General features: G+C 30.4%; 1 protein-coding gene across 2 annotated transcripts; it reads right to left on the bottom strand.

The window, feature by feature from the left end:
• Positions 1-31,994: 31,994 nt before the first annotated feature.
• LOC145306563 (uncharacterized) lies at positions 31,995-65,673 on the bottom strand. 2 transcript variants are annotated; one of them, XM_080148751.1, is made up of 10 exons: positions 65,552-65,673; positions 46,807-46,849; positions 45,128-46,183; positions 44,698-44,774; positions 41,824-41,911; positions 37,652-37,915; positions 37,230-37,316; positions 36,720-36,869; positions 36,359-36,424; positions 31,995-33,989 (listed from the first exon to the last, which is right to left on the bottom strand). In XM_080148751.1, exons 3-10 carry the CDS (start codon positions 45,935-45,937, stop codon positions 33,897-33,899), a joined length of 1,635 nt encoding a protein of 544 aa, XP_080004877.1. In that variant the 5' UTR covers positions 45,938-46,183; positions 46,807-46,849; positions 65,552-65,673; the 3' UTR covers positions 31,995-33,896. The 2 variants fall into 2 exon arrangements, with proteins under 2 accessions (XP_080004877.1, XP_080004878.1); XM_080148752.1 differs by lacking the exon at positions 36,359-36,424.
• Positions 65,674-72,089: the final 6,416 nt, after the last annotated feature.

Below are 72,089 nucleotides of genomic sequence, written 5' to 3'. Positions count from 1 at the left end.
CTAGTCAGGATGGCAGGGGACAATTGGCTGTATATTACACTAGTCACCAGAGTTTTATAATTTTCGTTGGCTTAACAACTTTGGAAACTTTAAAAAAAATTATTGGTTGGTGTCCAAATTGTTTTAACCAGAGAGCTAATTACGTGTCTTATCATTCGGGATGTATGTACATCAATTTATCGGCCATTGTCGTATCCCTTTAACTCCCTGATGTTTAGGGCCCAGTGCCAAATTCCCCACTATTTGTATTATTTTCCGCACGATTCATTCAAAACCAGGGCCCAGTTTATATTTAATGTACTTTATAGGGGCCCAATATAGGCCTTTGTCGATGGTTTCACCAGTTTGACAATTTTAGCCCAGGTAGAATTAAAGTACCCATTTAGTAATTCCGTTTCCAGTAAAGCTTGGAAACTGAAAAAAAGTTTTTACGTATTGCAGGCAATTATCTGCGAATAATAACATTAAAAATATTAATATTATCAGTTTTGTTAATACTTGTATTAATCTTATAACCTTTTATTTTACTATACATGGAAAGATGTCTATCTATAATACGATTTGATAAATACCCGAAAGATTGTATAAGTATCCTATCGATTTAAACTTTTCATGGGGATTCCTGTAACAATAAAACATAATTTTCCAAGCATAACAAGTCATAACCGTAATTCTTTTTAAAAATTTTAAAAATTTTTAATTTCAAAAAATAATATTATTTTTGAATAGTGTTCCACACCTAGGAAAATAACCTAAAATCATCCCAGGACTGGGATGTACATACCCTGAATAGCACAACCTTGTCGGTCAAGCGGTTAACGAGAACTTAAGGAACAAACAAACATAGATTTTCAATGTATTATAGATAAAGTGTTTACTAATTTTGACCAAAGATAAAAACTGGGTATCACTTAAAAATGATCTAGTGGGTTGTGAATCAGGGAGGGAGGGGGGGACAGTGGGCTGTTTATTACACTAGTCCCCAAAGTTTTTAATAACGTTTTCGTATTCGTTGACTTTACAGTTTACAACTTTGAGGACTTTTATTAAATTGTCTGAATCATTAAGTGTCCAAACGTTTCAATCACTAATTGTAATAAACATATGAGATTTGTGTATATCATCATTGGGAATGCAGGTAGATTTATTGGTCATTGTCTTATCCCTTTAGATCCCTGATTGTGAATGAACTCATAGTAAAAAATTTAGTGGAGAAAAGGGGGGGGGGATGAAACAAGATATGGTTTAATAGAGGTGGGGGGCAGGGATTCCCCAGGGGGGAAGTAACCCAAAATGGGTTGGGGGTTGAGATTTATGGGGGAGGAATATATATTCATATTAGACAAATTATTTCCTTAGCAAAGACATATTTAAATTTTCAAACAAAAATAAGAGGATATAAAGAAAATACAATTTTACAAGAAGGGATTACTGTCCATGACACTCAACTTTAGGTTAAACAACTAGACACCCGGGCCATTAGGTTGAGTAACAGCCAACCAACCTTTTGATTGCACGACCTTTATGTGGGAAGTCCAAACTGTGCATGACAATGAGTTGCGCCCGTTTTTGGGTCAAGACATACCCTCTACTCTAAATATTAATATCGTGCACCTGACATAGTAGCAGTAGGAACCGCGGTGATAAACCTAAATGCTAACCTATCACCTCTCCGACGACTAACGGATGCGCTAAGTGTCAGGAATAGTCAAGGATCTAGAGGAATAAGCAATGGCCAGTAAATTGATGTACATCCCCAACAATGATACACAAAATTTACCCCTTCTGTAGCTAAGAATTAGTGGTTGAAACGTTTAAACACTCAACTTACGAAACCAACCAATAAAAAATTCAATAAAAACCCCCAAAGTTGCTAAGCCAACGAATAAGAAAACGATATCATAAAATTTTGAGGACTAGTGTAATAAACAGCCCATTGTCTGCACTCTCTCTGGTACATTCTCTAAAGGTTAACTCCACTAACTATTCAATAGATGCAATTACCTTTTATGGTAAACTTATGAATCAAATAATCGTCGTGGGAGAAAAATGAATGAAACATGACGTCATGATTATCTATCTATCTATCTATCTATCTATCTATCTATCTATCTATCTATCTATCTATCTATCTATCTATCTATCTATCTATCTATCTATCTATCTATCTATCTATCTATCTATCTATCTATCTATCTATCTATCTATCTATCTATCTATCTATCTATCTATCTATCTATCTATCTATCTATCTATCTATCTATCTATCTATCTATCTATCTATCTATCTATCTATCTATCTATCTATCTATCTATCTATCTATCTATCTATCTATCTATCTATCTATCTATCTATCTATCTATCTATCTATCTATCTATCTATCTATCTATCTATCTATCTATCTATCTATCTATCTATCTATCTATCTATCTATCTATCTATCTATCTATCTATCTATCTATCTATCTATCTATCTATCTATCTATCTATCTATCTATCTATCTATCTATCTATCTATCTATCTATCTATCTATCTATCTATCTATCTATCTATCTATCTATCTATCTATATATCTATCTATCTATCTATCTATCTATCTATCTATCTATTTATCTATCTATCTATCTATCTATCTATCTATCTATCTATCTATCTATCTATCTATCTATCTATCTATCTATCTATTTATCTATCTATCTATCTATCTATCTATCTATCTATCTATCTATCTATCTATCTATCTATCTATCTATCTATCTATCTATCATCTATCTATCTATCTATCTATCTATCTATCTATCTATCTATCTATCTATCTATCTATCTATCTATCTATCTATCTATCTATCTATCTATCTATCTATCTATCTATCTATCTATCTATCTATCTATCTATCTATCTATCTATCTATCTATCTATCTATCTATCTATCTATCTATCTATCTATCTATCTATCTATCTATCTATCTATCTATCTATCTATCTATCTATCTATCTATCTATCTATCTATCTATCTATCTATCTATCTATCTATCTATCTATCTATCTATCTATCTATCTATCTATCTATCTATCTATCTATCTATCTATTTATCTATCTATCTATCTATCTATCTATCTATCTATCTATCTATCTATCTATCTATCTATCTATCTATCTATAAGGTCAAAAAGACTGACGAATGGACAGACTTAAGGTCTGACTTAAAATTAAAAATACTACTTGTATATTACTGTATCAGGGATAGAAAAATGGCGGGTAGATTGATATACGTCTGAAATGATGATACACAAAATTACCCCTTCTGTAAATTACAAATAATGGTTAGAACGTTTAAACATTCAACTTAATGAAACAACCGTTAAAAATTGAACAAAAGTCCCCAAAGTTTTTAGGCCAACGAATAAGAAAACGTTATTATAAAACTTTGGGGAGTAGTGTAGTAAACAGCTCAATGTTCTCTCCCTCCTTGGTTCTATGTGGCTCAATCATTAATTAATAATGATTAAATTAACATTTAGAGCTAAAGATCAGACGGACTGACGAACGGACGGACGGACGGACATACAAAGTGAATTTTAGAGTAGCTTTCTGTACTTAAAATTTAAATTACTAAGTTGTGTTCAGGGTGGGATGGGACATTTGGCTTTTTATTTAACTAGTCCCCAAAGTTTATAACAACATTTTTGGGAACTTTTAGCAAATTTTGATTGGTTTGTTCATTAAGTTGAGTGTCCAGGCATTTGAACCACTAATTGTAATATAAAGCAGATGCAATTTTGTGTATCCTCATTGGGGGTGTACATCAATTTATCGGTCATTGTCTTATCCCTTTAGATCCCTGAGTTTATATTAGTTCTGTATAGCTCAATCATTCATATAATTGTTGTTTTACTGGTCACAGGTGGCACAAATTATTGCACAAACTTTTACAAATTCTTTGCAGACAGTTTTTTTGCTTAGGCTCGGCAGCCGCGTTAAACAAAGTTTTTCAGCTAGCTGTTCATCAAAATTCTCAGCCGTGGCTGACCCATTGATCGTTTGGCTATTTTATCCTTTAGTAATGCGGCATTCATTGAGTTTATGTCTTTTTATTAAAACAAGGATGACAACATCCATAACAGCGAAGCTCTGAAATCCAACGAGATATAAAACATACGCACTTGAACACTTGTAGAGTGTAAAAACTTAAGCAGAATATTATTCTAAATAAAATTGTATATAAACTTCTTGCATAATACTTTAAGGACATACTTACATTATTATGACTTAATTATAGAGATGCTTCGCTAAAAATATTATACCTAGCTGTCCTAGGAATGATAGTTCCAAAATCATATGAATAAGATTATTTTATGAATTGTTGCTAAAAAAGTTAAAAATCAACACTAATATGTTTTAAAAATTACGATAGAGTTGCAACACTTTCTAAATCTTACCTAACTGTCAAATGAATTATCCTCCAAAGTTTAAAACAGATAGGACAATTTTATCGTGCCTAAATTAATGAAATAAGCTTACATTTACTTGTGTTCGGACGGACGTAAAGGCCCTAATTATAGAACAACTTCGTTTGAAAAGTATAAAGATGACAGAAGTAATGAAAAGAAATAGGAAATTTGGTAAAAGGTTTTTCTTCCCCTAATTTCCCGTTATTGTCAATCAATTTTTTGGTAGCAAAGCTTCTCTATAATTAGGGTCGGTCCGTACGTCCGTCCGAGATAGATAGCTTTTATTCGTTAATTTAGGCATGTTAGAATTGTCCTATCGATTTGCATGATTGATATGTTTTCTCCCAATTCTAATAAAACGTGCCAAGTTTCAGATCAAGAAGAGAATACCAACCAAGTTGAAGCCAATCTCCAACTCATATGACAAAGCATAAACTTAGCTACCAAACCGAATAAGTTAAACGCAATATTGTCAAAGTTTACAACATTTAGCTGGTTAGACTAAATTGATTCAAGTGATAGATGTGATAAACAATTCAACTTTGCCAAAGATAAAGCAGTTCAATTCAATACTTTAAACTTAGATTAAAATTATGTTATGAAGTACTTATAAGCTATAATTTGCAAAAATATTAAATAAAGCTAGATTTTCCAAGAATAAATAAATAAAGATTTATCCAATGCTTAATTAAACTCTAGCAAGCTACCAGGTGTATTTTGCTTTTCTTATAACAATAGAAACTCAGAGTAAACTGCATAGCCGGCTTATACAAGTACAACTTGATGCGCTACCGTACCCTTACTCCTAGAATCCAAGCTATTAAGCTACAGAGCTGTACTAATCAGTGTCCCAAAATCTAATTCAGCATGTATTATACAACTTAATATTTCTTATCAAGCATCCTTAAAGAGAGGTACAACTATAGAGGTTCCCATGTTCCGGTGTGCTCTAGGGCCTCTAGAGTGTCAACCGGTGCGAGTGTCCCCCTAGGGCCGCGACCAATGGCCACAAATATACTAGCATTCTCTAGGGCCTCTAGAGTGTCATCTAGTTGCAATTGCTTGTACACAAGGCTCTCAATTGCATTTGTGTCGTGCGTTTCAGTCCCTAAAGCTCCAAACGCCTACAGATAGCTGTCCTTTAATCTCTAGTAATTCTGCAAAACTTAAAATATTTGTATCTACTATATATGTAATTGCTAACCACGTTGATTCCTAACCCTCAACTAAGAATGATTCTATTTTTGCACTTGAATAATTCCTAATCAAGTTGGAGGAAAGAACTCCACTCTTTACTAACGTTTTCCAAAGGTACTAGGGCTTTCTAACAAGCTTTGATATTAGCAACTACTTTGAATTTCTAAATAAAAGGAATCATCAAAGTATTTTTGAAGTTACTTTATACTTAGACAATATAGTAGCAAAGGTCCTTTAATAAGTTGTACATGTAGACTATCATAACTTAATGAATATCAACTATATACATAACCACTAATCACGCTATTCCCTCCGCAGGAATAACTCCGCTCTTTACTAATCGCTTCCAAAGGTACTAGGACTTTCTAACAAGCTTTAAATTAGTAATTATTTTGCTTTCTAAGAAAAAGTCTATTAGATAAAGAATATTTAAATAATAAACATTTACCAAGATAATATAGAGGCAAAGGTCCTTTAGTAAGTTATGATATGCTTATAAGTTAAGTTTTGAAATTAGTTTTACTTTTACTCTTAAACTGCTCAAGTAATGGCAAAATTAATACAAAGACCTAAGTGTTGTAAACACTTCCACGCGAGGATCTCCTATTATTTATTAACTTTTGTGCAATAAAGAACTGTTGTCTCACAACTTCAAGTTCAAATTATTCAATATATACCAAAGTGAAAAATGTACTAAGTGTTTATTGTTTATACTTTATTGTTGATTAAATGTGAGTATCATAGTTTAGTATTGTATTCTAACATAAGTATAATAATGTTTTTTAAGTTATTTTCAATTATTTTATATAAGGTTAAATATGTTTTATGACAGTTAAAACATATCTTTGGATTTGCAAAGTGTAAACCATAAGTTCTTAATAAGAAAGTAAACTTTAAACTTATAATATTTGATTCTTTAAGATTTTCTTTACACTTGACATGTAATTGTTTGTTATCCAAATACTTTGAAAAATAATCATCAAACTTCATTATGTTTTGTAAATTTACAAGTCCAAAGATATAATAGTTAAACTTAGATAAATTTGCTAAAGATAGATTTTTTTTAAGCAGCATAAGTATATGATTTTTCAGAACTTAGACTATTTCTCTAGTTTTGAGCTTCATTTGATTTTTACAAGTCCCAACAGGGAACTTGTAAAATTTCTATCAATCTCAATAAGAGTAAAACAGAAATTAAGATAAATGAAAAATTGATACACATAAAAATAAACACCATTCTTATAAAAACTAACAGAATGGTTAAGAAAAGAGAGAGTATACAGATAAACACATTAGATAGGTTAAACATTTAAGAGATACAGAGGTTAAATAAAAGGTTACGAGTGAGTGGGTGTGCAAAGTCCACTGAAAACCAGACACTTTGCTGCTCTATTTATACTAAGATCTTAGAATGTTCTAGAATTTGGTTAATGGCATAATATGATGCAATCCTAGCTTTTTTGTGCATTAAAAAGTATAACAAAAACTTCTACATTAGTTTTTGCCATATAATAAAGAAGTTTCTAGAAATTTACATATGATGCAATACTAGCTTTTTATGTATTAAAACGTATAATAAAAACTTCTACATCAGTTTTTTGTCATATAATAAAGAAGTTTCTGGAAATTTACACATGATGCAATATTAGCTTTTTATGTATTAAAAGTATGACAAAAACTTATTCATTGGTTTTTGCTTGTATGATTAAAGTGTTTCTAAGAACATTCTAGTATCTATATACAATTATATAATACAAAATAATGATGAAATTATTGAATCACAATAAATAACTATACTTTTTGTTTCCCACAAAAAGTCTAGAATATTCTAGATATAAAACACAATTATATAACTTTGAATTGTTGTGCAATCCTAGTTTTTGCTCTTGTAAAATTGTAGCAAAAACTGCACTTTCTGTGGGAAACTCAAAATATACTAATACTTGGTTTTTTTTTATTTATTTTAAAACTACACTTCTTTTTATTATTTTTTTAATTTTTTTTTAGAGAACTTTTTTTTCTATTTAAATTTACTGGACGTTAGTCAAATTGATTTTTGTGTATTTTTAATAAAAGTAAATCATCTTTCCCTCTCTCCATTAAAACAAAAAAAATTTTCAATTGACGAGGGTGAAATCATTTTGTCTATGTTTCAAAACAAGGGTAAAAATTAGAGCAGGAGTCAGTCTCAGGATACTTCCACTTGGAAGAGAGACAAAAAGTAAGTTGAATCCTGAGTCACTGAATAAATTTCTGATATTGACCAGAGACAAATCCAGAAACCTGTCAACATTCATTTTTCACTCCCCTGAGAATTTAGCTCTAATCTTTGAGCGAATCTCGTCCCTTGTATGGGGCATCCAAAAAATGTCCTCAGGGAAATACCCATACAATTTGAGACACTGGGCACTCATGTACCCAGAGTCCACGAGATATAACTCTTCCCCTTGACTCAGAAGCACATTCAAGTCTCTATGATTGTCCCCTGGTACAATCCCATAGACCTTATCCACAAAGGTGCATGAGTCAAGAATTTCCTGATCCTGTGCTCCAAGGCAAATATATTGGGAGCTAGGTATGGTTGTAGGACAACCATACACTTGGATCAGGTTTGTCTTAGTCTCATACAACTTCTGGAAATAACTGCTTCTGTAGTGTTGTCTAATTATTAATTGATTACTATCACTATCTTTAGCATTAAAGAAACAATAATGGGGTGGGGGTGGTTGAGTAAAGAGATGGATATACTTCTTAGTCATGCTTTGTAATGCTGGCCTAAACCCCCCACTACTTATGCTTGCCTGTTGAACTCTATGAATTCCCCAAGTTTCCCTAAACCTACTGAGAAGATTGAGTTCAACATTATTTTCGTCAATTCTGAGCATGCAAGGAAGTATAGCTGCTCTTTTTTTCAACTGCCCCTGTGAGTACAGCAATTTTATTGAAAAAAAAGATTGTGTTTAAATAATGTTTCACTATCTATATCTGTCAACTTATAATTGAACTTTTGTGTACAAGCTAAATAAGGAGTTAGCGAATAGCTTGCTTTAAAAATCAATGATGTATTTGTAATTTTTGAGAGTGTTGATTTCTCAGAAAAGGGGAGTGAGAAGAAAAAAGGTGAATAAAGAGCCCGCCTATTCTGAATCTTTCTTTCTAGAAGATTTTTCTCAGCTGGGGTGGAAAAAGACGTATTACAATTATCGCTGATGAGAACAGGGAATGTTTTTCTATTCAATCTTGGACTATCAAACTCCTCTAAAATTTCGAAGTCGTCAAAATCATCAGCTACCTCATACGAATTTTCACTAACCTCCTTGTTCTCTGACTATCCCTGACCATTCTCCTTGTTGACAACATGATGGCCGTTTGTTGCTGCAGGTGTACAGACCTCCATGTCTAAATAAAATATTTTTTTTTTGGTCACCCTGTTGTTAGATAATATGTTCCTTTAGTCTTAAAACAACTTCATTATAGTAAAGTGTTTTTAGGGTGTTTTCTCCATAATGCCACTTTTAAGAAATTGGCTTATTGACTTCAGTTATGAAAATGATATGCATGATGAGAAAGTGATGCTTTACACTACACAACCCAATCTATCTGTTAAAGATGCGTTGAATATTAGTGATTCCTCCTATGTTGATTTTTCCTCTGACTACTTTACTACTTTTCCATCTGCCCCTGACATTCCTTTCTTGGAATCTACTTTAGAAAAACCGGTTTTATTGCAAGAAACTCTAAACCAGCTTGCTACACATCTATCTACTGATAACTCAAAGTTACCTTCAGTCACATCTGAGGCTTTAACAACTGCTCCATCCTCTGCATTCTCACCAACCTCATCAGCTTCTTTGTTTACAGTAGGGTCACCCTTATCCTCAGCAACCACTTTAGAATCTGATGTAGCAACGCTGTCTTCTCCATTGCCAACGTCCACAACTTCGCCTCCATCATCAAGAATGGTCTCATCTCCGTCCACCACGGTGATTACTTCAGGTTCCGGTATCTCAATTATCTCTATGTCTCCTAACTCCACCTCCTCCTCTCTCCGGGTCTTGGAGGCAGATTCTGAGGAACTTTCTGAGCCTGAAATTCGAAAAAATTTTAGGACCCAAGAAATGGTTTCAACTCCTTTTAAAGAAGTGAAATTGGATCCTCTAACCACTTATCTACCAAAAGTTCCTACCACTAAACTACCTTCTCCTAAACTCAGTGGTAAAGTTACAAATAAGCGAAAACTTAAATCTGGTCCTCAAACCCAGGTTGGAAACTTTACTACAAAAACTTATAGTTTACCAAATATTCCTAGTTTTACCCCAAAACCGAGTCCTGCCTATAACAAATCTATCCACCGTGATAATGGTTTGGCTGCCAAGAATTCCTATCAGTCAATTTATGAAATAATCAGCAGGTAAATTTTGAAAAAAGAAAAAAAATTGTTTTACCTATCATTTTCAATAAAATATATTTTTTTTAGCCCAGGTTATTTCTCCATTTTGGTTATTGGTGGTACAATTCTAGTGGCCCTATTTCTTATCCTAATATTACTTGCTTTGCTTGCATTGGGTAAGATTTTATTTTATGCTATTTTATGAAATTAATTTGCAGACTTTTTTATTGGGTGCGAACGATTTTATAGTCTGTTAGTCTATATAGATTATATATATTTATGATACTATTATCAAAAAGATCAAATTTCAATTTTTAAAATGGCCAATATTGATAGCGTGTGTCCAAAAAATTGTAAGAATAAGATGGAAAAAATAAAATTAAACCAATAGATATTATTTTTAGACTTTAATTTGGTTTATTTTGCTTTTGTTATATTTTCTTTTACTTTAATTAAATTCCTTATTCATAATGTCGTCTTCGTGTATAGGTTTCGTGATTTTTATTTTTCAAACTTCATAATTATCAGCGGCATTCTTAATTTCTATTGCGTATTTACTAGAACGGTTAAATTTAAAAGAAAACTTATTATTTTTGTTGTTAACTGATTTTTTTTTATTCGTAGGTCAAAAGTGTACTAAAAAGATTAAACGGCGTTCCCAGCAGAGTCAAACGGCTAACTCAAGAGTTCATCGTGCTACCCAGAAAAACCTTGATCCTACCAAATATTTTAATACTACTAATTTTGGCCCCAATTTGTCTACTATCCCTCCTGACTCTGTTGTGAATAATCTGCAGAAATCTTTTTCAGTTTAAAGTTTACTTAGTGTTTCCTATTGGATCAGTAATATTTGACATAAATATCATTTAACATAAATTCATTTCACATAAAACATTTGACATAAAATCACTTCACATAAAGGTACATTTGACATAAAAACATTTGCCATAAAGGTACATTTGCCATAAAGGTACACTTCACATAAAAACGTTTCACATAAAGGTACATTTGACATAATGGTACATATGATATAAAGGTACATTTGACATAAAGGTACGTTTGACATAAAGGTACACTTGGCATAAAGGTACATTTGACATAAAGGTACACTTGGCATAAAACGTTTCATATAAAGATACATTTCAAAGTCTACCCAAGGTTGTCATTTTTTTCCCCGAGCATGGCAACCGGTGAACAGAATCTCAGTTCTGCACCACAAGCCTCGCACGACTGAAGTTTCCATGCCTATACAGTCATATTTATATGAAAATATTGTTAGAAGATTTTTGAATTTTTTTTTGAAGATTTTCCATTTTTTTAAAAGATTTTAGAAATTTTTATTTATTATTAAAAGAAAATCTTCAAAAAAAATTCAAAAATCTTCTAAAAATATTTTCATATAAATATGACTGTATAGACATGGGAACTTCAGTTGTGCAAGGCTTGTGGTGCAGAACTGAGATTCTGTTCACCGGTTGCCATGCTCAGGGTACCTTTATGTGAAATGTACCTTTATGTCAAGTGTACCTTTATGTGAAATGTACCTTTATGTCAAATGTACCTTTATGTCAAGTATACCTTTATATGAAATGTATCTTTATGCCAAATGTACCTTTATGCCAAATGAGTTTATGTGAAACGTTTTTATGTCAAATGTACCTTTATGTCAAATGAGTTTATGTCAAATGATACTTTATGTCAAATGTTTTATGTGAAATGAATTTATGTGAAGTGATTTTATGTCAAATATTACTGATCCTTCCTATTGTTCTTGAGATAAACTAAATTCATACTTTCTATTACAGTTTAGAATTTTCATCTCTTGTGTAACTGAAAAGTACCAACTGCTAATAAGTTTTTTTTTTACAGTAGTGTCAACAAAACAATTAAGCCCTGTAAGAACTATAAAAAAATTGCCAACCTATGTTTTAACAAGGCGAATCCCCCTACTATACAGTTGTATATTATCCCAAAAAAAATGTTCTTTAAACACTATTATCTCTCTACTAATATTATCAATGCTTAAACTAATAAACATAAACATTAGTATAGATTATGCTTACCTATATATCTTTACTAATAATATCAATAGATAAATAAATACCTATAATTATTGAGTTTAGATTTACTTACCTATTACTGTAAAAATTTATAATTTCAGATTTTTTTTCAACAATGAGTATTCTGGATGGAAGTTCCCAGATGATTTTAAATAAGATTAAAACAATTCTTAATACTCTTCTGCAAGAAGAACGCAATGAGGCTACGACCGATAAATTATTCCTTGCTGCTGTTGCCCTTGGACTTTTGGCTCTCGGGTAAGTTTATTATTTTATTCTCCCCCTCTATTTCATTACTAGAACCAAATCCCTTAGATCCCCTTTCCTCTCTTAAATATTTTAATTCTGACATTTGTTTATTTGCATTCTCTGCCCCAAAACTGCGTATGGTTAATATTTTTGGATAACAGCTTTTTAGAAATATCATTTGACCTATTTTTTCACCCTTTTGGATGACATATGTTTTCCCTGATAAATTATGAAGTATGAAATAAACATTACCCAAATAATCAGGATCTATGATCCCACCAGTGCATATTATATTTTTTAACTTAAACTTGATCGCTCCCTAAGCATAGTAAAATGACTTTCGGGTGGTTTAATTTGGAAACGCAGATCTATTTTGACGCAATTTCTTGGTAAAATCTTTATTAATCCAGGACTATAAAAGTCCAGACCTACAGATAGCTTTGTAGCCCTGGTAGGTTTTTTAATATTAGCATCTGAAGTAATTACAGCTGTCATTTTTTTTTAGAACGGCGGCGGTATTGAGACTATGTTTTAAGAAGAGAAGGCAAAATATTTCCCAACCAGGTAAAGTTTTTTCTTATCTCCTTTCTAATATGTTAAGGACAATTATAAAAAATATGAGGATAGAAGTATAGATTATAATTAGATTTTTATTTAGTTTATGGTATTCACATCTGTTTAAAACCCAATATTCGCTATAGGTGATGTTACAGGGATGTAAATATTCTTTAATAATCATTTAATATAATTTAGTTAATAGTCTTTTTATATTTTAGATCCCGAACGAGACGAGAACCTTCAAGCTAACCCAGCACTAGAGTTGCGTCACCATCACCAACCCCTTCGGACAAATCAGGCGATAGAGTTGCTGCCCCAACCCCCTGAGATAAATCTAGAGGTATATCAAATAAAGCTTTTATATCTTCTGAAAGAAATTATTATTTTTACTTTAGTAAAAGTCATTCTAAACTTAAATAAACTTTGATAGACAGTAGGCTATTTTTATTTAATTGCATAGAATCCCTGCTAATTATTTATAGGTGTATTAAACTAATTGTTAACTACCTAATTTATTAAGTTTTGCTTCGCTTCTGTAACTTTAATATACTAAAATTTTATACTATGTTTTTGGTAATTAAATTTCTTTAATTCAAATGATTTAATTTACTTTCTTCTAATTTACCTTAAACTCATCAAATCTTAAGTACCCTTTCTATAATATACACTGACTTTTTTCTGATCATGTATACTTTCAGATACTAAAAACATAAATTCCTACCTAATAAAATTTTTATTTATAGACTCGTCTAGCTGCTGAACTAGAACAGTCAAGAAACCCTTTCTTGTTGCCCGTGAATAGAGTAAGAAAAGTTTTTCTTATAAAACAAATCTTAACTACAGTACATAGCTTACTATATGTGCAATTACAATTTTTATAAAAGTTTTACAGTATTTAAAATTAAACTTTTCACCTATTATTCTTCTAACAAATTATTTGGTAAAGCTAGTATTGTTTTTAGGTTTTTAAAGTTTTTCATTAAAGTTTTAACTACGTTAAGAAGCATTGCCCTCTGTACTTGCTTGGCTAAACGCATATTAACTTCAATGTATTCAAAAAAAGTTGTTGACTTATTTAAATCATTAGTTTGCTTATTTTTTCTAATGCAATGTTTACTTTTTTCCTTATTCTTAAAGCTACTAATTTTCTGCATTAATATTAATCGGGTTTGTTGAATAAGCCATAAGAAAAATTCTTCCATGAGTCGTAAATCTCTATTGGAAGCTCTAACTATAATTTCATCCCTGCCCCTTAAATTAGAGGAGTTATGTCTAACTATAAGTTTATAGTTCTTTAGTTTGCACATCTTAAAAGTTTTTTTTTTCTAAAAACTTATTAACTTATTACAATAAATAAATGCTAATCAATTTTAATTATGTTTCAGATGGTTCCAAACCCCGATATACATAACTGGTAAAAGAAACTCTGCTTTCGGACTTTTTTTTTCGGACTTTCAACTTTTGGACTTAATCTGTGATAAAACTTGTGATAAAATATACAAATTCAAAATTCTCTAAATTTCACCACCAAAAATCTCATAAAATTAGTGAAAAAAAAGTTTTTTTTTTTAAATCAAACGAAATTCTTCATAACTTGTAACTAAACATTTCGGTTTAAAGTTTCTGGCTTAAGTGATAAATATTATTTTTTTTAACTACCTCAATAATTCAAACATAATAAACTACCTCGTGTCTTTTCGTGATAGTAAGCAAACTAAGATCTCAAAATTTAAATACTTATTATTCTATTTTCTTATATAATTTGGCATGTATAATAAAGATTTCAAAATTTCAAAATTCCTCCACAAAAGTCTTATAAAAACAGTGATAAAATTATAAACTAATTCAAATACTATGTAATTTATGAATAATATTTTGTATTAAAGTTTTTGGCCTAAATAATAACTATATTTTTTCTAATTAACTACCTCAGAAAATTCAATTGTGATAAGCTACCTTATATATTTTTACTCAAATTTATACTTTAAAAATTGTAAATAATCTTTTGTTTTAAACTTAACTTAAATCTTTCAAAAATTGTAAATAATATTCAAACTTAACTTAAATACAGTGTTGTTTTAAAACATGATTCTTCTTAACAAATATTTGACCTCCTCAGTGGTAAAAACTTATTTTTTTTATTAACGCAAAACTTATAACTAAATATTTCGGTTCAAGCTTTCGATATAAATTTTAAGTTCTTTTTTTTTAATTCAAAATTCCAACCATACAAAAAATGTTAATTATGTAATAATCTTTTAATATACATCTTGTTTATAGGAAAAGTCTTAGTCTAGATAATTAAAGAATTAAGTTAAACTTGCTAATTGGACAAACATGTTTATAAAATTTTGCTTCTTGTTTAAATTTTCCCGCTATAATTATTCAAAATCTTTTTTCTGTACTTCAATCCTATTTTAATTACCTTTTTATATCCTAATATATCTTAACCTAATCTTAATCTAACAAACTCAATATATAAAGTCTTACTCCAATAAACTTAATTAAACTTTCTTTTGGGGAGGCATTTAAGTTCAAATCAATATTTCTCTTACACTAGAATTTAGTTTTTAAAGTATTGTCCTCCCTCTTTCTTGTAGCATTTGTTAAGATCTTTACAACCTAGGTGTATTCAATCTTAAATAGGTGTAGATATTCTACTACAGCTAATCAATTTAATGATTATTATATAGTTGATTTTCATTTTCGAGATATGTGAACAATTTTATTTAACTAAATGTCTTTACAACCTGGTGTATTTAACCTATAGATAATGTCATTCTTTTTTGTTAGGTATTCTTTTTGCCATTTTTAGAGGAAATATACTTGGGTTCCAAAATTGTACTGCTTAAAGAAACACTAGAACTTATACTTTCATTGCCTCAACATATAAGAGTTTAATTAAGATGCTTAAAGGCCCTCTATATTGTTTTTAACTTTATATATCTATTTATTTAAAGTTTAAATTTTACTTTAATAATTACTTAGATAATTTTTTCTATGTTTTCAACTATAACTCAACAGTTATTATATTTGGAAAGAAAAACTGGCTTTGTTAAATTTAAATGAAATAAACTTTCCTATATTGCTCTTTAATTTGTTGAAGATCATAGGGAATATTACATTAAAATATTTTTCTAATTTTACTTAGGAATCTACAATTTCAAACGTAAATCTAAAATCTTTTAATTAGGAGAAAAAATTAAAGGAATTTTAATAATCTTTCAAAAAATTTCACTATGTAAAAATTATGATAAAACTCAAGGCAATAGTTCTATACTTTTGTATTACATATATCTAGATCTAGACTCCTTCCTAAAACATAAAATCCTATCTAATGTAAGCTATATACTCTATCTTATAAAATTTATTGAAAATTCAAATGATATTATAAAATAAAGCCTACCAGAAAATCTCTTCATTCTTTAATCACTTAAAGTTTTATGTTTCACCGACAAAAGTTAGTTCTAAACATAACTGCTTAAATAATTTTTCCGCCTTATATATTAAAACCAAAATATGATTGAAACAAAGAAAAGTTTTTATTTGTAGTCTCTCTTTAATCGAGCCCGGTCTTTAAAATTCTATTACAATGTTGAAAACACATATGATATTAGTTTTAAAGTTACTCAATATTTTCTGAAAGAAAACTTTTAATCGAAAATCCGAAAACGCTAAAAACTAGTTAAGAATAACAGTTGTTTCCATGTATAGGGATGAGATACACTTTACTTTGAATATTTTAAATGCATTGGAATAAGATACACTTTACTTTGGATATTTTGAATGCATAAGGATGAGATATTTTCACCTTGTTAGATTACCTAATTTAAATCAACTGGTTTTTTTTTATTTCTTAAATTATATTTTATATTTCAGAATAGATAATTTGCTTTTTAGGTTATCGACTGGAAGAAGAATTCTACTGGAAGGAGAATAACAAATGGATAAAACATTGATTTAACTAAAAGTTGTCAACCCCCCCCAAAAAAATATTGTAAAATTTACTTTTAAAACTGATACTTAGAACTACTGTTCAACTATAACATTGCTTAAATTTTAACGTCTACTTCTAGATCTCAAAGGTATTGTTTCCAATCTGTTTATTATAAGTTTTTTAGAGCTATTTCGAGGCTTGTAATGTGCTTTAATTTTTTCATATAATTCCTTGGATCCAACTCCCAAAAACGCTATTGAGGTAAACACAAAAATATTAATGAATATCTGATAATATGAATTTTTGAAGTAGTTACTTATATGTTTAATAATTGTAGCTTGTTCCAGATTACTTCTGGTATCATTAACTTTTAATTCCAATAGATGTCTTTGATCAGATGTTAACGAGGAAGAAATTACTTTAAAATTAGATTGTCGTTCTATTACCACATCTTCTCTGTGAGGTAGATTAAATTCCAATTTCCCATTAAACATAATATGTACCGGGTAATTTGAACTATTTAAATCCTTTTGAAGCCCTAACACAAATGCTTTACCTATTTTATCATCATGTTTAAAAAGCAAAATTCCCTCGTTTGTTATTTGAAATAATTTTGTATTGCTAATAAAAGGACAATATTGAATAATAAGGTCAAATTTCTTATCATTTATATGTTTCAAACAAAAAGTTATAGCTTCATTTAGTCCTAATTGTTTTTCGTCTTCTGTGATAAATTTAGCAATCTTTTGGTTTTCTGTATTGTAGTAATAATAAGAATCTAAAGAAATCCCCGAGTATGGTAACGCAATCAAAGAATTATATTTAATTTTGTTTGATAAAATATTCAATTCTAAATAGAATGTTGGTTTACTATCAACCAGACCTGATCCTATAAAATTGATATTTACTAAGTCAGACTGTTTATTTTCAGGAGTCAATTTTCTTTTAAGATCATTTGTTATAACCCCTTGAAAACAATATTTTAAAAGTTACTATCCAATTTTCCAGAAAACTTATTAAAATTCTTGCAGGAATATTGAGATTATTAAATGTAAGATCTACCCCTCTAATAAAAGCATTATCTTTTTTCATTGCTTCAGTTATCGAAGGAATAGGTTGAAAAGCTTCTTTTAGAAATTGTTGATTTTTTTAAAATTATCTAAATGGAAAGATTGTTTATTTACATTTATTATATAATTTACTACGTAATCTGCATTAATTTGTTGATCTAGAGCTGTCAAATGAGAAATTATAGTATCAATTTCCTTTGATAATTGATTATATCTATTTGCAAGTGTAAAAAAAATTATTTAAACTAATTGCTATATTTGAACCTTTTGCTTCAATTTCAGCATTATCAGTATTTAGTTCAGTTTTTAATTCAGTAAAAGATGTTTGGAAGAGTGTATTTACATCCTTCATGTTTTGGATGTAGTCATAAACAACCTTAACGAATGATTTAGTTGAATCTAAATATTTATCACGTTGTATTTTTTTTATAATAGAAAAAATCTATTACATCTTCCATATATGAAAAGGTTATAAAAGTAGCTAAAAATACAATATTCTTCATGATTGAGGTTTTAAATTTTTTTTTGAGTCAAAAATATTAGTTGCTATTATTTTGTAATTGTTTTTAGTTAAAATAATTATATTTAAAGCATGACGCAATCTTAAAGGAAGTTTAAAACAAGAAATTGACACTTGTCATTTCCATTTCTGGTTTGTGTCTACTAGAGATATCACAAATAGAATGAGCAACAAAAATTATAATTTTATCCTATTTTAATGGAACTAAATATTTTAGATATCATATAGTGTATTTTTATTTACTTACTGCATAAATTAAAACCTTTATCATTACTTAAAATTATAAAACTAAAGAACTTTAGACAAAAATTTGATTAAATAGGACTTTAGAGTAATGAATCTACTCTATACTTTTTGTTCGTCTGTTTGTATGTCAAATGTTATTTGTTTTGGTGTTTCTTCAGTCTTGACAGAAGAAAGTAAGTTTTGAATTAATTAGAAAAAGGTATATATTTTTTAAAAGATTAAATGGCCTGATAATAGTTAATTCGTGAAATCTAGGCAGAGGCTGGATTTAATTTTACAATAACAATAATATATGATGATAATATGTTTTAAGTGCTACATAATAATTTACTCATATCCTCAAAAAATTACATCTCCTTCTTGAAACGCTCTAGTGATTTTATTTCTATTGGCCTTTGTTTTATAATAAATTTTCTTGTAGTTTTCAAACTTTTTATCAAGCTTAATTGTTGTTTCAAAGAATTATACACTGCGAGAAATTATAGAATGAAATTTTGGTACTAAAGGTTAATATAAAAATCATTTACTAAAATGTGACTCAATACCAATACTAATTGATTAGGTGTAAAACCTGTCTTTGTTATATGATTATAGTTATGTAATTGATTGATTATAGATGAGGAAAAAAATGTCCAATTTAAATTGGGTTGATTAGATAATATCTTTTTTCATCATTCATTTAACTAGCCCCACGTAGCTCTCTGCTGTTCAATTAGACATTTTAAAGAAATTTGATAAATAGATATATTGACAACCCAAAAGAGCTAATAATTTGATTGTTTTATTTGAGCGAAATAAACCAGCGTTATTTGCTGTTCCTAAACTTTTAGTAAAATCCATGTGTATCTATTACAGAACTCTAGCTGTTTGTGGGAAAACCGTTAACTTTTTGCCTTTATAAAAACATACATGCTACACATATACTTGCATATTTATGACGCAATTTCTGTAAGTTTGAATTACAGTAATTTATTAAATCGTCCATCATTTTCTTAAGATTGCCATGGTTTACAGATGTATAAACCATAGCTAGATATTTATCCAAAATACTATCAGGCATATCAATTCTGGAATTAAATACTGTTCTAGCATTATGTTCAGCTAAATTCTTTAAGAAATGCTAACCCAAAAAATTAAGAATCTAATTCATTTCTTATTATATTTTCCATCTATAATACAAAGTAGAACGATTTCTGTCTGTCTGTCTAAAACTTAAGATCTCAGTAATTACTGAACCGATTGGGCCCTTTTCTTCAGGGAATGAACCTAATGGACCTGTGATGGTTTTAAGCTATTTTGTTTTAAACTAAAATTAAAGAGAAGGGTTGAACCCCCCCGAAATTCTAAAATGAAAAGAATTATGTCTATCAAACTATTAGGGCAAGGCTCCTAGAGGTTAGTGGCGAAGCCGCTAGTTGCTTTTAAATTAATTAACTAGAAAATTGTTAAATTTTATTTTCTTCCCTTTTCTCTTATTTACTACATTACTTTCTATTGTTTTTCATTATTTACGATTTTACTTGGAACTGTTTATCTGTCAACTTTGATCTGTCAATCTCAATAAATTGCGTATTATTTTCTACCCATACACGCCACTCTTTTACAGTCATTATTGTTTGTTTGGACATGTAGTCATTTAAAGAGTCTTTTACAATATATGGTGATTTAATATGAGCAATGTCAGGTTTACTATCTTAAAAAAAACGCGGCTTAAAAATTCGTAGGATTATTTTCAAATTTTATGAAAACTAAACCTAAATTTGACTAGTTATATTCTATCTTAACCATCCTAATTGCTAATTTTAATATGACTGTCTTAGACATCTTAATTATACAGATAATAAAGACATTTATTGTCACAGGCTAAAGTAGTTCATCAGAAGTTACTATTTTTGTAATAACCCTAAAATTGCATATAAAATAAAACCATAATTAGAAACTTTTTATAGTCATTATGAAAAATGCTTTATACTGCCCTATCATTGGTCAATTGATATGTATACTGGCCTATCATTGGTAATAATGATAATAACCTTAGAAACTTTTTACAGTCACTATAAAATTACTTCATACTTGCCTATCATTGGTCAATTGATATGTATACTGGCCTACCATTGGTAATAATAATAATCTCGTATTATACTTATTGCCATTATGCTCAGTATCTAAAATATGTTTGTACATAATATGTTCTCTAATAGTTCAATACAAATATTCTCAAATTTTGTTGCACAATTTTAGAGCTGCAACATTTGCTCCAAACATATAAATAGTAAAGTTTTAGATTATTCTTGATACCCTATTATTATTGAGTAAATTTAGGTTATTTTGTATCGTTTTTTCAATAAATTTGTAGTAAAGAACTTATTATCATGTGCTTTATTAGATAATGAATTTTCATAAAGCACACTCTCTATTTCGTTTTTTTAATAATACTTTATTGGACTTTAAAATAATTGTCATTTGAGTTTTTTGAAAAGATTTGAATGGTAAAGAAGCTTTATCAATATGACTTTGATAAGCTCTGGTAGTAACCCATGAAGGAATTGTTTTTTAATTAAAATTAAAAATATATTTTTATTTTTAAACTAATAATAATTTTTTAAAATAATTAATGTCTCTCTAAAATATTGGGCCTATTGCCTTGGTAGTTTTTTTCTTTGTAAAATAAGGTCAGTCAAATAGTTACATATAGTTTCAATTTCCATTTTAAGGTGATACATTTCCATGTTTAGTTTATTTTTGATATACTATGTGTGTGAGAGTATTTATGATTACTTCCAAGCTTAGAAATGTATACTTTTTTATATATTACAGTATCAATTGTTCATTTTTAAAGACTAGAATCGAATGATTAAAAGCTACTATAAATATGGCAAGGACTTGGCCAATGGTTCAAAAAAAAACATTAAATTTCAATTTAATTGATGATGGAATATCATAATATGATTCCAATTAATTTAGGATCCAAATTGAACTGAATGTTCAACATCATAATAATCTTTAAGTTCATAGTTTGGTATTACTTTTTATTTAATGTTTATCTGTTAAACTGACCTTTGGATCATTTACATTAATATTTATTGCTGTATAATCTTATAAATCTGGCGAGTGATTTGAAAACTAATATCAACTTTATAACATTTTGATTTTATTTTAGACTTTTTTTTGAAAATAAGAGGATTTTTTTTGACAATATTTTTAAATAAGACCTTCTTATCATCAGGTAATCTACTTTCTGATGTAATGGATACTTTATCTGTTTTGAGCCTTTTCATTGGTCTTTTAATATGTTTAGAATTATCTTTAATAGGATACAATCTGTATTGCTTATCAAATAAATCAATTGTTGTTTAATTACCCCAAAAAGTTTTATTACTTAAATTTTCAACTAAGGCATTTACTACATACTGATATTGTAATAAATTTTTACTACAGTTGCTATTATTTTTAGTCTATCCATTTCATCATATATAACTCTATATTGTAAAACTAATGATTTATCTTCAATTACATATTTAGATGATTTTGAAAATAAAGAAGCATTTAAATTACTAAAATATCTGTAGCATATGGACTGTTTATTATCCTATTCCCATATTTATTACGCTGTATTACTTAATCAGTATTTTCTAAACTACTAGGCATTTAAATAATCCCAAATAATGTTTGCATTGATGCAATCATAAAAGTGATTCAGTTGGAAATTTATCGAATAAATCAAAATTTTATATTAATTACTGGCCCTTAAAGAATGAGCTAATAACATAAATTTTCCCATTTTTTTTAGATACTTCATAATTACTTTCTTTTATTAAAGACAAGATATTTTGTTTACTATATTCAGAAAAAAGTCTAAAAATTATGAGAATTTCATTATACAGGTGTCAGCTCCTGTATCATACCTGCCTGAGATTTGTTTAAATATTGAATCTTTAAATGACAATTTACATGGTATATATATTTTTCGTCCCATATCTACAGAAATATTTACACTTTTCAGCTCCCCAGAGGGTGGGTTTTGAAAAGATTTGTTTTTTAAATTTAGATATTTTTTTTATGCTAAATAACCCCCTAATTGCTTACTAAGTTGCCACCTCTTTTCAGCATTAGGATATTTCCATCTACCCTGCATTTTAAGTTGTTTTGCAACTGGCCTTATAAAACACCTGTAAGATGGATGAAATAAAGTTTTACCAATCTCATTTTACAGACAAGACAAGGTTCAGAAATTTGGGACCGTAAATTTTATAATTCTTTCATTATTTTTCATCTCATAACAAAATTTGCTGCTAGTGTGGGTGCCTTTACCACATAAATTACATTTTAATTTACCATTTACTTTAATATGGTTTCCATAATCTTTACTGTTAGTATTTTTATCATTATTTCTGCTATTTTTTTTCAGAGCTATCTCTTAAAGGAATATGATTAGGATTTTGTTTTATGTTATCTCTATAATAATAATCTTTATATCTTTGCTGACTATCATTATTATATATAGTGCCTGCAGGGCTTATATTGTTAAAAGACTGAGAATTAAAGTTGTGATAATTTCCATTCCCTAAAAATTCTGCTTGTGATTAATCTTAGATATTTTTGCATGCATATTGTTTCTTGCAGAAAATATAGGTGCAGGGATATCACTTACTTTTGACTTCCCAACCCTATTATACCTTTTTCTATTGTTATCTCTTTTAAAGTTTAAATCAATAGCACCAGCATACTTTCTAAGTGCTTGTACTAATTCAGAAAATGATGGGAGTCTACCTAACTCTGAAACTAAATCAGCTCTAATCTTTACCTCGTCATTTATTGATCCATCGGGTAAATTTTTTAATAAGTATCCAATAGCAGTTAAATTATAAATTTGAGTCCTAGCAGGCTCTTCATGTTCTAAACAAGCTCTTTGACATAGAGCCAAAATTTTACTAACAACTTTATTAAATGTAGGATCCTTAGGCAAAACAAAATTCTCAAGTTCTAATTGGGCATGCTCAGGCCTTAATCTTGTATCATATTTAGATAATAACGCGTTATATATTCCAAAAAGTGGTATATTTCCATCTACCATTGTAGCTACATATCATATACTTCTCCTGTTTTGCATCTTAGGAGTGTTTCTTTAAATGTATGCTCAGATAATTTACATTGAGCTTGTGCCGCATTCATATTTCTCAAAAATTCTACAACGGAAGGAGTGCCAAAACCGCTAAATTTATGTCTAGTAGGAAAAGTGTGATTGATTAGACCTAACTTTTCATCAGAAATAACTGAAATAGAACTACAATCAAAACTTGGGGGGAAAATTGTTTCAGCATGATTGATATAGTTACTAAAAGCTTTTTCTCTAACATGTTTCTGTAAGGCCTCATTAACACGTTGTTCTACTAAGTCTTCAATCTTACCCACTCTCCTATTGACATTATCATTAATACTAGTTTCTAAGTCCTTTAAATGTTCATTAAAATCATTAACAGTTTCATCTACTGATTTACCTTTAGGTAGATTTGTTTTCTTATTCAAATCATTTATTTGAGCAGTTAATTCAAGCAATATACGGCCTAAGTTATTATCAATAGTATTATTAAACTTAATATCTTGTTTTAGTATCTCAACAGTATCATTCGTATCATTTACTAAGTCTATGTCTTCTGCATTTCTAGACATAACTCTTTCAGTAATATTAAACTCAGGGCTAGTTTCATCTTCTACTAAATCCTGAGATGAGATTGGTAAACTTTCTAAGTCCCCTTGTCCGTCGGACTTAATAAGATTTGACATATTTCTCAAATAGTCAATATATTTTTCCCTACTTTTACTACGTTTTCTTAGTGATTTCATTTTGAATAAGTATAAAAAGATCCTTAATAGATGTTAAAATATGACTGACTAAAACCACTATTGGTTTAAAAATTGTGGGATCAAAAATTAATAAAGTAATAAAATATAGATGTTAATGAAATTATTAAACTTGAGATACAAATATAAAAATTAATTTTGCTGGCTAAAATTTCTTTCTATTAAAACTTGAGATACTAAATTTTAAAACTTGAGATACAATTATAGAAGTTAGTCTAACTGATATAAAACTTCTTATTAAAGCTTATTAAAGAAGCTAGTCTAGTTGATATAAAACTTCTTAAAGGATTCCTCCCAATTTTCTTTGGTACAATAATGCAAAAAGAACCCTTTACTTAAAACTCACCGCGGATTTAATATAATAATGTAAAATTACTCTAACTGATATCAGAACTTTTTATAAGATTCCTCCCAAAAATTTTTTTTGGTACAGTAATGCAAAAAGAATCTATCTCAAAACTTGCGGACTTGAAAATGGAAATATAAAATTATTCTAATTGATATAAAACTTATTAGAAGATTCCTCCCAAAAATTTCTTTTGGTACAGTAATGCAAAAAGAATCTATCTACACTCCTTTTTTAAATTATTCTTACCAACTGTCTGGTACAATAATGGAAAAAAATATATATGAAAATTGTACTTTAGAAATATTCTTACCAATTTTCTAGTACAATAATGCAAAAATAATATACCTGAAAAAATTGTACTTTAGAAATATTTTTACCAATTTTCTAGTACAATAATGCAAAAAGAATATACCTGAAAAAATTGGACTTTAGAAATATTTTTACCAATTTTCTAGTACAATAATGCAAAAAGAATATACCTGAAAAAATTGTACTTTAGAAATATTCTTACCAATTTCCTAGTACAATAATGCAAAAAGAATATATACCTGAAAAATTGCACTTTAAAATATTCTTACCAATTTTCTTTTACACTATTGAAAAAAATATATGTATAAACTTCACTTTAAGATATTCTCACCAATTTTCTAATACACTATTCACTATTGAAAAAAAATATATAAGTAAGAATATGCACTTCACTTTTTAGTTATATTACTTTGCACTTCACTTTTTAGTTATATTACTTTGCACTTGCACTTTAACCCTTTTGAATCTCTTTATAATGTAAAACCTGTTCAGCTTTAGTTTTTTTTTTGATGTAAAAAAACAAACTAATATGCACCCCCCTTTACACCAAAAAAAATATTGAACCACCCGATGTTGCACCAAATGATATGTTTTCTCCCAATTCTAATAAAACGTGCCAAGTTTCAGATCAAGAAGAGAATACCAACCAAGTTGAAGCCAATCTCCAACTCATATGACAAAGCATAAACTTAGCTACCAAACCGAATAAGTTAAACGCAATATTGTCAAAGTTTACAACATTTAGCTGGTTAGACTAAATTGATTCAAGTGATAGATGTGATAAACAATTCAACTTTGCCAAAGATAAAGCAGTTCAATTCAATACTTTAAACTTAGATTAAAATTATGTTATGAAGTACTTATAAGCTATAATTTGCAAAAATATTAAATAAAGCTAGATTTTCCAAGAATAAATAAATAAAGATTTATCCAATGCTTAATTAAACTCTAGCAAGCTACCAGGTGTATTTTGCTTTTCTTATAACAATAGAAACTCAGAGTAAACTGCATAGCCGGCTTATACAAGTACAACTTGATGCGCTACCGTACCCTTACTCCTAGAATCCAAGCTATTAAGCTACAGAGCTGTACTAATCAGTGTCCCAAAATCTAATTCAGCATGTATTATACAACTTAATATTTCTTATCAAGCATCCTTAAAGAGAGGTACAACTATAGAGGTTCCCATGTTCCGGTGTGCTCTAGGGCCTCTAGAGTGTCAACCGGTGCGAGTGTCCCCCTAGGGCCGCGACCAATGGCCACAAATATACTAGCATTCTCTAGGGCCTCTAGAGTGTCATCTAGTTGCAATTGCTTGTACACAAGGCTCTCAATTGCATTTGTGTCGTGCGTTTCAGTCCCTAAAGCTCCAAACGCCTACAGATAGCTGTCCTTTAATCTCTAGTAATTCTGCAAAACTTAAAATATTTGTATCTACTATATATGTAATTGCTAACCACGTTGATTCCTAACCCTCAACTAAGAATGATTCTATTTTTGCATTTGAATAATTCCTAATCAAGTTGGAGGAAAGAACTCCACTCTTTACTAACGTTTTCCAACGGTACTAGGGCTTTCTAACAAGCTTTGATATTAGCAACTACTTTGAATTTCTAAATAAAAGGAATCATCAAAGTATTTTTGAAGTTACTTTATACTTAGACAATATAGTAGCAAAGGTCCTTTAATAAGTTGTACATGTAGACTATCATAACTTAATGAATATCAACTATATACATAACCACTAATCACGCTATTCCCTCCGCAGGAATAACTCCGCTCTTTACTAATCGCTTCCAAAGGTACTAGGACTTTCTAACAAGCTTTAAATTAGTAATTATTTTGCTTTCTAAGAAAAAGTCTATTAGATAAAGAATATTTAAATAATAAACATTTACCAAGATAATATAGAGGCAAAGGTCCTTTAGTAAGTTATGATATGCTTATAAGTTAAGTTTTGAAATTAGTTTTACTTTTACTCTTAAACTGCTCAAGTAATGGCAAAATTAATACAAAGACCTAAGTGTTGTAAACACTTCCACGCGAGGATCTCCTATTATTTATTAACTTTTGTGCAATAAAGAACTGTTGTCTCACAACTTCAAGTTCAAATTATTCAATATATACCAAAGTGAAAAATGTACTAAGTGTTTATTGTTTATACTTTATTGTTGATTAAATGTGAGTATCATAGTTTAGTATTGTATTCTAACATAAGTATAATAATGTTTTTTAAGTTATTTTCAATTATTTTATATAAGGTTAAATATGTTTTATGACAGTTAAAACATATCTTTGGATTTGCAAAGTGTAAACCATAAGTTCTTAATAAGAAAGTAAACTTTAAACTTATAATATTTGATTCTTTAAGATTTTCTTTACACTTGACATGTAATTGTTTGTTATCCAAATACTTTGAAAAATAATCATCAAACTTCATTATGTTTTGTAAATTTACAAGTCCAAAGATATAATAGTTAAACTTAGATAAATTTGCTAAAGATAGATTTTTTTTAAGCAGCATAAGTATATGATTTTTCAAAACTTTTCAGACTATTTCTCTAGTTTTGAGCTTCATTTGATTTTTACAAGTCCCAACAGGGAACTTGTAAAATTTCTATCAATCTCAATAAGAGTAAAACAGAAATTAAGATAAATGAAAAATTGATACACATAAAAATAAACACCATTCTTATAAAAACTAACAGAATGGTTAAGAAAAGAGAGAGTATACAGATAAACACATTAGATAGGTTAAACATTTAAGAGATACAGAGGTTAAATAAAAGGTTACGAGTGAGTGGGTGTGCAAAGTCCACTGAAAACCAGACACTTTGCTGCTCTATTTATACTAAGATCTTAGAATGTTCTAGAATTTGGTTAATGGCATAATATGATGCAATCCTAGCTTTTTTGTGCATTAAAAAGTATAACAAAAACTTCTACATTAGTTTTTGCCATATAATAAAGAAGTTTCTAGAAATTTACATATGATGCAATACTAGCTTTTTATGTATTAAAACGTATAATAAAAACTTCTACATCAGTTTTTTGTCATATAATAAAGAAGTTTCTGGAAATTTACACATGATGCAATATTAGCTTTTTATGTATTAAAAGTATGACAAAAACTTATTCATTGGTTTTTGCTTGTATGATTAAAGTGTTTCTAAGAACATTCTAGTATCTATATACAATTATATAATACAAAATAATGATGAAATTATTGAATCACAATAAATAACTATACTTTTTGTTTCCCACAAAAAGTCTAGAATATTCTAGATATAAAACACAATTATATAACTTTGAATTGTTGTGCAATCCTAGTTTTTGCTCTTGTAAAATTGTAGCAAAAACTGCACTTTCTGTGGGAAACTCAAAATATACTAATACTTGTTTTTTTTTTATTTATTTTAAAACTACACTTCTTTTTATTATTTTTTTAATTTTTTTTTAGAGAACTTTTTTTTCTATTTAAATTTACTGGACGTTAGTCAAATTGATTTTTGTGTATTTTTAATAAAAGTAAATCATGATGATTCCTGTAGTAGTTAGGTACGATTTAGAAAGCGTAGCAACTCTATAATCATTACCAGAATGTCCGTATGTCCATTTTAAACATGTTGATTTTTCTACTTTTTTAACAACAAATTTTTATGTGATCTAATTATCCGTTTGATCTGATTTTGGTATATTGATTCCTGGGACAACAAAGAACAATAGTATAAGCAAAGCAACTCTATAATCAAGTCCTAAAAATGTAAGTATGTCCAAAACATTATCCTGTATCAAGCAGTTTTTCAACAAATTTACTTACAATTTTGATTAGACTCTTTCGATACTTTTATATTCTGATTATTCAGTTCAGACACTAGACAAGTGTTAATGTCCGTTTGTCCGTCCGTTTCAGTGCTTCGCTTTTATGGATGTTGTCATCCTTGTTTGGTAGCAAAGTTACTCCATCATTCGAAACGTCCGTCTGTAAGTAATGGAATGGGAAAACGTGAATTTCTCAGTTTCTATTTCAGATAGAAAACTAAAAGTTTTGCTAAAGATTCCCTTTACCAATGAGCTGAGTATTTAATATATAATTTACTTGGTCCGTTCGTCCGTCTGTCATGGACAACAGCCACGTCAGAACATAGTAAACTGTCCTTGTTGTATTACAGAAAATATTCTATTTTTAACTTGTAAGAAAAGAAGTAATAATCATTATTGAGATAGTTTTTAATATCCGCCAAAAGCTGTCTATAATACATTGCAATAGTTAACTATTCCAGTGTGGCTTTGAAACCGATTGATATCTGTTGAAATAGACGCGGTTATCAGTGATAGCATCGAATTACAGACAATTATCCACGAATATTGAAATAAAAATCATTAAATTAAAACCCGTTTTGCTATAACGGGCCATCGGCCGGACTAACAAATCTGGTTTCAATCCTATAATTTTAATTTCATTTTAATGACCGCGGAAAGCTTTAACGGTTCCGCCAAATAGCTGGATTAATTAAATTCTGCTTTTTAGGGAAAATGCACTTTGTTCTAATGATGGTTTCAAGCTATTTTCAAGTCAGGAGATCATTTTAAGTCACTTTTTTCCTTAAAAAAAGTATAATTTCCAAAATTTATGAAATAACCTTTTTATAGATAAGTTATCTTTGACTTTATCTATCCAATCAATAAGGGTAAAGTTTTTTTTTATGAATTTTGGAAAATTGTCTGTAATACGATACTATACATGTTTTTCAGTATATCTAATAACTGGTAATAATCTATCGGATATTAATCGGCTTCAAATCCAAATTGGAAAAATTAATATTATTTAGAAGCCTGTTAAGAAATATTAAATATAACAATCAAATTACTAGATCCAGTAATTATTGTATTGTATTATCTGCATCTAATTGTTAAAGATCCCCATTTAAAGTTTGAAATTGATTGGACGACTCAAACATAGCCACGGACGGACCAACCCTAAATATGGAAAAGCTGAACTACTAACAATACTTGAGAATCTTGTACTTCTTGTAAAGGGGGAGGGGGTTTTAGAGTACATTTGAGCATCTATTCTAAACATTGTTTTGTCCGTCTGTTTGTCGGTCACTCTTCAAAAGATATTGACCCTATTTTTCAAAGGTTAATTTATTTTACATATTCTCTCTCTTTCTTTTCTTTGTTATTACAAGTTAACATCTGCTACTTATGGATGTTGTCATCCTTGTTTTATTATGTTATACTTGCTTTATGCTTTGATGCCACTAATAGACAACACAGACCAACTATGCAACACAAAACTTAAACAGTTGCTTTGCTACAAGTATACTACTAAAAAAAAAGTTATTTTTTTTATCAATTGTTTATTTTATAGATAACTATCATATTAAAAAATAATAATTTACACATATTAATCAGTAATTTATACCATATTATTATTATTATGTTGACAGAGTTATGACATGTAATAACTTCAAATTAAACAACAAATTATAATTTAATAATTATTAGTCTGACTTTAATAAAACATTTGATAATAATTGTTCTCTGACTTAAACAAAATATAAAACAATATATTTTCATTTGTTAGGTTTTAATTAAATCAAATGTTCAAACATTAATAAAGGGATATTCAATTTGGCATTAAAAAAATCATGTAAGTCTTCAGATAATGAAATTTACACTGTTATCAAAATAATTCTAAACTTATGAATTTACTTTTGTTTATAATCCCTTTAATCTACAAATTAATGAAAGTTAAACAGAGAAATATGAATTGTTCAAATATCAAAAAGAACAAAGGTTGAATAATTATACAATTTCTTTCATATGAAATTCTAAATTAGGGTTTGTTTAATGTTTATCTTGTTTGTTAATCTTAAATCAAAATTTATAAATATAGTTTTACTTCATTTAAATATACTTAAAAATTTGATATGTTTTGTAATTGATATTGGCTTGAAATAAAGAATAATTAACTATAGAATAACAAGTACAGTTTTAAACACATTTCTATAATTATAGGATGACTAGATTTATCAAGTGGTTGTAACTAGGTACCACACAAATTGGTAATTATAGAATTTAAATTCTTCACCAAAAAAATTGCTTAAATCAGAATAACTCCCAACTAGAGGAGTCCAGCTATTGGAGAAAAAATATTGTAGATTAGGTTTGTAATTTCAATATAGTCAATTTCAGAGGTACCCCATATTTCTATCATAATGTAACTTAATACTTTAGAATTCATTTAAAGGCTTTTTCAAAAATATTCTTTGGATTTTCATACTGTATAGTAATAAAAGTTTCAATTTAAACTAAAAAACATACATGACCATTTTAAAAGCAAGAAAAATAATTTTTGGTTTATGAAATTTTAGAGAAATAGAAAGTTCTCTATTAGTGAAATATAGAATTAAAACTGCTTACAGTAATGTTTGGTCTCCAGGTTTTGAAATAAAATATAAACATGCAATTACTTTAAAAGTCATGGAATTTTTTTAAAAAAGTTAACCAAAGTTACTTTAATAATAAATAAAAAATCACAGCAAACTTTTTCAAATTTTTACAAAACACAGTCTCTATACTAGAAATTAATATGTAACACAATCTTTATAATTTTGACAATTAGATTTGTTTTTCTTGATATAAAAGGATATTCACATTTAAAGATCTCTAATACTTGATAATCAAAAAAAAGTTCGTATACTTTATATGGAAATTTGAAAGCTTTTTTTTTATCAATTTAATGGTATATTTATGTTGCTGAAAACTGAGTTTAATAGAAGTATTTTACATTATGTTACTCAAAATGTTAAGAGAATGAAAATTAATATACCATTCACCTATCAAGGCTTTTAGGAAAGCATATGGATTGAAAGCCAAAAATATAATATCATACAAAATCAAGTATTTTTAATTTTTGTTTCTTAATTGATATTGATTTTTTAACAAATACTGAAACAATTTTTAAAGGCAGGTAGGTAATATTTTTGAAAGCTTCATCATTTTTTTCTCTCACAAGTTTACAGTAAATTAAATTTAATCAAAAGAAAATTAAAATAGTTTTGAGAGAGAGAATGTTTTCATTAAAAAAATTCTTTACTTTTTAAAGTTTTAATAGATTAACTGAAGCTTGTGTGTGATAAACTTTTAAAATGAAAGATTCTTTATAAATATTTTTCTATAAAAACTTTAATAGTGTTTAAAGTTTTGAATGAATGGTGACAATAACCTTAGAATAATTAAAAGGTAGAACAACCAGTAGGAACTTTTGGATGCTTTTCTTCACTTTGTATTCTTGTTTTAAATTTCAAATAATAATTTTCAAGAAAAAAAAAGTTAATTTTTTAATAAATATCTACATTTGTTTTACATTTTAAGTCAACAATTAGTCCAGCCTAAGACAATTGTAATTTGTACTTTTACATACTTTTTTTTTTATAGATATTTCATGATAATATTAAATAATTAATACATTTACTAATGTAAAGATGGTATACATATAAAAATGTTGTTGGAAGGAGAAACATTCTAGATTGATATGGTACAATCATTCTAGATTGATATGCTACAATCTGGCGCCATAGGTCTACAATTACATATTTTTTTTTTAATATGATTTATAAGAGATTAATTGAAAGTGTTAAATGAAAAAAACTTTTTTTAGGTTAAAAATGGGCAATATTTATTTTTTTTACCATTGGAAATTTTTGTTTCTGAGTAACCTTTTTAATGTTAAAAGGAACTCGATTCATTGACAAAAAAAAGGAACCTACTAAAAAGTCAAATAAGACCTTAAACACTTGATTTTACGATTTAATATAATAATTATTAAATAACTGGCCCCATTTGAAAAAATGAGCAACTTTTTAAATTATAATGCTATTTTCATTAAATACTTTGAAATATAATTTAAAACTTATAGTAAAAAACTGTTCATGTTACATATTAAATATTTTTAATATATACTTTTAACTTTATTGAGATCATTGTGTAAACATTTATACATAATAACAGTTTATTAACTTAAAATTAAAGTAATCTTTAGCAAAGAACATTTTAATTTTTTTTTGAGAAACTATATAATTCTCACATAGATTTTATAAAGATCAATTTGCAGAATTAAATCTTCTGAATATAGTGAGCTTTGTAATCCATTTAAAATGAAAACTTTAAAACATAGGGGTCATTTTTTTCGCATATATTCTGTAAAATTGTGTGTTACTGTTTAGTCAAATGCGCTTATTAAGTCAAAGTGTTTTTAATTTTGACCAAATATTTATAAATGAAATGGTCCATAATTAAGAACAGTTTGCCCAACACTAAATCTTGTGGAATCATGGGAAAAGAATAACCCTCTTTTATATCTGGGAAAATTTAGTTTTACAATGTGACAAGTATAATACACTTTTAATCTTCTTATATTTCGAAAATAAAATAACTAGAAAGAATGTGGGTGTGGAAGGTTTGAATCCCAAGAGTTGAATAATTAATAATGCCCCCATACAAAATCAGCCTTGGCATTAATTTCAATTATTTCCTTAGCTTGGAGACCATTTCTTCTTTGGGTTAATCCATTCTTGTTTTGTGTGTCTGTCTATTTTCATATACAAGTCCATATCTCATAATATTATTATTATATATTATATAATTATATAAATAAAAGAAAATATCAATTATTGTTTGTTGTTCACTTAGCTTTAAGCATCAAATTTTTGTGGAATTTAGTTATTCTGTATTTTTTATTCTTTTTGTTCTCCTTGTTTCTCCTTCTCTGCTTTAACTAAAATAAAAAAAATAATAAATTAGTAAATTAAATAAAAAACCATTATGCAATATTTCTAACAAGCAACTACGCCCCTAAAAACCTAATTGAGGACGTGGAGATTTGTGACATTTTAAAAACATTTAATGATAATTTTCATGCAAGCTGATAATGCATATTTATAGCATCGTATTATAAACAGCTTACCGCGGATATTAAATTGATAAATTTTAAGATAAAAACAAGTTTGCTTTCCTGAGGGACCCGGAACAATAAACTGGTATTATCTTACGTTATTTTATTCATTTTTATATTCGTGGAAAATTGTCTGTAATTCGATGCTTAAATTTTTTTGGGTATAGCTGAAAACCAGTTCTAATCCAGCGTATATTAATCGGTTTCAAAGACATACTAGCATAAATTTTCTGTAATATCCCCGGGTCATAGGAATAGGTATAGGAAACAAAAGCTACAAAAGAACGAAATTTTGACTTTATAAATAGCCAAAAAATGCGGGGGGATTTAGTTAATATCTATTTATCCTCAATATACCTATTACAATATTCCATATTCAACGAATGAATGAGAACAGTAATCTTATTAACAAACATCAAATAATAATACTCAATAATCTATTTAATATAATAAAAAAATAACAAATCAAGAAACTTAGTTTTGACATTTAAAATAGAAATTTAATCCAATTATAAAAAATACATTTTCCTCATGCTCAACAGAATAAAGCTAATTAAATTATTTTCCAGCATAACTTCGAAACCGATTAATAACCATAGGTTTATAACCGGTTCTCAGCCATGGTGTTTTGTTTTGGCCGGGCCTTCGGCTAATTGGGTTTAACAAAACTCATTTTAATCCTTTAAATATCCGCGGAAAGATGTTTATAATACTATGAGATAAATAACTATTAAAGTCAAACAGTAAGAATGACTTTTAAAGTCATTAGCCCCGAGGTGCCGAAGGCACGGGCTAAAAAAACTGGTTTTAATCTTATGATTGTACATTTTTATATTCGTAGAAAGCTGGATTTAATACGATGCTAGACATAGTTTTTTTTCGTATGGATGAGAACCGGTTCCTATCCACCGGATTCGAATGAATACGAGAAATACTTTTTCTTCTGTTGCAATATCCCCACTTCTAAACTTCTAAAAATACCCATGTACTATCAAAAACTGGGATAATCCTTTAAATTTCCCGATTGGCCACAGAAATCCTCCACACCAAATCATTTTGCTTAACCTAACCTAAGCTATGAGTCAGAATTACAGATACTTATTTTCTATAATAGTTATTCATCGCATCGTATTATAAACAGCTTTACGCGGATATAAGATGCACGATTATTAGATTAAATTCAGTTTTGTTAGTCCCGAAATGCCGATGACACGGGCTAATAAAACTGGTTTTAATATTATGATTGTACTTTTTGATATTCGTAGAAACCTGGATATTATACGATACTATACATGATTTTTCATTATGGCTTAGAACCCGATCTAATTCAGCGGATATTAATCGGTTTCTAAGTCATATTGGAAGATTAATTAAATCTAAAATGAAAATAGAGGGGGAGTTATAGCTCCACCAATGTATCGAGGTAAATGTTGAAAACTGCTGACATTTGTGTTGTAAAAGTATGCTATGGCAGAAAAGTTTTAGTAATAGTGGATGTGATTAATACCACATCAAAACTTTTACATTGATAAAAAGCATTCATTTTTTCCCCCAGTATGGCTTCGAAACCGATTAATATCCGATGAATTAGAACCGGTTCTCAGCCATACTAGAAAATCATGTATTACATACAATTTTCCACGAATATTAAATAAAAGTCATTAAATTAATAACAGCTGGTTATCCCGGGCATTCAGGCCACTCAGGGCTAACACAATCGTTTTAATCTTATAATTTTTCATTTCAATTTCCGCGGAAAGCTGTCTACAATACGATGCAAAAAATAACTATTAAATTTAATATGTCTCTGATTTAAAATTATAGTTTTATAAAAGTAATTTAACTTGACAAGAAATTGCTACATTTTCTAAAAGAATATTATTACTGAAAAATTGTATTTTGAAACCTTTCTGACTTAATTTTTAGTTTATATACATTATACATACATGCAAAGAAACAAAAATTAAAAAAAGAGGGTAGTTTTTACGCTTATTCACTGTAAAGTTGTGTTTAGTCAAATGCGCTTATTAGGTTAAACTGTTAAATGTTCAGAATTAAGAAGAGTTTGACTTAACAAGCGCATTTGACTGAACGCTAACACAAAACTTTACAGAAAATTCAAAAAATTACCCTCCTTTTAAAAAAGCATAAACATAATTAATTAATAGCATGCAACATTTAATTTCCATCACCTCATATGTGTATTTAGTTGGACTCTTTCTTATGCTAGCCATTATGTCTGCTTGCAGTCCTGTTATCTAGATAGATAGTCATATACATACTATGAAAGCAAGATAGATAGTTACATTTATAGTTGGATAGCAAGATAGATACTTACATACATAGTTAGATAGCAAGATAGATAGTTACATACATAGTTGGATAAATAGTTACATATATAGTTAGATAGATAGTTATGTATTGTACATAGCTGGATAGCAATATAGATAGTTACTTAAAGTTTTTTTGCCCCCTTTTAAAAGCATGCACAAGTTTAGTAATGTTAAAAAAGCAGCATTTTTAGTGTAGATAAATTTGAAGCATTTTTCTTACCTTTTTTCTATGGCTCCGGCTGCCTTTTCTTAAAGATTTGCGTCTTTGATTAAACTGTGCCGAGTCATCAAAACTTGTTGATGAAGATTGTGTGGAAGGGAAGGATAATGATGATCCCGTGGTATCTCTGTACCCTCGCATACTTCCACCCTGACATAAATAGTTTTAAATTAGAGAAGTCTAGCGGATTTTTTTGGTGCTACAAATTTGAAAAAAAAACATTGCAGATTTTTTGGTACTGCATATTATGCAAGTTTTTAAACTAGAGAAGTCTACCGGATGTTATTGGTACTACATATCATATGGTTAAAGCCACCTTGCGGATTTTTTTGGTTCCACATATCATATTATTAAAACCACCTTGAGATCCTTCAGTACAAACAAACATCCTGTTACTTTTTATAAGGTTTAATACAACATTGCGGATTTTTTGGGTACTACACATAGTACAAGTTTTGAAAAGAAACAATCGCATAATTTGTAATGATGAATATTTTAATCATTACTTACTTTTGTAAAGGCTCTGAGTTCATCAAATTTTGACCGAGGCTTTTCTGTCTCAAAATATCTGATTGTTCCCCAATTGTTGTTGTTATCCTAAAAAATAATAAAGTTGACAACATGCATAAAAGCAAAGCTCTGAAACGGCAGGACAAACAAACATTAACACTTGTTGAGTGTCAGAACTGATTGCAAAAATAAGATGAATAGGATGATTATAACATTCAAAAATTTGTTTTCAAAAAAGTAAAAATCAGTATGTTTAAAATGGCCGTACGGACTTTCTGACAACGATTATAGAGTTTCTACGCTTCCTTAATCGTACGATATTGTTTAAGGAATAATCATGCAAAGTTTGAAATCATCATGAATTTAGGAGAAAAGCTACTGTAAAAATAGGACGAAACTCGCTACTTTGAAAAAGTACTTACATCTCTGCCATTGTTAAACTGTTTATTTCTGCGTGGCCCCAGGCCGTTGACGGCCCTTAGGTTGTCCTCCAGCCGCGACAGCGGGCTCTGATCCTCGGCCGACTGCTCTGGTGCCATGTAGCGGATGCCTGTGTTCCACGCGCCGCGGTCCTTCTCTTGAGACAGCGGCCGTCCGCGCAGCTTTGAAATGACCTCCTGCAGGTTGGAATCCAGCGGCCGTTTGACGGTTTCTCCGGGAGTGTAACTGACAGTTCCAAATATTTCCTAAAAAAATGTTAAATGACATCTCAATATTAAAATATCAAAATAAAAATCATACGATTAATCACAGTTTGTTAGCCTTCGGCCCCTTAGGTCTAATAAAACTGGTTGTAATCTTAAAAGTTTTCATTTTTATATGCAGAGAAAGCTGCCTATAACACGATTCGATAAATAACTATTGTCACAAGCCTTTTATAACATACATATATAATAAGCATTTTTCTAGTCAAGATTCAATTTATAATTCATTCTTATATAAAAGTTACAGGATATCTTTCCAAATATCCTGCTAACTTCTGAACCGATATGGTTCTCCTTTACAATGTAGCTTCTTATAGTAGTAACTTGTGGTTGTGTGTGCCTGTTAAGATCTCATAAACTGATTGACAATTTTTAGATAAATTTATTATTAGAGGAGAGGTTTTAAGCTATTTTGTGGAAGGCAATGGTCGAAGCTACTATTTATATTTTTAAATAGAATAGAATTATTAAACGTTCCAAAATTAGACTGTATAGTAGTTTATTTTTATTAATGCAACCCAAAAATACGCTAAGTAATTGATATTAAAGTATAATTGAAGTAAGAAAAAGTTTTTAAAAAATAAATTAATGTTTTTTAATAAATCCTTTTTTCAACTTTAATAGCTATTTATCACGTCGTATTATAGATAGTTTTTTTGGCCCCGATAGACCGGAGTCCCGGCTTACAAAACTGGCATTAATTTCATGATTTAAAAAAAAATATTCGTTTGTGATACGTTGCTATAAATAATTTTTCAGTATGGCTGAGAACCAGTTCAAATCCAGCGGATATTAATTGGTTTCGAAACCATACTGGAATAAAATTTTGAATAATTGTCTGTATTTCTATAGTATATTTATATCAACAGCGTAGAAATGTAATTTATGTTAACCCATTAATCATTGACGGTATTTTCCACTTTTAAACAAGGATGGCAACATCCATCAATGAAGCCATAAATTTTTAGTATTTAATAAGCATAAATCAGTGCGACAACCATGGATGCTTTATATTTAATCATTTAGGAGCTCTCTATTCGAAGGCGTAGCAAAGAGCAAAGGAAAGCAAATAGACTAAAACCAAACTAAGACTTAAATCTACATGGAAAAAAACTTTCAACCATCGATGAACCAATATAATGCATCCGTAAAATGCAGAACTCAAACAGTTCAGTAGTTGTCAAAATTATTAGACTTCAGACAAAAAAAAGAGACACTTTAGTACTAGTACAAAAGAATGGACACTATGGCTTGATTCATCTTTATTTTTCATTTTAATTAGAAAATATTTCATTAAGTAAATTTGTACAATTATAGAAAAATTCCGCTCCAAGCCAACAAATGTTTAAAAATAAACCTTACTGCTATATTTAAACCTATTCCTCATATTCGTATTTATAGAATCAACAATTTAGTATTTATTTGCTATTTTTTCTGCAGAAATGCAAAATATTAAATTTAAATATCATTTTAAAAGTATTTTAATACCTATTAAAAGGAATAATTTGGTTTTAAATTATATTTTTTGTATTTTTTTTTTCAATAAAGTTTATGTGCTGTTGAATTTAAGTTCTCACAAATTTCAGTCTAATTTATGACTCTTCATATTCAACCGAAGGAGTAAATTTTGTTTACCATAATGGGGGGGGGGGGGCATACATCAACTTTCCTCCTATTGCCTTATCCCTTTAGTATTTGCCTTAGACAATCAGACAATCATCAAGCTATTTTATATCATAGACTAGCGGCTGCGCCTCTAATATCTAGAGGTTTATTCCAAGGGGTATAGTGAAGGCAAAACAATATAGCCTAAAACCAACTCACTACCTTATATAATAATAGCGGCTTTTTTGGGGGGGGGGGGTTAATCGTCTCCCTTTTTAAATTTTATTCTTACAAAGAATTTTTTTTTGGGGGTGGGTATTTTTAAGTTTTTGGGGGGTTTGGGGTTGTCCCACTCCCAAAGCAAATAGCTTAAAACCATCCCTGGAACAGTATGTATATTCCCTGAAGAGAAGAGCCCAATCGGTTCAGTGGTTACTGAGATCTTAAGCTACAGACAGACATCGTTCTACTTTGTATTATAGATTATATATCAATCTATCAAGATTAGTTGCGATTAATTGCTTTTTAATATAAATTTGTAATGAAAAATTACAGGAACTTTGGGTTAAAAGTTTTTACCAATAATTTTTCAAATTTCTGGTTAATTTTAGAATCTCGCGGCGAAGTTAGATATTAAATTTATATTTAGAACTAAACAAGGATGACAATATCAATTAATCGAAGCTTTTGTTGATATAAAACTATGTGTACTTGATACATTAATTTAACATAAAATTATTAAGCCGATTTGAATATGACTACTTGATTTCTGGGAGGTAGGGGACATTGGGCAGTTTATTACACTAGTCCTCAAAGTTTATTGATAGTGTTTTTTTATTCCTTAGCTTTCAAATTTTGATTGGTTGGTTCATTCGATTGAATGTTCAAATGTTTCTAACTATTTGTATTTTACAATAGGGGTATTTATGTGTCTTTTCATTGGGGATGTACATCAATTTATTGGACATAGTCTTATCCTATTAGATCTCTTTCTTGTTTTCCATACAAACATTTCACCCTAAAAACATAAAAGCTTCGCTTTTAATAAGAATGATATCTTCCTTTTAAAGTTACCGAGAAAATATTAAAATTTTCACAAAAGTTTCTACACACACACACACAGATATAGAAACAAATATTACACACACACACACACACACACACACATACTTACACATACACACACACATACACACACATACACACACACACACACACACACACACACACACACACACAAACACACACACACACACACACACTTACACGCACACACAAATAAACCTGAAACTATGTATGAATGAACCACAAAACAGTTGGAACGGTGGAAATATTTTTTTATTTACTTTTCTACTTTTTAAATTAAAAGGAAGGGTGATCACTGAGACGATATATGGAGGAAGGTAACAAGGAACTTTTAAAATCTGTTTTTTAAGCTTTGAAACTTTGGGTACTTTAAACCGATTTTTAGATTGGTACAAACTGTGAATGCCCAAACTTTTCTATTATTAATTTTAATCTTCAATAGGGTAATTTTGTTTAAGATCATATGTTACGTTATTATTCATTGTTTTATCCCTTATGATCTCAGGAATAGCCATAATGTTCTCTTCATTTTAACAACCATAGATTATTTTTCAAAACGGAAAGAAAATTATTCTTTTTTTCCAACTAACATGCATACAAAATATTATATTAAATTACTTTTAAAATGGATATAGAATACGTGGATATTGTGAGAGATTTTCGCATACCCTGATAAATGTTTCTCCAAGCAGGCTAATATAACATCATCTTGTATTTACCCCATCCCCTTCTCTGGCTATGGAGAAACGTATTGACAAATATCTAGGGACTATACTAGCAACCTAAATTGTTGACAAAAATTCCCCTGTCACAATATCCACTTATCATATATCCATTACTAAAAGGCTAAAAATAGAAATTGAATTGAAAATATAAAAATGAGTTTTAAAACTTCAATATTAAACAAATGATTTTTTAACACAAGTAAAGACAATACAATTAAATCCTTATATAAAAGAAGCAGAATATCTGTTTGTACCGAAGTATCTCACAAACCGCTAGACCGATATGGGTCTCCTTTACAGCAAAGCTTCTCCTAGGTCCCAGGAATTATTATAACTACAAATAATTAAAAGTCCTAAAAATATTACGAAAATTTTTTTAAGTTCAAGTATTTTTACATTATGACATAAGGACAGATGGACGTACTGACATACCATTTTTGTTGAGGAGCTGCCTTATTAAAAAAGATCTCCTACCTCCTCTTTATCTCCGGATAAATCTTGAGATTGTTCCCCGGATTTTTCAGCAGGACTCACATTTATCTTTTGTCGGTCACGAAACCTCCTAAAAAAGCCTGTATGAAAACAATGTGTGGATACACATTACTGCACACTTTCTACCTATTAGGAAACTGCCATTTGGGAAGAAAATTTTCATATAAATATCATATAAAATTTGACTGTATATATAAATGTAAATAATATTCATTTATTGTTGTTGTTATTTTTATTTATGACACCCAAGAATGATAATTCTAATCAAATCTAAAAACACCACAAACAGATAAAATGATTCAAATTAGCTCTGCAACTGTTAGTCGCAGCTGCATTTACCATCAGATGCAATAAGCCACAATCGCAGCCAACAGGTTTTGAATAGTAGCCGCAAGTGCCGAGTAGCACAATTATTACAGCTGCAATTGCTATAAAATGATGGCTGATCGCAGCAACCGCGAAACATCAATATTTAACAAACTGTGAAGCTGCAGCCGTTCCGTCACAAACGGACGACTTCGATTAATTAAACCAGGGCGCCTTGCGCGTCAACCCATTGTGAGCCTAAGAATTTTACAATTTTAAAATCAGCTGGAAGTCTATACCTAGCCAAAAAATGGTAATCTCTCTTTTAAAAAAAATAAACGGATTTGAATTTGAGGCTTAGTCGCAGCTGCCGAGCCCGAAATATTTATTCCTAGTATTAAATCAATATCCGTTATATTTTAATGAATCAATTTTATAAAATAATTTACCCAGCGGTTTTAAGTAAAAACAATTTTCGTTAAATTATAATAAATTAAATGGAAACATTTCTACAGAAAATAATTATATCATAATCTTTTTTTTCTTAAGAATAAATTAAAATATTTTCTCGTATTCATTCGAATCCGGTGGATAGGAACCGGTTCTCATCCATACGAAAAAACTATGTCTAGCATCCTATTATATCCAGCTTTATACGAATATAAAAATGTACAATCATAAGATTAAAACCACTTTTTTTAGCCCGTGCCTTTGGCACCTCGGGGCTTAAAAAAACTGGTTTTAATCTTATAATTGTACATTCTTTATCCGCGGAAAGCCGTTTATAAAACGATAAAAGAAATAACTATTAAATAAAATCAATAGATCCAAAGAGAGAAAAGGTAGAATTTGATTTAACTACCATAGTTCTATCTCTACAAGACCCTAAAGATTCATTACTCAATTCTCATTACTTTACCTAATTCTGGATATAATGTACGTGGATTTTATGACAGGTAATTATATATCAATTCCAATACTTGAAAAGATATAGCTTCCAAATCTTTCATTTCACTCATAAAAAATAATATTTCTCTTTGCATCGAATTTGCTGTTTTTTTTTTAAAACAGTGGTTTTAACTTCAGTTATGATAAACAAAATTACTAAAAATTACTAAAAATTAGAATTATTGGTTGAAAAGTTAGGACAAAACTTAGTTTCACTTCCCAAGGTTTAAAAGACGATTCAAAATTGAGAATAGTTATTTCTCGTACGTATTATAAACGGCTTTCTGCGGATATAGAATGTACAATTATAAGATTAAAACTAGTTTTTTTAGCCCCGAGGTGCCGGAGGCACCGGCTAAAAAAACTGGTTTTAATCTTATGATTGTACATTTCTATATTCGTAGAAAACTGGATATAATACGATGCTAGACATAGTTTTTTCGTATGGATGAGAACCGGTTCCTATCCACCGGATTCGAATAAATACGAGAAAAATAATTCATAAAACTTTGGGTACCAGTTTAGCTTAACAGCTTATCCTACCCCTACATCCTTGATAAGCCAACTAATTATTTGGTATTCTATCCATTCATTAACTCGTAATCAACCATAAAAGATCTAATTAACACTGAATCAGAGCCAGATACTGGGGAGGGATGGGACATTGGCCTGTTTATTACACTAGTTCTTAACGTTTTCTTATTCGTTGTACTTTTATTGAATTTTGAATGGTTGGTGTCCAAATGTTTCAACAACTAATCTACAGAAGTGGTAATTTTGTGTATCATCTTTTGATATGTACATCAATTCATCGGCCCTTATCTTATCCCTTAAGATCCCTCTGGGGCCAGATACAGATATTCAGATATTCTCATTTTAGGGAAGCTTCAAATAATTCCATGGATAGTTTTAGGCTTTATATTTAAAAATCAAATAAAAAAGATGGTTCAAGGCTATTTTTCTCCCTCTTTGAATGTTACTATTAGGTTAAAGGGATTTTTAGACTGACTATCTCTTTTTGTATATGTGTAAAAACATGTATCTTCTTATTATTCTTCAGGGAAAAAATAATTAATTTATCTTTCTACTTGGTGTCTATTTTTAGAAAAAAAGTATTTTAATTATGATAGAAATAGATTTATCTATCTAACTTTCTTTCTATCTACTAGTGACTACGCCTCTAGATGCCTCATTTACAAATCTTAAACAGAAAAGAAAGAAAAAAATTTGGTGGAGGCAATCTAGGGACGATTTCACTTCGGAGGATGGAGGAACCTCCCCCAAAATAGCTATAAACCTTTACAGGACCTATGATAAGCTAAACTGTAAAGTATAACCATATCGGTTGAGTGGTTAGCGTGATCTTTAAAAACACACTGATGGACACAAGACATCCTGTTACTTTTATATAAGGATATCAATCCAGGTAAAACCAACAAGCGAAATAAGTATAAAATAATATTTGGGGGGCAGATGAAAGGTCGTCAACTTTAATAAGGGTTGGCCCCCAACAACAGCTGAAATTACGTATAGGTTTGGTGATTTTTCCCCCGAAATAATTTCGTTGTTGGTAGAAGTTGATATCTATCCACCTATCTTTACCTGGAAGATCTGACTCTATCAGAATGGAACCTTGAGAAAGGATGGGATGATCTGGGGATTTCATTGGTTTCCAACGCCTAAATAAAAAAAAACAAATAAATTATCAACTTCAATTATTTTAAGAAAATGATAATTTTTGAGTAAAACGAAGCAGCTTATAGTGCCTAATAAAAATAATAAATAAAAATATTGTTATAATAACTCTTATAATTCAGATGTAAACTTTTTATGTAAATAATTAAGACAAATAAAGAATCAAATGATAATAATAATAAAAGTACGCCATACAATGCATATGACCAATGGTAGGCCAGTATACATTGTAATTGACAAATTGTAAATTTATACTGGCCTATCATCGGTCATTTGTATTGTATGACGTCATTTATTAGGCACTATAAGCTGTTTCGTAAAAAAAACAGTTTCTTACCTTTTGGTGAATTTTTCTAGCCAGTCGCCACATTTTCTTGAGCTCACGACAGCTGGGCACCTTTTCTCCATCCAGAAAATCATCGTAATCAGTTTCTCGCTCTCCCCGACTAAGCAGCGGCAGTTGATTGTTGCGCCGCCGACCGCCATTTTGATTTTTTCCCGCCCAATCGTATCTGTTTCTGTTCATGTATGCAATTTCGTCCATGTTCTTGTTATTGTTACTGGAAGAAGAAAGACCCGCCGCGGGATTTTGAGATTTGTCGTTGTCCTCCATAAGTTGGAAACTGACAACTTCCAGAGGATTCAAGATGGAAGGTTGCTGATAGTAATAATCTTGAGAGGGTGAACTGCTTTTTGAACTGCTGCTAAAAATATCTCCTTGCTTTTGTGGCGGCTGTTGCACGTCTTGCGGTACAAAACCGTACACAACAGATCTTTTTTCATTATTATTGTTTTCGTACAATTGTACAGCATCTTCATTATGTAGTGATTCATCATTACTAAACATATGAGGCTGCTGCTGCAAAATGTCGCCTTCCTCACTGAGCAACAGCTGATTATCTTGTGGCACAGCCTGACCGCCACTACCAGCAACGCCATCTTGTGGCACAGAATCACTGTTTGTGTAGACAAGCATGGCGCGTGACGTGTGTGTCAAGGAAACAAGGATAATTGTGAGCACAGCTGCAACTGATGGTATTTTCCGGCTGCGGCCGCAGTATGCTGGTACAGTTCTTATATGGCCACAAGCAGCAGTCAAAGTACGGACAGTACAGTTGCGCTGCAAGCTACGGGTCAACGCGTTCATAATATACAATGTCTTAAAGGTTCTTTTAACTATTAATCAAAAGTTTTTTGTTAAATCTGACTTCTTATGTAACTTTTTTTTTACAATAGAAGATGTGTTTTTTTAATTTTCGGCTGTATAAAAACTTTTTTAAATTTTCACTTTTATACTTTTTAGTGTAAAATATAAAAAAAGTCACTGATAAAGTTTATTTGTAGAACAGGGTAGGATGAAGTCTTTTGAAAGCTGAATATGTCACTTGAAAGCCTAAAAACAAAAACATTTTTTTAAAAATTGTGAACAATGAACATGGGCCAAACTAAATTTTGAATGGCTGAATTAATAAGGGAGTTATTTTTTTCTTGAGTTGATTTCTTTTGTGAGGTTGGTGGTACCCTCCTCCAAAATAATTATAAACCATCCCTTTGACCTATAAGAAGCTATAAGCGATAAGCAAGATATTTTAGACAGACATACACATATCCTGTTACTTCAATGTAATTATTGGGTATAGTAACTGAATATAAATCAAACAGAAGAACATTTTACACTTTAAGAACAGTTATTTTATTTTTAGTTTAACCAAATAAGTCATAAACGAAATAACATAATTCTAGAGAAGCTTTGCTACAAAAAAAATAATAGTTATTTCTCGCATCGTATTATAAACGGCTTTCCGCGGATATAGAATGTACAATTATGAGATTAAAACTAGTTTTTTTAGCCCCGAGGTGACGAAGTCACCGGCTAAAAAAACTAGTTTTAATCTTATGATTGTACATTTCTATATTCGTAGAAAGCTGGATATAATACGATGCTAGACATAGTTTTTTCGTATGGATGAGAACCGGTTCCTATCCACCGGATTCGAATGAATACGAGAAAAATACCTTAAAGTTTTCTATCAATGATATGCTTCTAAGAAAGCCAAATCTAAAAAAAATACATTTTTACACATAAAAATAATAAAGATTTAATATAAATATCAATAACTTTTATTCTTTTGTATATTACTTTTTCTTATGAATTAGAATATAAAGAAATATGTTTTTTTTCAAAGAATAATAAAATATTTTTAATATAAAAATCTGTATTATTCTTTTGTATTGTGTGTCTATTATGATATGAATTAAATCGCAAAGAAATGAATTGTTATTTCATATTTTTCCTTTAATAATCCATAAAAATATTATGAATAGAAGATTTAAGTGCAGTTTACGTTAAAATGTTCCTGGGTCCTATAAAATATTTTACTTATGCAAATTTCTTTATAACTATGTAATTATTTGTATATTGAAATGTTGTAAATAATGCATTTTGCTTCAATAATAATAAGTTTTTGAAAGTGAAGGGGGGAGGGGGAATTTACCGCCCACACAAAAAGGGTTAATAATAAATTTCGTATAACGCACTTAACATATTTTATTTTTATTTACAAATATTTACTTTAAACCATTCATTGTTAATATTATTTTACACAATATTTTTACCAGCGGATTCACTCTATAACTCGTGTATTTTGCTAACAATAGCCTAAAACCATGTCAAAACTTTAACATCAAACTAAAATTGCTGAAAACCATCACAAGGTTTACGTGAAGTTTCCTTAAAATGGAGAACTCAATAACTTTGGTAGTTATTTTTTTTTATGAGGGGCCAAATATTTTTTTAGTATATTTACCATATGTAAATTGGCCTAGCATTAAACCTTCCCAAAACTGATGCAGAAATTCCCCTACGCTCTGGGCAAAATATATGTAGTGTTTTTCTATTTACAAAATTCTCTTTCTTAGTTTTCAAGCTTCTTTTGTCATATGAACTTTTGTTATGAATATATCATCCTTGTTAATATTATTTTGAAGAATTTTATTTTTTATTGATAAAATCCGGCTTAAATATGTTTAACGTCACAACAAATAGAATTGCTTTTCTATTTTATATAAGAATTTTTGGATCATGGAAAGAAAACGAAGTTGCCGGTTTCGTCGTTTTTTCACAGTAGCCTTTCTCCTATTTCTAGCCCCTGCGGGGCATATTTTCTAATTCTGCGGGGCAATCATTAACATTTAATTAACCTAACCTAACCTAAAATAACCCTTCAAAAGCTACTGTGAAAATACGATGAAACCGGCATCTTCGTTTTCTTTCCATGATCCGATTTTTTTAAAAGGAATAATTTTTTTGTGATGATTTTTCTGACCTATGAGCATTTTTTAATTCACTTTGTCAAATATTTTTTTTTTTGGGGGGGGGGGGGGTTGCCTATTGATACTGGATATTGTCAAAGATTTTTTTGAGAAGGGTAAATTGAGTGGCTTCAAAGATTTGAGGGGGGGGGGGTAATCTAATGTATTTTTGAAAATTTTAATGGGTTTTAAAGTTCGAGTGGGGTTTACACCCACTTACACTACCCTTGGACGTCCATGATGTTGTCATCCTGTTTTATGTGCATTTTGGTTTGTGTTGTATCTTTTAAGGACTGGGGGAAAATCATGAATGCGCGTTAACACACACACACGCGCGCACCTAATATCTATCTATCACTCTCACACGGATATCTGTTAACTATAAGAAGCAGCATTTATGAATTTCAATGAGGACAGGAATCTAAAGGGATAAGACAATGGCCGATAAATTGATGTACAATACATCCCCAATGATAGTAAACAAAATTAACATTTTTAGATCACAATTGGTGGTTAAAACGTTTGGACACTCAACTTAATGAACCAATCAATCAAATTTCAATAAAAGTTCTTATGCCAACAAATAGGAAAACTTTATTATAAAACTTGTGGGACTAGTGTAATAAACAATCCAATGTCCCCACCCTCCATGCAATGAGGAGCTCTCAAATTTCCCCAATCATCATCATACCACTGCCGACAGACCAGTTAAACAAAGAATTGTTGTGTTGACATCAAATTTTCTACGATTTAAAGATGACAAGATCTTTGTTTGTCAGTTAATAATTCTTCATGTTAGGGATGCTTTACATTAACTCCAGAATGTTTTAGTCTATTTTTAAAAAGTTTTAGTTCTTTATAGTCCTCTCATATAAAGTAGTAAAGTTATTGTTTTTCAGTTAAGACCTCGCTAACCACTGAACCGATTTGGAAAAATTGGCATACACCCCGGGATGGTTTTAGTCTTTATAAATCTTAGTCTGAAATACTTTAGACTTTTCTCCCCCTTGGAATACAGAGCTTCTAGATACTCTTTGTTATGTTAATATAATATCAGCACTACAGGTTAACATATTTCATTCATTGTTTCTACCAAAAGTGCCTTTCTCACTTTAAAAATGGCACAAAAACCCCTAAATTATATTCATAGGTGTGCAATATCTTCCGCAGGTGTAGCATTTTTATTGTATCAGTGTGCTTTTGTATTATTTATCAATCCAACTCCCACTTGTATTTTTGTTCTTGTGTTCTTTGTAAACTTTCGGCTTCGCCCATATTTTGTTGACGTTATGTACAGGGTGCGGCACATAAATCCGGACTTTTTTTAAACGGCCATAGCGCCAAGACTACTTGACCGATCAGGACGTTTGACCCCACTATGAAAAGCTTAGGTAATGACCTTTTTACCTATAAAAATCTTTGGACGATGTAGGACGTGTACTACGAGCTGGCAGCGCATATGTTCAACTATGCAAAATCGAAGTGCGCAGGTTGCTCATGAAACTTGCTGAAGGTACTGTTAGATACATAAGTTAGGTACTAGAAATTACTAGAGTTCTTTTTTCAAGTTGGCTTAGCCGTAGTACTCCGGCAAATTGACACGTGGCAGATTGTAAGATGTTAAAAACGCCAAAAATCTTGAAAATTTCACGATTTCAGGGGCCCATATGGAACCTTGAATCTCATTTTAGACTATGAGTTGCGCTGACAACCCAAGTTAAATCTTCATGCCATTTCCAAAAAGGTATAAAACGTTGTTCTAGCTCAACTGTGGCCCAGATAAGAGCCGCCGTGTCGAAGGGTAGATTGAAAGATGGGAATTTAGATCCTGCGGATACTCACGTCCCTAAGGAAATGTTGCCTCCTAGCAGCCCAGATCTTAATCCATAAGACTAATTGACCCAGAGCTACTTTGAATCATGCACCAATAGACGTGCCTATACCACAAAGACCTTCCCCATTGCCACTATCAAGGAGAACTTCTCCAGCTTGTACAGGGACATGGTGACCAGGGCCTGCGGGCGGTTCAGGGGGCGGGTAGGGGCGGTAATTGAGGCTAGTGGCGGTTTTATTGAATAATCTAATAGTCATATACCTATTTTGCCTCTCAGTTTTTAAAATTCGATAAAATCTGTAAAATTGACGATTCTATGTTCATTTGTTTACAAATTAGAAAAAGTCCGGATTTATGTGCCGCACCCTGTATTTGACGAGGGTCGAACAGGGCAGAAAAATGGTCAAAAACCATTCCAAGATTTCAATTTGTGAATAAAATAGCCTAAAAACATCCCGGGACTTTAAGGGTTCTTTTAAAAAAGATAACTAAATCAGTTTATTAGATAGTAAATCTTAAGCCATAGACAATAAAAGCTTACTACTTTATATTATAGAATATGAAATACGAAAGTAAAGACACACCATATTTATATGATAGTATTTCAACTCCACTCCTCTTTTCCTAGCCTCAAATATTTCTAACAGGGATCTCAAGGGATAAGACAATGGACAATAAATTGATACACATCCCCAATGCTAAAAAATATTCCATCTGTAAATTAAATTTTTTTTTGTAAAGCTTTCTAATCAGGTTAATTTACAGTCAAATGTCCCCTCCCTCCATTATTTCTCTCATTCTTATTGCAAAGCTTTTCTATAATTTACAAAGTCTTCCAAGTTTTGACCATTGATCTTTCATTTGAGCGCTCTTATTTGTGTTTTTCAAACTACCTAACTTATAATAACACTAGCGGCTTCGCCCCTAGCCTCTAGGGGCCTTGCCTCATGAGGTAATTTAAAAAAAAAATTTAAAATTTAAGAAGAAAAAAATCTATTTCTGGTGCTGCCACCAATAATTTATGTGAAGTAGTTTCCCCAGAATTTTTTTTTTGGGGGGTGGGGAATTTTTTATTTTTGGGGGGGTTGGGGGTGTCCCACCCCCCCCCCCCCAAGAAAATAGCTTAAAACCACCACAGGACCAATAGGTATAAACCCTAAAGAGTAGAATCCGATCGGTTCATTAGTTACCGAGATCTTAAGGGACAGACGGACGGACGGACAGACATCATTCTACTTTGTATTATAGATTACCCCAGTTGTAGACTAAAATTATTGGTTGAAAACTTTGTGCACCATAGTTTCGAACCAAACAATCAAAATTTAATAAAATTACCCAAAGTTTTTAAGCTAACCAATGAGCTAGCGTAGATATAAAACTTTGGGTACAAGTGTTATTTGCAGTCCAATGTCCCCTCCCTCCCTGCGCTAATGTTATAAAATATTCTCGCTATCCAACTTTGATGAGTTCCATAATTATTTATGGGTATGGAATTCTAGAATCAAGGGATAGATAAAAATTCATAGTTGCAAAAACAGAAAAAAACTCAAGTGATCTCTGCGTGTCTATGTGTATGTACCGAATGATCTCTCTAGCTACTGAACCGATAAGGTTCTCCTTTACAATGTAGATTCTCATGAAAAGGTTTACATATAATAATTTGGGGGGAAGGTACCCCCAACCTCCAAATAGAAAAACATTCTAAGTGCTACAAGCATCCTCTAGGGGCGCAGCAGCTAGTACTTTATATACTTTTTACTAGCGGCTTCGCCCCTAGCCTCTAGGGGCTTTGCCCCAAGAGGTTTGATCAACCTAATTTTTCGTATTTTAGATTTAAAAAGAAAAAGTAAAAAAAGATTTTTTTTGGGTGGGTATTTTTCATTTTTGGGGGGGTTTGGGGTGTCCCACCCCCCAAGAAAATAGCTTAAAACCATCACAGGACCAGTAGGTATATTCCCTGAAGAGTAGAGCCCATTCGGTTCAGTGGTTACTGAGATCTTAAGCTTCAGACGGACAGACAGACGGACAGACAGACAGACAGACATCGTTCTACTTTGAATTATAGATACCGAAAAGGGACACAAAAGAAACTTTTAAAAAAAGATAGTTTATATTGATTATATTCAAGGTTAGGTTAGGTTAAAGTAGGGATAAATTAGTCAGGGGTATGGCTCAGCAAAAAAATTAGTTCCTCCAAGGGCTATAAAAAGTTTGTGTGTTTTTTTATCAACCTTACTGTACCTATCTCCCTGAACATGCGTGGACATAATAGGAGGCTTCCCCGTAATTTTAGAATATTTCTATGAATGGTATAGTAAGGGGGGATGGGGGGAGGGAGGGCTAATGTTCTCCCCCGTATAATTAATCAATCATAATGTTTTGAATAATTACAACAACAATGAATAAGAAATGTGAAGATTTTATTCATTTTTTTCTTCTTGAAAAACGTATTTTTAAACAACACTTGAAAATTTAAACTAAAATCTAAAGTTTTACTTTTATTTTCTCATAAATATACTTTAGATATCACAAGTAAAAAACAAATTTCTTGTATTTCGTAGTTCAAGTTTTAAAGAAAATTCGGAATTGAATTTGAATAATACTCTTGTGATTAGCGAAGCTATTCTATTTTTCAGTCAGTCCATAACGATATCAAGGAAATGTGCTTTTCTTAGCTGCTGCTTAAGATAGACGTCTGATTTTTTGTGAAGATTACCTATACCCATGAACATCCAGTATATAATTTAATTTGTCCGTCAGTCTGTGAGTCATGCTATAAAATATAAATATTACAAAATAGAAAAATAAATTTTCCTCCAATCAACTTATCCTTTAAAACAATATTCTTATCTGCATTCCCATCCATAATTTTTCACTACTTATGTATGCTGTCATTCTTGTTTTTATTATTAATTGTTATCTAGTTGAATATCTATAAATATGAAACTGAATCAATGAAACCAGAGATGTAAAGGGATAAGACAATGGTTGATAAATTGATGTACATTCCCAATGATGATACACAAAATTACCCATTCTGTAGATTACAATTAGTGGTTGAAACGTTTGGATACTCAACTTAATGAACCATCCAATCAAATTAAATAAAGGTTCCCAAAGTTGTCAAACCAACAAATAAGAAAACGTTATTAAAACTTTTTGGGGACTGGTTTAATAAACAGACCAATGTCCCCTCCCTCCCTTTAATATAACCATAATCAGATTATAAGACTGCTAAGTTGCTTATTAAGTTATTGTTCATATTTCTCCCCTTTGCTTATTGATTTATTTTCTACTCGTGACAGCGCCTCTAGCTTTTCACTAACAGGATAGGGGGGAGGGGGATTTACTTACACCCAAATTAAATTTCATTTTCATGAATAAAGTATATATTGGGGTGATTTTACTTTTCTTGAAGGGGAAGGGTAGACCTATATAATACCTAATTTATATTAGGTTTTACAAAAAAATGAATGAAAAATATAAAAAGTTTTATATCAATATGTGTTGAAATAAAATATCATGTTTGTTCTAAATATAAAAAATGTTTACTGGTTAAAATATATGAATGAATAATTTTTCCATATTTCTATCTCTTATTCATTAAATTATCTATCTATTTCCATAAATTAATACTCCTTCACAAAGATTAAGAAACATGTCATTAAAATCTTTTGTAGTCCGATACTTAAATATCATAGAGAAAAAAATAAAAGAGAGGAATCAAAGCAACTAGAAGACGAAAATAGGCAGTGGGCCTAGAGGCCTACTCAGCGCTGTTGCCGCGCTAAAATTTATTGCTATTCCACTAATTTCAAATGGAAGGATTAAAAATTATTAAAAAAATATTTTTTTACTTTTTACTATTTCCATATTTAGGGCAAGTATATTAGATTAGATATTTTCGTTTTAATGTTTTAATTAAAAATTACATAGAATTTTATTTTTATTTAAAAAAATTTGTTCTTGAAAGATGAATCCTTCTATTTCTAAAAAGGGGAGAATTTTTTTCATAATGAACATTCAGCTGATTCTGACCGCACACGGCTGTTTGCTAAATATCGCTTTTCTTTTTATTCACATTATTATTTATAATTGACTTACAAAAAGCCCTGGGCGGCTTTTGATTTTCGTCTGCTTCTAAATTTAGGGATGGGGAAGTAGTATTTTACCATGAAAAAGGGGTGAGTATTCATCCTCTTATCCTTTTTCCTTATGTTAAATATCTTATTTGTGTAGTCTGCCAAAACCAATGAAAGTGCTGTTTTTTACACGAGTCCTTAAAGTTTTATTTTAACATTATCTTATTCTTTGGCTTAATAAGTTTGGGGACTTTTATTGAATTTTGATTGCTTGTTTCATTATGCTAAAGTCGTATGGGTGAGTTGCACCTGGACTGAACAGTCAACTTGTCAACTCAAGGCCAGACTCTTGGTCCTTCACCTCATACCCGTGGTACAGTAGATTACAGACAACCAACTCTCTGTGATGCACGACCTTTGTCTGAGAAGTCCTAACTGTGCATGGTAACAAGTTGCGCCTGTTTTGGGCCAAGGCATTCCCCCCACTCTAACTATTAACGTCATGCATCTGACATAGTAGCAGTGGGAACCATTTTTAACGTCTTTAGTTATGATGCGGTGTCGGACCGAGATTCGAACCTAACACCTTCCCGACGACGAGCAGATGCGCTACGTGTTGAGCCACGGTCGCTTAAGTTGACTGTCCAAACTTTTTAACAACTTATCAAAATCTACAGTAGTGGTAATTTTTTAACTCATCCTTGGGGTTGTACATCAATTTATAGACAATTGTATTATCCCTTAGATCTCTGGTAGTTACTAGTGATACTTATTTGTGGAAGCAAAAGTCCATTATTCCAATCAATAATTATTTATTGTATGAATTATTTCTGCTTCAATTTAGTTGTATGGATTTGATACTTTGAATTTTAAAAGCTGTTTTAAACTGAGTAACAGTCAATAGTTCCCAATAATGTTAAAAAAATCCCTTGATTTTTTTCTCAAAATAAATTTTTATGATATTTGATACAATTTAAAATTCATACACATTTTTATAAACAATTTAAACAAAAACAACAGTTGATTTATGTTTTGTATTTCTTTAATGCAGCTATTTGTGAGTGGTTGTATATATGTAAAGTTATGCGTGTAAAAATCCTGGGCAAATTTAAACCAATTCATTCTCAAATGAAATAGGGTATAAATTTCTCTTTGAGAAATGAATTCACCATAATCTGGTTTGCATTTAGATTTATTCTTTTTATATTCTTATGTTTAGAATAAAATAGCATATTCAGAACAATATGTATCAAATAACTGTAAGAAATTATTTCTTTTACACTTTAATTGATTGATTACTTTAAGTGCTTATGGTAGTAAATAGCCTTAAAGAACAGGATAGACCACAAGATCTTAATTTAGTTTATCTGTGAACCAAACCTTTGTTGACGATGTGCAAGGAACTATTTTTATTCTCTTTAATTATGATGCTCTGTTAGGCTAGGATTCAAACCTATCACCTTACTGACAATGAGCAGATGCACTAAGTGTTATAAAAAAATATAAACTTAGATTTAGTTGCTCTAATGTGAAAACCATGTTTCAATAAATTAAGTACATATAATGTATTTATGCAATAACCTATTTTTGTGACTAAGCATATCTTAACCCCACCTTTAATAATTTACAATATTCTAAAATTGTAATCTTACTATTAAAATGCATATTAGAGGCATTTATATGTTCTTCATTGTTTTTCTTTTAAGTTTGTAAAGGGTGGTAAGTTGAGCATTTATGAGAACAAATCAATATGATTGGTATTCCTTACAAACCAATCAAGTGGTGCTTCTTGTTTAGCTAAGCCTCTTTACATTAACTTTACCAGATTAGGCACGAGTGTGTGTGTGTGAGTATGTTTGTTTATTAAGTGTATCAGTATTTGTTTGATAGTCAGTGCTAAGAGGAAATGACCCTTTCTAATGTATCAACAAACTTACTGCTCTATTAATAGACTTACAATGGAAAGAAAATTATGTCCAGTTAGGCTTTGAAACTGATTAATATCTGCAGGATTAGAACTGCTTTTGAGCCATATTGAAAAATCATTTATAGCAACAAATTACAGACAATTTTCCACCAATTTTAAATTATTAAAAATTATATAATTTTTATATATAGATACCTGTTTTGTTTGCCTAGGCCTGGTTTTAATCTTACAATTTTTCATTTTATTAACCGCAGAAAGCAGACTACAATGTGATAAAAATTAGATGAACTTAAAATTAAATGTTACAAAATGTATGATATACTTTTAATTAAGACCTAAATATATGTAAAAAGAAGTCAATTTATGAAAAGAATGAATGGACGACAGTTTTGACCTTCGCCTGGAATAAACTTTCCACCTTTTTATGCATTAATACCATATCATGAATGGAAAATTGTTTGTGATGGTGTGAGCTTCTGTATGCAAGGGTGAAGATATGTCTTTAAAGATGCCAAAAAAATTTGTCTTGTTTTTTATCACATTTATTTTACGCATCACTGCTAAAAGTCACTGTAAATATTACAATGAATATAAAGTAAATAAAAAGTTAGAATGAGATTATTTATCCTAAGAGTCCCTGGTTTATGTGTGAGATAGTGTTCAGAAGTGTAAGTATATTGGACAATTTGAATTGAAAAAGTGAATGAAATAGTATAATATAGTATGGAGATATTGTAGAATGAATTCCATGAATGCTCGCTGTGCACAGATTCTTAGGAATTCTAAGGTTAAACTATAATTTATAGATTTTATAAGAACTACTGAGATGTTATATCATTCGATTTGCATACTTTTTTATTGCAGAAAGGGATTTTATGCATTTTTAAAAGTATTATCATTAATTGAATGAAATATAAATGTATAGGTATAAAATACATAAAAATAAATATTTTAAAAGCCAAAGTTATATTTACTTACTAATTCAATTCATATATATTTTTTTTAAGAAGAGGGGAGAGTTTAACAAAGATTAAACATTTACTTTTTAAGTATCAGTCTGAAATGAAGAAAAAGGGGGGAAAGGTGGAAAGGGTAGTTATCTTGCTTGAGCATGGGACATAATATATTAAATATAACTGTCCCGAGGGAGGAATAGACAATATTTATACTTTCAATGGATATATTATTACTTGGATGCTACACCAGAATTTTATGTTCTCTAGTAAAGTGAAACTTGCAGCGGGCTCAAATAACGATACCCCCACGAATCCTCTCTTCTCCTACTGGATGATCAATCTGACCAATAAATGAGTCCCGTGTTAGCAACCTTATTGACGATAATTTTTTCCCTGTCATAATATCCATGTATATTCTGTATCCATTATAGCTTTCCTCTTTATTTCCTGTCTTAACCATTTTATTCACTAGATATTGTACTATGGTACAAAGATGTTTACGATCGTATTATAGACAGATTTCCGCGGATAGTAAAATGATGAATTATAAGATTAAAACCATTTTTTTGGACCGTATTGTTATTAATTTTATCGTGGAAAATTTTCTGTAATACGATGCTATACATTATTTTTCAGTATGTCTCAGAACCGGTTCTAATCCAGCGGATATTAATTTGATTCGTAGCCATACTGGAAAATACTTTTTATTTTAAAAACTTTCCTTTAATTTTCCAATAACCTTGTTTAGTATTCTAAAGTTGTTCTGTGTTTATTCAGTTTCATATTCTAAATAGATTTCAACAATCTTTCCAAAGTTTGCTAAACCTCTCTTTTTGTTCACCCTTTTTCTATTCCACAACCCTCTGAGTTCAACCCCACCCCCCCCAACCCCCAAGGCAGAACCATTTGTAAAAGCCCTGAAATGACGTCATCAAAGATCCGCAAGGAAAATTGCATACTTTTTGCTTCCTTGCAAAACAGCACTCAATTTGCATATTAACTTAAATTCTTAGAAATAAGTTTTAAAGTAGAATTTTGACTTGCTAGTAAAAAGTAAAATGAAAAAAATAAGTTAATTTTTTTCAGTTTTAACTTTTAATATAATAATACTTTTATATATCATGAAGAAGGTGTCTAAACTTTTACTTTTATAGCTAGTTGGTGTTTTTAGTAAGTAGTAGATGTAAAATTTTCCATAGAATTTAGATATGCAATCGGTTTTTTTGTAGACCTCTTATTTTTTAAGTAATTTATTTTTTTTAAATTAAGTCGATTTTAAGGTACTAAAACGCAACAAAAAAAAGTAGAAAATTGCCATTATGATCAAAAATAGTAAGATCTTTAAAATAAAACAAAATTTGCAACAAAAAATCTTTACTTTATCATAAAGAAATTTACAATAAAATATTTCATTTTTATTAAATATTGCAATTTAATAGAATATTTTGTTGCTGTAGAAATGCATCAACATATTATTTTTCCCAATTTAAATCCAGGAAGTTGAAGAAGGATCTTTCAGTTAGACAGACAAACTTTTAAATATATCTTTTTTTTGCGCAAAATTGAACCATTATAAAAAGGAAGTGCAATGATAGGGAGATTAAACAAATTGAAAATTTTGCAGGGTAATACAAAATAAGTTTTTGCTTTTGTAAAACATAAAAAAATATTATATAGATAAATTATAGAATTATGATAAAGAAAGATAGATAGATAGTTAGAAAGATACAGACATAAAAATAACAAATAAAATAGATAATTTTTGACAGATAATTAAGAACATATTTAGATAAACAATAGAAATAGCTAAATAAATTCTAATAAATAAAAGATTAAGATAGATAGATAGCTAGAAAGATAAGAAATAAAAATATAAAGATGTGAAGACAGGCCTTGTTGGGCTGAACCTTGTGTTTTCAACTTTAAAATCCAATTTGTCAAGAACCATCCCATGGGGCTAGATTCTAAAAATTATTTCATCGTCAAATCCATTATTACACATTTTTAAACTTTTTAAAAATATCCGATTATACCATTGTACCGTTCATTGTCTGTAGCTGAAGATTGCAATAACATCTGAACCGTTTTACATAGGTCCTAGGATTATTTTAGGATATTTTATTTTTAGACTAAAGTTTTAAGCTGGTTATAGGCTATTTTTGCCTTTCCATTTTTTTTATGAATGCAGAGGACTTAAGTGCTATTATTGCATTAATTAAGAAAAATAATTCAATATTTTCAATAACTATTTTTCTACTCGTAGCATATTAAATTTAAAAATTCATAAAACTGGTTAACAGCCCATAATTCGACCATTAATTGCAAGTTAGTTTTTTTCTTAATTTTAAAAACTATGCATTTAATTGTTGTACACTTTAAGGACATAGATTCATATATTTACACTCATTCTTATAATTCACTTTGTCTGTCCGTCCAGCCGTTCGTAACGTTATAGGGAAAATGCTATTTTCTCGACTGCTGTTTTAGATAGACTTCTGATTTTTTTGTGTGAATATGTCACATAGAAAAAAGCTGCTAGTATACCATTTAATTGGTCCATTAATTGGTCATTCTACAAAAGACATATTTTTTCTTTTCTACATCCTTTTTTTTGTAACAACTGAACACCTGCTATATAATTGACTTTGTTCTTTTGTCTATCTATTTATTTTGCTTCGCTACTTATGGATGTTGTCATATGAATTTGTATATAATAATTATGCACAGGAAAGTCCAAACCTATTAAAACAGTCTGAAAATGTAAGTCTAAACCACTAAAAAAATAATTGCCATGAAACATAAAATTTGTTATCTATATGCACCACCCACAATCTCTTAATGGATCTAAAACTCAAAGGATATGTACAAATATTTTAAGATTTTAATCTATTTGAAATATACATTGTTAGTGGTTTTTTGTTTATCTATAATACAAAGTAGAACGATGTCTGTCTGTCCGTCTGTCTGTCTGTCCCTTAAGATCTCGGTAACCACTGAACCGATCGGATTCTACTCTTCAGGGTATCTACCTATTGGTCCTGTGGTGGTTTTAAGCTATTTTCTTGGGGGGTGGGACACCCCCAACCCCCCCAAAAACTAAAAAAGGCTAGGGGCGAAGCCGCTAGTCCTTTTATATAAAGTAGTAAGGTCTTTTTGTCTGAAGCTTTAAGATTTTGTAAAGTTAGATACCAGAACTGATTGAATTCTCCCTTTTAGGCTATTTATTTTTAGATTTAAGCTTTGGGATAGTTTTAAGCTATTATTCTGCCTCATCTCTTTGAAAACAGAGACCCTATATTCTAGAGATGCAGCCACTAGTTTATTCAAAAAGTAAGTGAGTCACCCAAAATAGCATAAGGAATATGTTAGAAAATTAGGAATCATAAGATATTTTATTAAATCTTTATTACAGTCAAGTACACAATATATGTGTATTAATATCTCGAGAATAGCCCCCCTTTTACCTTTAGGCATCAAGTTTCAATCAAAATGGAAAGGAGTAGGGAGCTCAAAGGCATCTCTGACTCTTTGCATTAATAGTTTTCGGTCAAACATAAAATATCTCTGTAACGGCTATTCCAGTATATGGCTTCGAATCCGCTGGATTAGAACCGGTTATCAGTCATTACAGAAAATTTCTCCGCGGATAAATCATGAAATTGGCCCAGGATTCGACTTCTCGGGGCTAACCAAACTTGTTTTAATCTTTTTAATTTAATATCCACGGAAAGCTGTCTGTAATACGATGCGATAAATAAATATTCCGAATGAATTATTCTTTTAAGGAAATAAGCTGAAATCATTAAGGGTCCCTTTAAAGGGTTGAGAGGGCGTATGAGTGTGTGTGTGTGTCGTGTGTGTGTGTTGAAGGGAGAATAATATATAGAACGATGAGTAAGCTCATGACATCATCCCTGTACCATGACGTCAGTAGGCTGGGTCAGTTTTAGCCACCATGTTTAACTTGAAATCTTTCAAATGTTTTCAAAAACTATATTAATACATGATTATTACAAGATCTTTTATTTTTTAAGAAGGTAAAAAGAATTGAAGCAGCTTATTGTGCCTTTAAGAAATGACGTCATTCAAACAAATGACCAATGATAGACCATTTTACATTTTACGCTTGGTTAATTACAATTTATAAAGGCCTATCATTGGTCATTTGTATTGTATAATGTCATTTTTTATAGGCACTTTAAGCTACTTCGAAGTAATGATTAGTTTGGTCTTGATGAAAAGGTCATCCTTACACCCCTTCTATCTACATGCAAATTTAATGGTTAATGTTGACTTTTAGCATGTTATCGACAACACGACTATATTAATATTTCAAACTAAGAATTTTTTTTTCAACCTTTTTAAAATAAAATTACACTATTATAAGACATAATTTCTAATTTATTTTGCCTAAAAAATATCATGAAGCAACATTAAAACAAGATATTATGATATAAATTTTGACAAGTAAATCTAAATGTTTAACATTTATGTACCAGCCTACTATATCAGGCTCCCCCCCGGCGCAAAAAAGGGCTCCTCCCCCCCCCCACACTACCAATCATTTGTGTGTTCAAGTTTAGTGTGCGGTGCGGTGAAAGAAAAAATCCGCGAACGAATGGAATGATGTAATACGACGCGCTCATAACTAATTATCTATCTACCCATGTTTGTATCTATCTATGTATATATTACTAGCGGGTACGTCCCTAGAGGCCTCTAGGGACACTTTTGGTTAGGGGGCGAGGACTACCCCATATAAATTTTAGTTTTAAGTTTTAGTTTAGAGCGATATCTCTTTGAAGGGTGGTGGTACCCTCCCCCAAAACAATAGTTTAAAACCTTCCAAGGACCTAAAAGACATCTTGCATTAGAATTAAACTAAAAATAAAGGGTCATCTTGAAAGTCTGTTTATTCGACTTTATTTAAATCGGTATCACTCTATAAATTTCAATTTTGTTAGTCCTACATATTTATTATTTCGCTATTGTGGATGATGCCATCCTTGTTTTTCTAACTTTTTAAGGGCTTTATTAATATTTCCCACATGAGAGGCACATGTATTAATAGCTTGTCATTCAAAAACAGTTTATGCTTATCTATACATCAATTTATCTAATTTTGGTAAAAATGTATAAATGGTTTTTCTAGATAAACATTTTGAATGTTAATATGGACCTCATTCATTGGTCATTTTGTTCCTCCAGTGATAGGAGAGGGGATCGGGAGAAGGCTGGATGAATGGTACTATTATTCTAGCCAGCTGAAGTATCACTTTATTAGAGTACATGAAAATCTGTCTCAACATCCACGTAATTATGTAATGATAGTTAAGCTTTTAATTCTTTTAAAATTAAAAACTAAAAAATTTCATAGAAATTATAACAAGTAAAAGATAGATAAATAAAAAAAGGAAAAACCTTTTTTGATTTTTCTTTGTTTATCTATCTATTCTACTATACTTGACATAGCATATTAACTTGTCATTTCTCATATTTTGTATTATATACCAGGGCTCATGGGATGGATGTAAAACTTTGGGGACTTTTTATAAAATCTTGATTTTGTTGTACAAACAATAATCTTAAGCTTCAGATAGGTTAATTTTGTTTATCATTATTGAGGGATGTACAACAAATTATTGTAAATTCTCTTAACTTCTCTGTACTATTTTGGGTTAAGTAGTCTGATAGATTTGGGTCTCTAGCAGTAACAACATTTGCTTAAAGTTGAATTCAACCTTCCATAAAAAAATCTTATTTTAAATAAATAAAACGATATTGATGTGGATTAATTTCTTTTCCATTAGCATGTCCCTATATTTTTGTGTTATTAGGATTGTGGAATGTTATTTTTTAGGAAGGGGAGGATATTTGGCTGTTTATTACACTAGTACCCAAAGTTTAATATTTATGTTTTCTTATTCGTCAGCTTGACAACTTTGGGGACTTTTATTGAATTTTTTTTTTATATTTGAGTGTCCAAACGTATCAACCACTGATTGTAATCTACAGACGTGGTAAATCTGTGAATCATCATTGGGGGTGTACATCAATTTCTCGGGCATTATCCTATCCCTTTAGAACCCTGGTTATTTTCATTATTTTATCTGTCATCATCTCACATATTTGGGTTAAACCAGGGATAAAGGACAATGGACTATAAATTCATGTGCATTCCCAATAACGATATACAAAATTACACATTGTATTGTTCGAACAGTTTAGACACAGTTACTTTGAATATGCCAATCTTAAATAAACCTTCATCCCTTAGTTGTTAATCCAACGAATGAGAGAAAGTTTATAAGCTTGAAATGTCAGCACAAAAAAGAATACAAAACTGAAATTTCACAAAAGAAGAATGATTTTCTGTCTGTTGTTCTCTCCCCTAAACCCTGGATAATTTCATTACAACACACAAAGATGACAACATCCATATGTTGTGTGTGTCAAAATTATGTAAATTAAAACTCAGTGTCTATGATGTCATTACTAGCCTCCAGTGCTTTGCCTTAGAAGGAACATAATTTCGACGCCATAATATGTCAATTATGGCCACATTTGAAAGTCAAACACGAAATTATTGTATCAATAAATACTCGCTCTACTATTAAAGCTAAAATATTGTGTTAAAAATCTGATAAATATATTTCTAGATATAACCGATTAATATCCGCTGGATTTGAACTGGTTCTCACCCATACTAAAAATTCACGCATTGTAGCGTATTACAGATAATTTTCCACGAATATAAAAATAAATTTGCTAAAATTAAAGTCTATTTCGTTAGCTCGGGCCATCAGCTCCTCGGGGCTCACAAAACTGTGTTTATAATTTTCATTTTTATATCCCCGGAAAGCTGTCTATAATACGATGCGATAAAAAACAATTAGACATTTCATTTTATTTTTAAAAAAATAAAAAAAAAGCTTATAGGTAATGGCAGACAAACAGACTTAAACACTCCTTAATTTTATAGATATCTGCGTTTTTAACATTTCAATAAAACATACATAATATCTTCAGGGAGGGAAATGCCAATTGGGCTTAAAGTAATCTTTAATACTTTTCTACTCCAATAGTTTTAAGCTGGTTAAGGCAGAATTTCATCAATATTGATTAATTTGTCCCACATTGTCTTATCCTTGTGTCCATGTTTGTCCTGAAATTAATTTACAATCCGGCGGCTAAAACTTGTAATTGGCGGCAAACAATTTTAATTAATTTGTGGCAATTCAAACAAATAATTTGTGGCAATTCAAACAAATAATTTGGTTAAAAATGTTTGAAATAGAAATTTTATATGAGTGTAGGCACTCTTTAACTTTCCATAACTTATAAATCTAAAGTTTTAAGCTTTTCTTGTTTGTAGGGATTGATCTTTCTGACCGCTGAATCGATATTGTTCTCCTTTACAGTAAATCTTTTTACAGGTCCAGGGAAGGTTTTTAACTATTTGGGGGAGGGGTATATAACCCTTCCCCAAGGGAAAATGACACCGCCAAAAAATTTGTTTGTTTACTTTTTCTTTTAAAAACTTTGAAATGTTGGGGGAATCAACTCCCACCCTCTTGCCAGATCAAGTGCCTATAGAGGCTTCTAGGGACGTAACTAGTAAATAGTTATAAGGAAAAATTTGTAGTTAAAATTATAATAGTTTCTTTTTGATTCATTTGCAAAATTGGATGTAAGATATACGTTCATATTATGACAAGGGTAAAATTATCGTAAATTTAGGTCATTTATTGGTCAGTTTGTTCATCCAGTTGGATTGGAGAAGACAGTGTACAGGGGGGATGCGGGAGATGGTTATGTTAGCCCGCTACAATAGAGAATATGAATCTGGTGTAAGATCCAAGTAATAATAAAACCATTTTTGCAAATAAGTTATTCAAAAAAAGAAAGAAATCATCCTTAGGAAAACAATTATGCCTCCAACTATGATAAATTATCCATTCTACAAAAGTTAAACCCCTATATGATATATTATTCATATAGGGGTTTATAAAATTATCTGATTTCAAACTGTTTATGAATTGCATTTTTCAAAACATAGTTTTAAATATAATGAATACAAAAATGAATATTTTATTTATAACTAGAATAGTTATTAATTAAAACTATGATTATAAACAAAAATACCCCTCTAGTAGACTATAATTATGAGTTTTTTTTTGTAAAATGCTAGTTATACAAAAAAGTACCCAAATTTTTTAAGTCAAGCAATGTAAAAGCGGGTTTGCAAAACTTTGGGTACTAATCTGAATAACAGTCCAATGTCCCCTCCCACCCTGGTGATTGTACTGTGTTTGAAATCTTTAAAATCTAATAAATGATTTTGAATTTATCAAGTTTGGTTTAGTTTGCTTAAAACTGAATTACATTGGATTCATGAGTTACAACTTCATCAGGGATCTTAAGGGATAAGACAATAGACGATAAATTGATGAACACGACCTATGAAGATTATCAAAATTACCCCATCTGTAAATTGAAACTGTAGGTAATGAATTTTGATTGGTACATTCAAAACTTGTAGTGTGCAACTTTTCAACAGATACTTTGAATTTGCAGAAGGGTAATTTTGTTTATCATCATAATTTATTGTCCATTGTCTTATCCCTTAATACCCCTGAGTTTGACCAACCTGAAAGCAAATTTGTTTGAGAATGTATGTTGAAATGGTCTGTTTGTCTGTCTTTATCACGTTGAGGAGTTTCTCATGTTGCGACAAGCATAACACATTATATCTTTTTTCTTCTTTTTCTGAAATATTTAGAACATCAATTAATTAGGAGTTAATCAACTATTCCAGCAGGAATTTGAAACCGATTTATATCCGGTGAATTAAAACTGGTTCTCAGACATACTGAAAAATCTTGCATAGCATTGGATTACAGACAATGTTCCACGAATTAAGCAATACCTCCTCTAAATTCAATTAACCAAAATGTCAAAATTTCAAATTTTAAAAAATGCAAATCTTTTTGGTTTTTATTAAAAATTGATTTGTTTATAAACTCTAATTTTATTACCAAAAATCATTTTAAGATGCTTTATTTTGTAGAAAAAGGACAGATCTAACTTTAAAACATGATCTTAAAAAAAAAATTTATGGCATACAATGCCTTAATTTTCTTTTTTTCAAGCTTATTTCTTATAAAATTAAATTGTATTTGATGCTTATTAATGATCATTTACAATTTTCTAATTCCTGGTGGAACAAAAACAATTTAACTTTTTTACCATGCTGTTTAGTTTGTTATTAAAATAAGAAATTCACAATATTTACAGAGAATTTCCAAATTGATTGATCATTTTTAAGACCCTTTATTTTTTCTAGGTTAAGACCATTTGTTATGACAGTCCCATTGAAACTGTAAAGCTCGGAATTATTTGAGTCAGTGGTAGCTCGGACCTTACACACACACACACACACACACTCACACACACACACACATACACAGAGAGAGAGATATGGTTATGTGAGAAAGAGAGAGGGAGAGAGAGAGAGGGATCTAGAGTAGGACATCTTTCATACTCAAAGCTCTATAAAGAGTCATATAGCCACATAAAAAAGAGAGAGAGAGAGAGAGAGAGAGAGAGAGAGAGAGAGAGAGAGAGAAAGAGAGAGAGAGAGAGAGAGAGAGAGAGAGAGAGAGAGAGAGAGAGAGAGAGAGAGAAAGAGAGAGAGAGAAAGATGGAGGGAGGGAGATTGAATGATAGAAAGTGAGAGAGATGAATGGTTGAGGGAGGAAGGGAGTAGTTTGTTGTATGAAACCTGTAGAAAAGCCTCTCTGATTAAATGATTGCTGATTCAAAGAAACATTTATCACATTAATTTTCATCCCAAAGGATACTTAAACAGTACTGTTATTACTTTGATTATAAATATTTTGGAACTATGGCACAATGATGATATAGAACTCTACTCTCGGAGTTAGCTCCGTTCATACATTCAACCATCTTGCCATTCATAAACCCATACAACACACACACACACACACACATACACACATACACACACACTCACCTTCACACACACACACATATGTCTCTGGAAAATAAGGGTACTTATTAGCTTTAAAGGGGGATTTGGGGGGTGGGGGTAGGTCCTACAAATTGGGGTGTGGTATTGAGAGTATTAAGAGGATTAATATACAATAACATAAGGTAAAGTAACAGAGGGGTTGGTGGGTGTGGGGGAGGGTTACCAAAAGGAAGTGAGTTAATATGTCCTAGGCCTAGTAGTTAGATGGATAGATGCCCAATTTTGCCACCTCTCTCTCTCTCTCTCTCTCTCTCTCTCTCTATTGCTCTCGGAGGTAAATGTAGAAAAGTTTCTCAAGGGAGTAATATATTTAGAGTGTGAGTAAAATTGTGGTTCCTAAGAACGCAGTTTTAGAGAAAAAACATTAAAACACAAGCATTATTTATGTATACAAATATTTCTTTTATTCCTAGTATTGCTAGGCTCCGGGAGCCGCCAGAAGCCCTGAATGGAGCTTGAACTTTAGTATTGGTGGACTCCAGGAGCAACCAGAAGCTGAATGTAGCTGAAACCTCAGCTGGATCTTTAAATGTGTAGCCGTTGGCGTGGCTGTAGCCGTGGCCGTAGTCATGGCTGTGGCTTTAGCAACGCTTTAGCCACACTAACGGACTGTGGTCACTTTTAGCGTGGTTAACCACGCTACGACTACGACCACGCATTGCCAATATGATTTAAAGATCGCATTTTTTTTTTGTGGCCACGGCAACGCGTGGTTAATATGATTTAAAGATCGCTATTAGGTTGGTAGCTGTAACTCTGACCACGACTACGGCAACGGCTACGCTTTTAAAGATCCAGCTCTGAGTATTGCTGGGCACCAGGAGCTTCCGGAAGCCCTGAATAGAGCTGGAACCTGAATTGTCCTAGTGTTGCTGGGCTCCAGAAGCCCTGGATGAGGCTTGAACCTGAATCATTCTAGTATTGCTGGGCTTCAGGAGCCAACAGAAGCCCTGAATGGAGAGTATTGCTGGGCTCCAGGAGCCGCCAGAAGTATTGCTGGGCTTCAGGAGCCTCCAGAAGTCCTGAATGGAGCTGGAACCTGATTCAAGAACAAACATTGTGCGCACTAGTAATGCTCAGCTCAATGAGCCGCCAGAAGCCCTGAACCTTGAAGGTGAAATTAGTTACAGAAATTTGCGCGTTGCCTACACATGTATTCTTTGGCTCAGAATTTTAAAAGTAATTAACTTCTTCTATTTTTAATTAATTACCCTTGTATAGAGAGCAAATATCAATTATTTAAACCTTTTATTGTTTTTTATTCAATTATTCTATTTTACATTAAAAAAAAAACAAGGATGACAACATCCATAAAAACAAAGCTCTATAATCAGAATAAAGGTCAAACAAACAACAAATCTTGTTGAGTATCAGATATTAATATCATTAATCTGTAAATTGTATTAAAATTTGTTACAAAGTTGCTCAAATAAAGGAATGCGCCTTATTTGCAATATTGTACCTTGTTGTCCTAGAAATCATTATGACAAAAATTAGATGAAACGAATAATTAAATCATACCAAAAATTATCAATCAGCATGTTTTAAATGGACGTCCGAACTTTTAGGAAAAAATTATAGAGATACTACGATTTTTAAATTGTATGCAATTGTTGTAGAAATCATCATGAAATCAGTAGTGTAATTCTAACATGTCTAAATTAATGAAAGAGCTAACTGTTACGGATGGACTGACAGAAGGCCCCAGGTTATAGAAAAGCTTCGTTTTTTCTTCAAGATCGATTACTGTTTACATTCATAAGATTTTTTAGCTGAGCTGGATCTTTAAATCATTTTAGTGGTGAGCTAGATCGGGGTGAGCCAACTTTCCACCAATGAGAGCACAGCATTTAAAGAAATGCCGCACTGTGATTGGCTGAAATTCGGCTCCCCCCAATCTGGCTCACCACTAAAATGATTTAAAGATCCAGCTCTGTTTATAATATCTTAATGGACTTGGACATAAACACACAAAAAAACATCTGGAAGACATTTAATATCTGGTAGCTTCTAAAAAATAAGTCTTTTAAGCAACTTTATTCATCTTTTTTTCCAGGGAGGGAGGGGAGATTGGGCTGTTTATTATACTAGTCCCCAAAGTTTTATAATAAGGTTATCTTATTCGTTTGCTTAACAACTTTGGGTACTTTTATTCAATTTCTTTTTCATACAATATAAAACATCTATGTCTCTCTACATAATAATATAATATACATATTGTCTCTGGTTAATATTGCTGCTTTAACAAGATTTATTGGGCATATAAATACAGAATATATATTATCTCCATCCACAGAAAAGGTGAATGAAATTGTTTCCATTTACTCAGCACATTAGAGTTCTGGTAGACAGTTCAGCTTAGACATAAAATACAGTTGTTTTGCTTTGGAATAAACAACAATCCTTAAAGATGCCCCTGAATTAATACCAAGTGGAGGATGTTCTGAATTTTGAAGTTGAATCAAGTCAACTTATCAAAATTTACTTTCTTATTATTGTCCTAGTTTTGGGAGGCCAGGGGTATCCAAAACTCTTATAGTTATATTAAACCCACAAAATTCTTTAGATCCCCCTCACCAAATTTTTGTTACTTTTCCTAATGATTCAAAAAAAGTAATCTTTATCTTAATGATCTGTTTACCCATAATCAACCATTTTCAGTTGTAATACTTTTTGATGCATTCTGCACGTAATATTAACACCCACAAAAAATGCTTTATCCTTCAAATTGCAATACTTAACCCTTCCCTAAAATAATTATTTCATTATAGTAAAAAGTAATTAGAAACAATTTGAAGATGAATATTTAAAACCAAGATGTTGAATTACCTGGAAAATTGTCAGTCTTCTCTAGGATGCAGAGGGAGTGGCACACAACATGTGTGCTGCTCTGACCACTGCACACATTGTTTGTGTCAATATTATTTGTTATGTGTGCGATAACAAAATCTCACTGTTATCTTTGAAGATAATGTTGGTAATCAGGCAAAGATGATTTCTGCCACCAGTTGAAGAAACAGTTTTCTGACCGCCAAGTTGACCTCCCCCCCCCCCTCCTCATCAACAGTCTCACCACCTCTTTTCCCTCCAAACTTCTGCCATCACTTGTTCTTCCAAACTTAAAATACACCTGCAACATTATCTATTTAGTGTGTGTGGTAGGGAAAATGTTTACCCTTTATTCTTGTGCAGCCTCCCAATAGTTCATAGGGTATTTTCACCTGCAGAAGCGTAGGGCAGGTTCGCTTATTGCACTGATACTTTCAAATACTGGCAAGAACTGTTGTAGTCTTTTTAAAAGCAAAGCTTTTCTATAATTAGGGTTGATCCGTCCGTCCATCCGTAATGGATAGCTTTTTTTTGTTAATTTAGAAATGTTAGAATTCAAACTTTGAATGGTGATTCCTGTAGTAATTTGGTACAATTGAGAAAGCCTAGAATTTCTATAATCATTATCAGAATGTCTGTTCGTCTATTTTAAACATGTTGATTTTTTTACTTTTTTAACAACAAATTTTTATGTGATCTAATTATCCAATTGATCTGATTTTTGCTATACTGATTTCTGGGACACCATATTACAATATTATAAGCGAAGCGTAAGTATGTCCATAAACATCATTCTGTATCAAGCAATTTTTAACAAATTTACTTACATTTTGCTTCGACTCTCATACATTTATATTCTGATTATTCAGTTCTGACACTATACAAGTGTTAATGTCCGTTTGTTCTACCCTTGCATTGCTTTGCTTTTATTTATGTTGTCATCCTTGTTATTATACAACTGCCTTACAATTTTGACTTAGCCTCAATTTTGTCCCTAGAGACCCCAGTAAGCTTAAACTGGGAACCCTCCAACTCCATTTATTTACTCCTGTCCAACCTGTTTGCTGTTTTTTAATCAACTAAATCTAAACATAAAAATCAACCAACTGAAACATCATTATTTTAATGTGTATTTAGTTTATTATGTTAGTTATTAATATTTAATATGTGTAACTGCTAACCCTTAACCTACTAACATGTATCTAATTTATAATTTTTTTTAGTTCATATTTTCTTATTATATTATGTATGATTTTTTCAGTAGAATGAATAAATCATTTCAACAACAACCTGGAAAATTGTTTCTAGAGTCATAAGGTCTGTTATTTTCATTTACTCTGTGCACTGTGCAAGCTTCTCTCTCTCTCTCTCTCTCTCTCTTCCTCTCTTTTTCTTCTCTATCCTCCCTCATTATAACACCTTTCAACCCCAATTTCTCCTCAAGCCAAAAACTTCCCCCCTTTTCATTGATAAAAGCCTGCCCAGAAATTTAGGCCCAGCCAATCATCCCCTAAAAAGAGCACTCCCTAGAGACCACATTTTTTCTCTCTCCAACTTCATCTAATTCATTCATAAAACAATATTGTCCCTGTGAGCTTGTGTATGTATGTGTGTTTGTGTGTGTGTGCATGAGTGAATAAGTGTAGGTAACATGTTGGCCGCATTTTATATTAAAATCTGGCACTATGTATATATCATGGAGAAAAATTAAAAGAGATGATATAGTCAGGGGTAGAAAAAAAGTAGACCTTATCAATAATGCAAAGCTATTTTCAAAAAGGAAAATTTGTTGAAAAAAAAAGTAAGAATATATCAAGTTTAATTTTTAACATGAAAATAATTATATTGTTTCTTTAGGTATATAACTGGTAAAATAAGGTGGAATGGATATTATATTATATGCAGATATTATGATATTTAGGTATTATCATTTACTTTTGAATAGGCTAGAACATATTTTTTTTATTATTATGATTCATTTACAAATTTCTACTATAATTACAGTTTAGGGAAGGGTAATTAACCTCTTATTTTTTTACTTTATGGAATATACAATATTTAGTCTTTCCAAGAATAAAGAAATAAAAAGCCATGAAAACAAAGATTCAGAATTCTTGAATTCAGTAGAATACTTTGATAGTGACCTTTTGATAATTTGTACAGCCAGAAGTGACAAACAAAAAAAAACAAAAAGTATTAATATTAGACAAAGAAAAGAAGAGAGGCCCAAACAATTTTTTAATATCATCAAAAAAAAGAAAAAAATTCAATATTTTAGGACATCAAGTTTAAGCTGAACTTAAGA

The sequence above is a fragment of the Acartia tonsa genome, chromosome 14, assembly GCF_053477335.1.
Source record: "Acartia tonsa isolate MP-2025a chromosome 14, ASM5347733v1, whole genome shotgun sequence".
NCBI lineage: Eukaryota > Metazoa > Arthropoda > Copepoda > Calanoida > Acartiidae > Acartia > Acartia tonsa.
Note: the sequence above shows the minus strand (reverse complement) of the source record. Positions and strands in the feature narration are given on the sequence as shown.

What these genes read in the sequence shown, in the direction of transcription:
- LOC145306563 (XM_080148751.1), bottom strand. Translation starts at nt 45,937, where the DNA reads ATGAACGCGTTGACCCGTAGCTTGCAGCGCAACTGTACTGTCCGTACT. An exon ending in TATCCGGAGATAAAGAGGAG is followed by an intron (nt 37,916 to 41,823) that starts GTAGGAGATCTT and finishes ACATTTTTTTAG; the next exon opens with GAAATATTTGGAACTGTCAG. An exon ending in AACTCAGAGCCTTTACAAAA is followed by an intron (nt 36,870 to 37,229) that starts GTAAGTAATGAT and finishes TATTTATGTCAG; the next exon opens with GGTGGAAGTATGCGAGGGTA.